Here is a 72,089-nt window from a genome sequence, read left to right as displayed (position 1 = left end):
CTGAGGATCTTTATCCTCAGACCGTACCCCAACTGGCTATTTTCCCCTTTCAGGTTTAAACAGCTTGCACTTGTTGATATGAAACCATTTTGTACGCCGGGGCAGCTTAACAGCGTATACCATGGGGCTGGCTTTATCTACAATGCTGTAGGGCCCCATGTATAATGGTTCCAAACTCCCTACTCGGGCATAGTTCCTCACCATAACCTGATCTCCTACCTCCCACTCATGGTGCTTTCTGGGTTCGAGCAGCAATCAGTTACTCTGATGCTGCCTTCCCATGTTTCCAGCCGTCTGCTCGTGGACCTGTTTCAGGTGCCCAAAGAGGTTTCGGGCGAACCTGTCCGGGTTTACCTCTCTGAGCTGACCCTCCGTGAGCACCGGGGCTAGTACATGGGTGGGGGTCCGCATAACCCTGCCAGTCATTAGCTCGTATGGGGAGTATCCCGTGCTTTTAGACTGGCTGGCCCGGATCCCCATCAAAACCAACGGTAGGACCTCGGCCCATTTACGGGGCGAGTCCACCGTCTCCTTCCTCAACCTTTCCTTTAGGGTCCTGTTCATACATTCCACAATCCCGGATGACTGCGGGTTGTGGGCCACATGCCATTTCCCCTCGATGCCTAACAGCATAAGGGTATTCTGCCTCACCTGTCCGGTGATGTGACTCCCTTGGTCGGACTACACATACTGTGGTAGTCCTCACCACGAGAACACTTCCCGGACCAGGATCCTGGCAGTACCCAGAGCTGTGGCTGTTCTGCAGGGAAAGGCCTCTACCCATTTGGTAAACACATCCACCAGGACTAGGCAGTACCTATAGCCTCCCTGGGCGGTGGGCAGGGACCCGATGTAGTCGACTTGTATCGACTGCCATGGTCCCTCTACCCTCCTGACATGTCCCAAGGGTACCTTCCTTTTGTGGGGGTCAGGGTTATTAGCAGCGCACACAAGACAGCGTGCACAGAACTCGCGGAAATCTTCCCTGAGTCCGGGCCACCATCCTGCCTGTTCCACCCGCTGCCGGGTGGTCTCAGGCCCGGGGTGTCCCGCTCCTGGACCCTCATGGGCCAGTTGAAGGAATTCCCTCCAGTGTTGCTGCGGCACAACCCACTGTTCCCCCCGGAACAGCATACCCTCTTTTACGGAGAGGGTTGCTGTGCCGTACGGACCCTCTACTCTTTTTCCCTCGGTTACTTCACCGAGGACTGCTTTGAGGACGGGGTCTTGGGCTTGGACCGTCTTAAGGTCCGGGGCTAATGCTACCCCTACACTCCCTTGGGTCCCATCCCTACCTCTGACCGCCGCCATGGGTCTGGACCCAAATGGGTCCCAGAAAGTGACTGTGCGGGCACCCTCCATGGCGAGCAAGTCAGCCTGCTGGTTGCGTTGGCCACGGGGTTCTGTGGAGGAATGGGCTTCCACCTTGTGGATGAAAACCTCCCCTTCCTCCCCCACTGCTACCAGGAGCTTTTCCAGCAGGGGTTTTACTGTGAGGGGTCTCCCGTCGGCGGAGGTGTATCCGCGGCGGGACCAGATGGCCAGGTGCTCCGTACACAAATTGCACGTGAACATGCTTTCCGAGCAAACCGTGTAGCGGGTGGGGAAGATTTCGGGTTGCGTAACAACGTACACCACCGCGGACAGTTCAGCCTGCTGGGTGCTCATGGTACTGGGGAGCTTAATCGCCAGGGCAATGTTTGCCGCTGGGTCATAAACTCCACACCCCGTGAGACGCTCGCCAGCACATTCCGTGCTGGAGCCGTCTACATAGATCTCGCAGCCTGTGGGATGTATCCCGGCCTGTAAACCTATGTTTACTTCCCAAACCCCTTCTATGGCTGTTCCAGGATATACCAGGTTGGCTGCGAGCTTTGGCTCGCAGAGACCCTTCACTCTAAGATCCATCTGTGAGAGGAGCAAGGTCCAGCGGGCAATGCGGGCACTGCTCACTGTTCCATCCTTGATCCTCCCGTCCAGAAGCATCTGGGTGGGTGTGTGATGGGAGAGGTGTCTGTGAAGATCAATGATCTTTTCACAGCCCAATGTGTGGCCAAGTGGTGCTGCTCACAGTTGGAGTAGCTCCTCTCCACATCCGTGAGTGTCCGGGAGGAGTAGACCACCGGCCTCAGCCGGCCGTGCCACTCTTGGAGAAGCACAGCACTCAGGCTGTCCCCGCTGGCTGCTACCTCCAGGAAAAACTCTTTCCCCCTATCTATGTCCCCTAAGCTGGTGCAGTCTGCAAGTCTTTCTTGAGCCTGACAAATGCTGCCTGGCAACCCTCATCCCAAAGCCACTCCACTCCCTTGTGTAGGAGTCGGAGCAGAGGGGCTGCGATGGCTGCATAGTCCTCAATAAAGTCTCTACAGTACTAGAAACGACCTCACACCCGTTACTGTGTTAGGGACTGGTAACTCTTGTACCGCTTCTCTCCTAGCCTTATCTATGGCCCTTTCTCCAGCACGTACGGTCAGGCCGAGGAATTTCACCTCCTGCTGGCCGATCTGCGCTTTCTTGGGATTTTCCTTGAAACTCTTCTGCCCTAGCAGCTCCAGCAGTTCAGCCAATAGTGGGCCATGCTCCTCTTTCGAATCGGTGAACAGGAGCAGGTCATCCACATATTGGACCAACTGTCTGGGCTGGCTGAAACCCTTTAAACTGTTTGCCATGCACTGATGGAAAATGCTGGGGCTGTTGTGGGAGCTCTGAGGCAAGCAGTTCCACATGTACTGTTGCCCTTTAAATGTAAAGGCAAACTTGTACTGATCCTCCCTCCTTAAAGGGATGGACCAAAACCCATTTGAAATATCCAGCACCGTGAACGTGGTCGCGGATGCTGGAATACTTCCTATCAGGTTGGCAACTGCTGCTACTGTGGGTGCACAGGCTGGGATGTTACTATTGAGCACTCGATAGTCCACCGTGGCCCTCCAGGAATTGTCCGGCTTTCTAACCGGCCACTGATGTGCCTCAATAAATCCGAGACTCGATGTTAGCGAAACAAAATAAGGCTTTTATTGACTTAGAAGGTAACACACGGGAGAGAGGTATCTTCCATCCAGAGCTCTGCCGTACTGGATGTGCTGCAGGCTGGGCCAGCTTACATAGGGGCCAGGTATGGGCGGAGCCCTACACATAGTACAATACAATGGTGAGGAAACTGAACAGAGGTAAGGGAAATGAAACTGAAACCAACCACAGTCACAGGCAGTGATGAATGGAATATTTCATCACATTCACCCCTTCTATAGATTTAGTCTGTTCGGGGGTTTGATAGTCCTCTGCGACCGACGTGGCAGTTGTGGTGCCGCGGGTGTCGGCTGGGTGTCCCCGGTGGCCTCCTGGGTCTCTGCCGGGGGTGCTGCCAGGGTTGTTGAAGGGGTAATTGGTGGGGGTGCCGTTGGTCGATGTTCTTCCGGGGGTGATGAAAGAGTAGTGGGTGGGTAAGAGTTGCTGTGATCGTTGTTGCTGCTATTGTCGTGGTTGTTGTCGTTACCGGCTGGGGCAACGTCTTTTATGGACACGGTGTCCTCCCTTCCGTCGGCGTGCTGGACATACGCATATTGGGGGTTGGCGTGGAGTAGGTGCACTGGCTCCACGAGAGGGTCCATCTTGTGGCCCCTCACATGCCTTCGCACGAATACCGGACCTGGGGTAGAGAGCCATGACGGAATGGATACGCCTGAGGTGGATTTCCGGGGAAAGACAAACATTCGTTCATGAGGCGTGGCATTAGTGGCAGTACACAATAGCGGCCGTATCGAATGGAGCACATCTGGGAGGACTTCCTGCCAGCGGGAGATAGGGAGGCCCTTGGTCCTTAGAGCTAGAGTGACTGCTTTCCATACTGTCCCGTTCTCTCGCTCCACTTGACCGTTACCCCGGGGGTTGTAGCTGGTGGTATGGCTTGTGGCGATCCCCCTGGACAGCATGTACTGGCGTAGCTCTTCACTCATGAAGGACGCCCCCCTATCCGTATGGATGTAGCTCGGCATACCGAACAGGCAGAACAGGCTGTTGAGGCATTAAATGACCGTGCCGCTGGTCATGTCTGGGCAGGGGAAGGCGAATGGGAACCGGGAGTATTCGTCCACAATGTTCAGGAAGTAAACATTGCGGTCGACGGACGGGAGGGGGCCCTTGAAATCTAAGCTGAGCCGCTCAAAGGGCCGTGTAGCTTTGATTAAGTGGGCTCTATCTGGGCGGTAGAACCGAGGCTTGCACTCAGCGCAAGTGCGGCAGTTCCTGGTCAGAGACCGAACTTCCTCAATCGAGTAGGGTAAGTTGCGGGACTTTATGAAGTGGAACAGCCACGTGACCCCTGGGTGGCAGAGGTCGTTGTGGAGGGTCTGTAGCCGATCCCCGGTGGCGCTGGCACACATCCCTCGTGAGAGGGCGTCAGGGGATTCGTTAAGGGCCCCTGGCCGGTAAATGATGTCATACTCGAAGGTGGAGAGCTCGATCCGCCACCGAAGAATCTTATCATTCTTGATCTTCCCCCTCTGTTTATTATTGAACATAAACGCTACCGACCGCTGGTCGGTAAGTAGGGTGAAGCGTTTGCCGGCTAGGTAGTGGCGCCAGTGGCGCACTGCCTCCACGATGGCTTGGGCCTCCTTTTCCACGGAGGAGTGTCTGATCTCGGGCCCTTGGAGGGTCCTCGAGAAGAAAGCTACGGGCCGCCCCGCCTGGTTGAGGGTGGCCGCCAAGGCAAAGTCAGACGCATCACTTTCCACTTGAAATGGAGTGTTCTCGTCCACTGCCTATAGCGTGGCCTGCTCAATATCCTGCTTAATGCTTTTGAAGGCGGCGTGGGCCTCAGCAGAGAGCGGAAAAGAGGATGCTTTCAAGAGGGGGCGGGCTTTGTCGGAGTAGTTGGGGACCCATTGGGAATAATAAGAAAATAACCCCAGGCACCTTTTCAGGGCTTTGGGAGTGTTGGGCAGGGGCAGCTCCCGTAGGGGGCGCAATCGGTCGGGGTCTGGTCCGATTTCCCCATTCTCCACCACGCTGCCTAGTATGCAGAGGCGCGTGGTGTTGAAAACGCACTTGCCCTCGTTGTAGGTGAGGTTGAGTTTTTGTGCGGTTTTCAGGAATCTCTCGAGGTTCGAGTCGTGATCCTGCTGGTTGTGACCGCAGATGGTGATGTTGTCGAGATAGGGGAAGGTTGCCTGCAAGTGGTGGTCATCGACCATGCGGTCCATCTCCCTCTGGAAGACCGAGACCCCATTCGTCACCCCAAAGGGGACTCTGAGGAATTGGTAGAGGCGTCCGTTTGCCTCGAAGGCGGTGTACGGGCGGTCCTCTGGTCTGATAGGGAGCTGGTGGTATGCTAACTTGAGGTCGATGGTGGAGAACACCCGGTATTGGGCGATTTGGTTCACCATTTCTGATATGCGGGGTAGTGGGTAGGCGTCTATTTGTGTGTACCTGTTGATCGTTTGGCTATAGTCGATCACCATCGTTTCTTCTCGCTACCCCTTACCACTACCACTTGGGTGCGCCACGGGCTGTTGCTGCGTTCAATAATGCGCTCTTTCAGGAGCCTGTCTACCTCGGTCGCGATAAACCGCCTGTCCTCCCAGCTGTACCTCCTGCTTTTGGTCGCTATTGGCCGGCAGTTAGGGGTAAGGTTCGCGAATAGCGAAGGCGGCTTTACCGTCAGGGTAGCCAGACCGCACACTGTGAGGGGCGGCTGGGACCCACCGTACTTGAGCGTGATGCTTTGGTGGTTGCACTGGAAATCTAGGCCCAAGATCACGCTCGCACATAGATTCTTCATGATTAATACTTTAAAATTATCGTATACAGTTCCGTTAACGGACAATTGTACCGTGCAGTAACCCATGATGGTCGATGTCTGGGTTTTATCAGCCATAGAGATGGTACCCCGAGTAGGGACCACCTTTAGGGAGAGTTGTTGTGCCAGTTCAGGGTGGATAAAACTCTCCGTGCTTCCACTGTTAATTAAACATTTAACCCCGCACCCGTTTACCTCGATGTCCACCATTGATTTGGATAGCGGGTGCGGCCTGGTCTGGTCCACTGTGACCGATGCCACTGTAGGGCCCTGATCGAGACAAGATGGCGTCCACGCTGTCTGCTCATAAGATGGCGGACCCCACGAGGTCGGGCAAGATGGCGTCCAAGATGGCCGCTCCCACGGCGCACACGCGGCGGTGGCGGGTTTTCCGGCGGGGTTCCCTCTGCACACCTTCCAGAAGTGCCCCTTCTTACCGCACTTAAAGCAGGTGGTGCCTTTCACCGGGCACAGGTTTCTGGTGTGCTTCGGCTGCCCGCAGAAGTAGCAGTTGGGTCCCCGACGCGTCGCGGCTGTCGTAGGGCTTCTGGGGGGAGAGCGGGGCCCCGCCGGTGTCGGGCTGCCGGGCGGGGAAAATGCCTTCCAAGATGGCGGCGCCCTTGGTGCGCACGTGGCGGCGTGGACGGCGCGGGCTGAAGAGTAGGCGTCCGAGTTTCTCTGGGCCACATCCAGGGATCGCGCTGTGTCCGCAGCCTGTTTCAGGTCCGATCCCGTTTTTTCCAGCAGTCTCTGCCGGATGTAAGTGGAGCTGAGGCCTGTGATAAAGGCATCGCGAACAAGCTCGTCAGTGTACACTGCGGCTTTTACATCTTGGCACTTGCAGCCTTTGCCAAACGTTTTCAGGGTGCCTAGGAACTCCTCCACCGATTCCCCAGGTCGCTGTGCGCGAGTAGCGAGCAGATGCCTAGCATACACCTCATTCATAGGCTGCTGGTAATGCACCTTTAAGATGTCGCAGGCGGCCGGGTACGTGTCGGCGTCTTGGATGAGTGGGTAAACCCGGTGGCTTACCCAATTCCGCAGAATTCCGAGTTTCATACTCGCAGCGTCCGTAGCGCCTTTGACGGCTGCGGAATTGTCCAGGAAGAATTCCATACACATAAACCAGTGTCTGAAGCGTGCCGATGCGTCCGAAGCATGCTGGTCCAAATCCAAACGTTCGGGTTTCAAGAGTTGATCCATTGTGTTGAAATTTAAGTCAATAAAATTGATGTGCCTCAATAAATCCGAGACTCGATGTTAGCGAAACAAAACAAGGCTTTTATTGACTTAGAAGGTAACACACGGGAGAGAGGTATCTTCCATCCAGAGCTCTGCCGTACTGGATGTGCTGCAGGCTGGGCCAGCTTACATAGGGGCCAGGTATGGGCGGAGCCCTACACATAGTACAATACAATGGTGAGGAAACTGAACAGAGGTAAGGGAAATGAAACTGAAACCAACCACAGTCACAGGCAGTGATGAATGGAATATTTCATCACAGCCACAATAGAGAATTCACGTGGGTAGCTATCGGTCTCAGAACTCCCTGCTGTACTAACGAGGACATGGCCGCTTCCATGTCTGGCTCTGCTTCCCTGGGGAAGTTATACTGTTTCTGTGGTCATAGAGTCATAGAGTCATAGGCCTAGAAATTCAGTTGGGCGCACCAGCCGTTAGCGCCTTAGGAGGAGTAGATCTCGAGCGCTAGGCGCTTATCGCCCGGGCGCAGCGCGAACTGCGCCTCTCCCCAACTTCAGGACACATTTAGCGCCGGCGCAAAGTCTTAGCGCGCGCCCTGATGCGCGCGCAGCTCATGACATCATTTAATAGTGCAACGCCCTTTGTGCGCCCCAAACCGGAACTTCACTCGCGCCGGCCCATTGTGCACCGGGCGGCCTGAACGACTGTGAAGTGGAACGGTACACAGGCCAGCCAGGCCGCGGGGAGCGCTAATTAAAGGGCACTTACCCAGCAGTATAAAGGCCAGCCATTTTGCAGCATTCAGTCTTGTGCAACGGTTTTTTGGACAGAGACCAAGGAGGAGAGTTTACTGGTTTGGACCAACACTTGGACAGGTATTTTTGGCTCAGGCCAGAGCTTACCAATTATCTTTGCCTTCATTCAGAGCTCAGTGTTTGCCAGCATATAATGGGGGCTGCATTGGGTGGCAACGCTGAATTTCAGCCTTATGCCAGAAGGGCTTACAGACGCCGTGAGAGAGTGGCAGCCCTGGCTAGACGCAGAGGGGGCAACAGGCATCGCCAACTGAGGCCTTACCCACGCAGGGTATACCGCCAGCAGACCTCCTATCTGACCATGTCTGCCGCGATGTGTGTTAGGAGGCTGCGATTCCGAAGGGAGGTGGTTGCAGACATCTGCCGGCTGCTTCAGAGAGATCTGCAGCCACAGCTGATGCGCAGGACGTCTCTGTCGGTGGCAGTGAAGGTGACGGTGGCTCTCAACTTCTATGCCTCCGGCTCCTTCCAATCCGCTACTGGGGACATCGCTAACATCTCCCAGTTCGCCGTGCATTGCTGCATCCACCAGGTGACCGAAGCCCTTTTCACAAGGAGACATCAATTCATCTCCTTCCCCATGACCCTGGACAAGCAGCAGCAGCGTGCAGTGGGGTTTGCAAGAATAGCGGGCTTCCCCATGGTGCAGGGCGCCATTGACTGCACGCATGTGGCTTTGCGGGCACCTCTTGAGCATGCCGAGGATTACCGCAACCGGAAGGGCTACCATTCCCTCAATGTACAGCTGGTGTGTGACCACAGGCAGCGCATCCTAGCTGTCAATGCCCGCTTTCCAGGCAGCAGCCACGATGCCTTTATCCTGCGACAGACAACTGTGGCTGACATGTTCCAGGCACAGCCTCCCCCAAGAGGATGGCTTATCGGGGACAAAGGCTATCCTTTGTGTACCTGGCTCATGACCCCGCTCCGCGCGCCCACGACCCCTGCTGAAGAGGCATACAACGAGAGCCATCAAGCAACGAGGAACCTCATAGAACAAACAATCGGCGTGCTCAAGCAACGGTTCCGCTGTCTCGATCGCTCCGGGGGAGCCCTCCAGTATTCGCAGGATCGAGTCTCCCAATTCGTCGTCGTTTGCTGCATGCTGCACAACCTGGCTATCCGCAGGACTCAGGCACTGCCACCTCACGTTGGACCACCACCTCAGGAGGAGGAGCAGGAGGAGCATGAGGACGACGAGGACGAGGAGCACCAGCCCAGGAGGGACGCACAAGGTCCAAGGGCCGCCCGTCGGCGGCTTATTGAACGTCACTTCTAGGCCCCCTGTCAGGGAATGGCTTGTGCCAATGATAGAACATGATTGCAGCCGCTCCGCAAGCCCTCAGCCGGTTAAGGCAACAAACACTTCAAAGATCAAACATGGACAATGTGAATAAATAAAATGCTTTATTTTACAAACTCTGGGCCCTTCCCACATGAAAACCAAAAACAGACGAAACCCCCAAAAAACACTCAAACACATTACTCGCTCCCACAACCTGGAGAGGATTAACAAAATAGGGCAACTAAAATGGCCGTCATTCTCGGCCTTCGTCAAAAACAAACATCGCATCATCGGCCTTCAAAAAACAAACATCCAATTCTCGGCCTCAAGAAACAAACACAAATGGCCACACATTCGACTATTTGGCCCGCTAGGGCGATGCCTTGGCCATCTTTGGGTGGCCCCTGCCCGCCCTGCTGCTCCACCTCAAAGTAAGGCCATTGGCTGCTGCAAGGCTGGGGGCAGGCTCCTGAGGGGCGCATGTCATGACGGCAGATGCCCTTGGGGGTCGGCCTAGTCGAGGTCTGGCCGTCGAGCGGCCGGCTGTTGATTGCTGCAGCTGTGGCTGGCCAGCATCAGTCGCTGCAGCAGCTCCTGGCAGCTCCACTGGGGGAGTGGCAGTGGCGGCTGGAGGAATGGCGGCAAGCTGGTGGATGGCAGGCGCTCGCTGGTCGCCTGAGACACTGGCACTCGCCCGGGCCAGCGCTGCAGCATGCGCACCAATCTGCCGAGGGACAGACCGCTGTGCTGCTGCAGCGCGCCGGGTGCCCTGGCGATGCCTGGCTGACACAGCGAGTGTGGCAGCAGTGAGTGCCCGTGTTGACCTGTTCACTGACCGCAGCAGAGCAGCCAGTGACTGGACGGCACCACTGATCACCTGGCCAGTCGCTGACAGATCTGCCCGGTATTCCGCCCGACTGGTGGCCTCTAAGGGCCCGAACTCAGCCACACTCCGAGAGAGGGAATCGATGGACTCAGGCAACCGTGCCACTGCCGCCATGAGCTCCGTGTGCCGGCGCTCCGAGTCCGCGGACAAGTCTTCGAGACGTTCCATCTCCTCGGCGAAGAGCATCTCCTGACTGGAGACCGGACTCTCCCTCTGGGGAGAAGGCCGCCGAGCTGGCCGACCCTTCCTGCGTTGCTGGAGGCCGCTGGGCCCAGCAATTGGACTCCCCTCCGACGCATCCCCCCTCTGGGGAGAAGGCCGCCGAGCTTCCACCCCCCTCCCGCCTTTCTGCAGCACGCAGGTCCCAGGAGCTCCCCTCCCCTTCGACACTTCCGCCACGCTGCCCTCCAGGGAAGACGTGTCCCCTACATTGGCCTGGGTGGCTGCGGCTGAGGGTTCCCCTGATGGGCCGCCTTCCTCTTGCTCCTCCTCCTGCTCCTCCTCGAAGGGTCTGTCACTGGCAAGTTGAGGGACCTCCTCTTGACCATCTGAAAGCAGGAAGGCACAAGAGTAGCTTTAGAGTGAGGAGAGGGCGTCAGTGCGGGATGCATGAGTGGTGGCATTCAGCGCATTGGTCGGACAGTGGCAAAGGATGTAGATCTGATGCGCAAGTGGGACGAGAGAGGTGCAAAAGGTGATGTCCTTACCATTGCTGCCCAGAACAGGGTCGGCATCTCCACATGCAACGGGCCCAATCACCCGGCCACCCATGAGGCGCTCCACGCGATGTTGCAGGTCGGTGAGTGGCTGGAGATGGGGTCGGCCTCCCCCGGTCGCAGTCCGGCTCTTGCAATTATTCGCCAGCTTGGCCTGCAAGAGAAAGGACGGCCTCTAAGTACAGTGTGTCGCCGTGATCTTGTGTGCACTGCCTCCCATGGTGGAATAGCCTGGCCAGTGTGTCGCCATGATCTGGTGTGCACTGCCTCCCTTGGTGGAATAGCCTGGCCAGTGTGTTGCCATGATCTGGTGTGCGCTGCCTCCCATGGTGGAATAGCCTGGCCAGTGTGTCGCCATGATCTGGTGTGCAATGCCTCCCATGGTGGAATAGCTTGGCCAGTGTGTTAAGTGCAGAATGTGCAATTGATGCTCATGCCTGTCCCATAGCTGCTGGATGAAGGCTGGCCATTAGAGCTTTCAGGTCCCTTTGCCCATAATGTGAGGTGCACATGCAAGGATGAGGAGGTCATTGGAAAGGGTACTCACCCTGACAATGCGTGTGAGGTCATTTAACTTTTTGCGGCATTGGGCACCGGTCCTGGGGACGTCGCTGTTGGCTGACAGCTTGCTGGCGACATGCCTCCAGGCTCTCCTGTAGACGTGGACCGTGGCCTTCTTGCCATTGTCCGGGTACAAAACATGGCGCCTCTTCTCCACAGCAGCAAGCAGCACACTCAGATCACGCTCTGAGAAGCGCTGCGCACGTTCACGGGCCTTCTCCATGTCTTCAGGCGCTATTTGGGTCCAGCAGCAGTGTTCAGGCCTAGCTGGAGGGCTCCACTATCCAGGGCGTGGCAGCAGACACAGTCGACCCTTCCCCCTTAAGAGCTGGCCGGCGCCAGGGTGTCTGCTGTCAATCACGAGATGGCCGCACCTGCGCTGCGCCCGGCCTCGGCGTTATCGATCACCACCTCCGGCTTAGCGCCCAAAGAGAGGCGTCCAGCAGCAGTTTTAGCGCTCGCCCGAACTAGTAGGGCGAAGCTAATGAATATCGGAGAAGTGGCCTAGATTTGGCGGCGGCCGCAAACTTTAGCGGACGCCCCACTTTTGCGCCCCAAAAGTGGCGTCAATGAATTTCTAGGCCACAGAGTTATACAGCACAGAAAGAGGCCCTTCGGCCCATCGCGTCCGCGCCGGCCATCAAGCCCTGTCTAATCTAATCCCATTTTCCAGCATTTGGTCCGTAGCCTTGTATGCTATGGCATTTCAAGTGCTCATCCAAATGCTTCTTGAATGTTGTGAGGGTTCCTGCCTCTACCACCCTTTCAGGCAGTGAGTTCCAGATTCCAACCGCCCTCTGGGTGAAAAAGTTTTTCCTCAAATCCCCTCTAAACCTCCTGCCCCTTACCTTGAATCTATGCCCCCTTGTTATTGACCCCTCTACTAAGGGGAAAAGTTCCTTTCTATCTACCCTATCTATGCCCCTCCTAATTTTGTACACCTCAATCAGGTCCCCCCTCAGCCTTCTCTGCTCCAAGGAAAACAACCCCAGCCTGTCCAGTCTTTCTTCAGAGCTGAAGCGCTCCAGCCCAGGTAACATCCTGGTAAATCTCCTCTGCACCCTCTCCAAAGCAATCACATCCTTCCTATAGTGTGGCGACCAGAACTGCACACAATACTCCAGCTGTGGCCTTACCAGCGTTTTGTACATCTCCATCATAACCTCCCTGCTCTTATATTCTATGCCTCGGCTAATGAAGGCAAGTATCCCATATGCCTTTTTAACCACCTTATCCACCTGTTCTGCTGCCTTCAGGGATCTATGTACATGCACACCAAGGTCCCTCTGATCCTCTGCCTTTCCTAGGGTCTTACCATTCATTGCGTATTCCCTTGCCTTGTTAGTCCGTCCAAAATGCATCACCTCACACTTTTCAGGGTTAAATTCCATTTGCCACTGTACCGCCCATCTGACCAACCCATCTATATCGTCCTGTAACCTGAGGCTTCCCTCCTCGCTATTTACCACCACACCAATTTTCGTGTCATCTGCAAACTTACTGATCATACCTTTTACATTCACATCCAAATCATTAATGTAGACCACAAACAGCAAGGGACCCAGCACTGATCCCTGCGGTACCCCACTGGACACAGGCTTCCAGTCACAAAAACAACCTTCCACCATCACCCTATGCCTTCTGCCACTAAGCCAGTTTTGGATCCAATGTGCCAAGGCACCCTGGATCCCATGGGCTCTTACCTTCCTGACCAGTCTCCTATGCGGGACTTTATCAAAAGCCTTACTGAAATCCATGTAAACCACATCCACTGCACTACCCTCATCCACACACCTAGTCACCCCCTCGAAAAATTCAATCAAATTGGTCAGACATGATCTTCCCTTGACAAAGCCATGCTGGCTATCCCTAATTAATTCTTGTCTCTCCAAGTGGAGACTAATTCTGTCCCTCAGAATTTTTTCCAATAATTTCCCTACCACTGATATTAGGCTCACTGGCCTGTAATTCCCTGGCTTATCCCTACTACCCTTCTTGAATAATGGTACTACATTAGCTGTTCTCCAGCCCTCTGGTACATCCCCTGTGGCCAGAGAGGTTCTGAAAATTTGTGTCAGAGCCCCTGCAATCTCCTCCTTTGCCTCACATAGTAGCCTGGGATACATCTCGTCCGGGCCTGGGGATTTATCCACTTTTAAGCCTGCTAAAACCGCTAGTACCTCCTCCCTCTTGATGCTAATATGTTCAAGTATATCACAGTCCCCCTGCCCGATTTCTAGGTCTACATCGTCCTTCTCCATAGTGAACACAGATGCAAAATATTCATTTAAAACCCCACCTACATCTTCTGGCTCTACACACAGCTTGCCACTTTGGTCCCTAATGGGCCCTACTCTTTCCCTAGTTATCCTCTTGCCCTTAATATACTTAAAAAACACCTTAGGATTTTTCTTTATTTTGCTCGCCAGTGTTATTTCATGGCCCCCTCCTCGCTCTCCTAATTTCTTTTTTAAGTATCCCCCTGCACTTTTTATACTCCTCTAGGGCTTCCTCTGTCTTTAGTCCTTTGTATCTGCCAAAAGCCCCCCTTTTTTTCCGAATCCATCGGGCCATGGGGTCCCCGTCTATGCTGCCCTCAAACCCTGTGACCCTCCCGCAGTCGTGTTTGTGTGTGGCAAATGCGGCCAGGTGGGCCTGCACAAATGCCTGGAACTCCTGTGGTGTGTTACTGACTATAAGCTCGAGGTTATAACCCTCTTTGGGCTACGTGGTGCACAGGGTCCCCTTCCCTTCCTTTCCTGGGATCACTACTACCTCACCATTCTTTACTTTACTTGCCCCCCATAGGCAATGATTCCTCAAATCTACTAGGATCCCGTGGCCTACAATAATGTCGGCTCCCAGGACACCTCTTCCACCCTCCACTTCCCATTTCATCAGGACACAGGTCCACTTGGAGCGGAGCGGTCCTAACCGAATGGCGAGTGTAGTGTATGTACCCGTCTACCCTTAAGGAAATTATTGTATGTAACCGTTCACCTTTAAGGGAACTACTTTAAGTGTGGCACTGCTTGTTTGGCTTCTGTATACTGTAATACCGACAGTGACCACACCAGTATATAAGTGTTGTGACAGGATAACTGGGGCAGATACGCCCGGACCTTCGAATAGTAAAGACCTGTTTGTTGTTATTTCTGAAGTCTGTGTATTTATTAACTGCACAACCCACAGACTTTACAGTGGCGACGAGTCCGATCGTACCCTGCGGCAAGATTACCAAAGCAAGAAGAGCGTCGAAGAGAGGCAACCGCCCTCGTCGTGCTGCTGGAAGAAAACACGAGGCTGCAGCAGGAGAAAGGTGGAAGACTTTAGCAACAAAAGCTTCCATCTGCAACAGGCACTGACTACCCTTCTACCACGGTACAGAGTGAGCCGATCAGCAGGGAACAAGGCGGCCGAAGAGACTGTGAGTAGGGGAAGGAGTAGGGGAAGGTGTAGAGAATATCCGGAGGATAAGGGCAGAGCACTCGACCTCGGTCGAGGGGGAGCTGAGCCGGTCAAAAGTCGGGTCCAACGGCGTCGGGTGACAGCCGGACCGCGATCGGCGGGAAAAATCCGGGCAGCAACCGCAGCCACGAAGCGCTAAGCCTGCGAGTAGGCGCGGGAGGAGAAACCCAGCCGCAGCCGGGGAGGGAAACACCGGTCTGCGAGAGGGCTGGGGAGGCGAACAGGAACCGTGCGGGTGAGAGCCGGGGGCGGAGAGAGAGACTGCGAGGAGCCAGTCCAGCGGCTGAGCTGTTCTCCACCAACGGGGTACTCAGAGCCGGCAAAACCGAACGTGCGGGAGTGGGAGAGAGACACAGCCGAAAACGGGGTGAGAGACTGCGCGAGAGCCAGTCCAGCGGCTGAACTGTCCTCCGTTAACGGGGTGTACCCAGCGCCAGTAGAGCCGTGCGGGCGGGAGGAGAAGTCAGAGCCGAGTAGGGGGAGCTGTGCGAGAGCCAGCCCAGCGGCTGAACCTGTCCGCTGCGGGGAAAGCGTACCCCTTCCACCAGGAAGAAACGCGGGAAGCCGCCATTAGGCGGAGGAGCCGACAGAAGCGGGAAACCGCCATTGAAGTGGGCGGGGAGAGAAAGGAAGAGCGGGAAACCGCCAAATTCGCGGGAAAAGCCGCCATCTTAGAAAAAAAAATACATAAGAATTTAAAGAAATATTTGTGTTGTACCCAAAGAAAGGAAGATGCCTAAGCGTGGGGACAGCAACGATTTTAACTCCGAAATAGAAGACTGGCCCACGTACGTGGAACGTATTGAGATACATTGTAAGGCTAACAAAATAGCTAAGGAGGAAAAAGCTGTAACCTTACTTAACATGATGGGTGCGAAAACATTCGGGTTGTTGAAACATCTTCTCTCTCCAGCTAAACCGGCGGATCAGACCTTCGAGGATATAGTAGCGGTGCTGAAGGATCACTTGAACCCCACACCGTTGAAGCTGGCTGAACGATTCAGATTCTATGCGAGAACGCAGAAGAAAGACGAAAGCAACGCGGAATACTTGGTCGAACTGCGGAGGCTAGCGAAACACTGCCAGTTCGGAGGGAATCTGACAGAGGCACTGCGAGACAAGTTCGTATGTGGATTGTCCAAAGAAGGGATGCAAAAGCGACTACTGGAAGAGAACAACCTCACACTTGACAGGGCTGTCCTTATAGCCGCATCATACGAAGCCGCAGCAAAAGGAACGGCGGTAATGCAGCGGAAGACGGTGGCACTAGGGGTGGACCACATCACCTCGAGGACTACGAAATGCTATCGTTGTGGGAAGACAACACACGACCAGAAGCGTTGCTGGGGTAAAAACCAAGAATGCCGGAAATGTGGCAAGATCGGGCACATAGCTAAAGTGTGCCGGTCAGGAACGACGTACAACAATGACGAGTCCTCACAAAAATGGTACAGAAAGGTACAAGAGGCGACTAGGAAGAGTCTGAAGGAACAGAAGTCGGACTCACACTCCAAACACAAAGGACTGGACAGTCTGAGAATCCACCACGTGAGCAATGAAGCCGACCGACAAACTATTTGGATAACGTTACAGATTGAGAAGGTCCAAGTAAAAATGGAAGTAGACACCGGATCGGCGTTGACTGTCATGAATAAGCATGACTATAAAAAGTTTTTCAAGCATATTCCACTATGGAATACGGATCTAGTGCTGCAGACATACACAGGGCACAAAGTATTCCCCATCGGAAAACTAGAGGTTAAGGTGAGATACCAGGATAAAGTTCACCACCGGTTAGATCTGTATGTGTTGCCTGAGGGAGGTCCACCATTTCTGGGACGAGAGTGGATCCGAAAAATAAAGATGGACTGGCATGCACTAAACACCATGATGGTGGAGTCCGAAAAAGAGGATGTCAAACCTGAACGGTTGTCCAGAATATTAGACGAAGCTAAAGAGGTATTCCAGCAAGGACTGGGAACGCTGCGAGGTATTAAAGCAAAGGTCAAGATTGCAGAACATGCAAGCCCAAAGTTTTTTAAGGCCAGATCGGTACCGTACGCAATACGACCAGCAGTAGAGGCAGAACTAGAAGAACTTGAACGATCAGGGGTTCTGTCAAAAGTAGACTGGAGTGAGTGGGCCACGCCCATTGTTCCCGTCATGAAATCCTCACCAAGTAATAAGCCAGGGGGACCGGGGAAGGTCCGTATCTGCGGAGATTTCAAGATCACAGTGAATCCGGTACTTCACACGGTACAATACCCGCTTCCGCGGATTGAAGATATTTTTGCTTCATTGGCTGGAGGGAAGCACTTCATGAAGATAGACTTGGCTCAGGCATATTTACAGATGGAGGTTGAGGAAGAGTCACGCCAATACCTCACCATCAACACTCACAGAGGCTTGTATCGCTATAATAGACTGGTCTTTGGAGTAGCTTTGGCGCCAGCAATTTGGCAGAGGGCCATGGAACAGGTGTTACAAGGAATTCCAAGCACGCAGTGCTACTTAGATGATATTCTAATCACGGGAAAGGATGAGGAAGAACACCTCACGAATTTGAAACTGGTACTCACCAGGTTGAAGGAGTATGGCCTTCGGGTTAATCGCAAGAAGTATGAGTTTTTCCAAAAACGGATCTCATACTGCGGTCATGTCATTGACCGAGAGGGACTACATAAGTCACCGGAAAAGATAGAAGCGGTCGTGAAGGCCCCCGCTCCAGGAAACGTGTCACAGCTAAGGTCATTCTTGGGGTTGATTAATTATTATCACAAGTTTCTGCCAAATTTATCTACGGTGCTGCATCCGCTAAATGAGCTGTTGCGGAAAGAAACACCGTGGAGGTGGAGTGAAGAATGCAAAAAGGCTTTTCGCAGGAGCAAGGAGTTGATTACCTCTGAAGAAGTGTTGGCTCATTTCAACCCAGCATTACCCCTTCGGCTAGCTTGTGATGCTTCCCCGTACGGAATTGGGGCAGTACTTTCGCACAGACTACCAAATGGCTCGGAAAGGCCGGTGGCATTCGCGTCCCGATCATTGACACCAGATAGATAGGGAGGCCCTCAGTCTTGTGTGGGGCGTGAAGAAATTCAACCATTACCTGCAGTGTAAGAGGTTCACATTGCTGACGGACCACCAGCCGTTGGTGTCCATATTCAACCCAAACAAGGCCGTTTCTACCATGACGGCACAAAGGTTACAAAGATGGTCAGTTTTACTTGGGGCACACCAGTATGATATTGAATACAAACGGTCCAAACAGCATGGAAACGCTGATGGGCTATCACGCTTGCCATTGCCGATGGTAGAAGAAGCGAGGACAGTGGACCCAGTAGAGTTGTTCCACTCATCAATAGTGGAGTGTCTGCCGATAACAAACTCAATGATTGAGAATGAGACGAGGAATGACCCGACTCTTTCACGAGTCTATGATTTAACGGTGGAGGGATGGCCAGCACAGTGCGAACCAACACTGCAAGCATTCTCACAGAGGAAAGAACAACTGTCAGTGTGTCGAGGAACCCTGATGTGTGGGTCTAGAGTGGTGATTCCACCCAAACTCCAAAAGAGGGTACTCAAGGAGCTGCACGAAGGACACCTGGGTGGCGTAAAGATGAAGAATCTAGCAAGGGCGTTTGTGTGGTGGCCAGGCATCGATGGGGACATAGAGGAGATCACGAAGAATTGCCTAGGATGTCAGAGGGTTCAGAATGCGCCACCACAGGCTCCTCTGCACCCATGGGAGTGGCCCTCATCTCCCTGGCAAAGAGTACACATCGACTTTGCTGGTCCATTTATGGACTCGATGTTCCTAATAGCGGTAGATGCCCACTCCAAGTGGCCAGAAGTAATTAAGATGACCACCACCACGACGGAAAAAACCATCACGGTGTTAAGGACTATGTTTGCTCGGAATGGCCTGCCAGAACAGATCTGTTCTGACAATGGACCGCAATTTGTATCTGAGGAATTTAAGAAATTCTTAAAGAGCAATGGAGTTAAACATTACACGTCAGCCCCATACCATCCCACCTCCAATGGATTGGCTGAAAGGTTTGTCCAGACCTTCAAGAAGGCCGTAAAGGCCATGAGTAATGAAGACATAAGTTTACAGCATAAGGTGGATAGTTTTTTGTTGGCATACCGAATTGCAACCCATGCGGTCACAAATCAAACTCCCGCGATGATGTTTTGTAATAGACGCCTACGATGTCGGATGGATTTACTCAAACCAAACGTCAGAAGGGACGTAGAGAACCGGCAATTCCAGGGCATAAACGAAAGGGCCACTAGATCCTTCAAGACCGGTCAACGAGTTTTGGCCCGGGACTATCGTACTGAGAAATGGCAGCCTGGAACGATTGGAAAAAGGCTAGGCCCGTTGATGTACACTGTGGACATTGGAGACAATATAATAAGGCGCCATGTTGACCAGATCATAGGGTCCGCCACAAATGGGCCCCCGACTTCACCACCTTACCCGGATAAGGTTGAGACTGAGTTACCCAGAACACCTACGTCCGATCTGGTAGTTCTGGAGTCAGAGGAACCTGACACTGTGCTTCGAGCCGATTCAACTTTACCAGAAACACCTACTAGCCCGCTTGGAATGACGACACCACTGCGGCGTTACCTGGACAGAATCCGGAAACCTCCCGAAAGACTGAATCTATGAACTGTCTTAAATAAATCTGTATATATATATGTGATAATGTATGCCCACTGTGGACTCAGTATGTTGAAAGCTAAAAAGGGAGGATTGTAGTGTATGTACCCGTCTACCCTTAAGGAAATTATTGTATGTAACCGTTCACCTTTAAGGGAACTACTTTAAGTGTGGCACTACTTGTTTGGCTTCTGTATACTGTAATACCGACAGTGACCACACCAGTATATAAGTGTTGTGACAGGATAACTGGGGCAGATTCGCCCGGACCTTCGAATAGTAAAGACCTGTTTGTTGTTATTTCTGAAGTCTGTGTATTTATTAACTGCACAACCCACAGACTTTACAGCGAGCGGGATGGAAAACGAGCCAGCCTGTTCTTTACCTGTGAACCCTGACAGACTGTATGGGACCCCGTTAGAGAGAGGCGAGGTGGTGGGGTTAGCTGAGTAGACCACGATGCATGATGCCCCCGTGTCTAACAGATAGGTCCGCATCACCTTTTCTATCTCCATCTCCAAGAGGGGCCTTTTCCATTCATCGTATCGGAGGGAACACAGGTAAACATAAGAACATAAGAACATAAGAAATAGGAGCAGGAGTAGACCAATCGGCCCCTCGAGCCTGCTCCGCCATTCAATAAGATCATGGCTGATCTGATCCTAACCGCCAATCCACTATCACAGAACCATCTCCTGACTCTAACAGAATTAGACACACGAAATAGGAGCAGGATCAGGCTACACGGCCCCTGGGCCCGCTCCGCTACCCACAGGGCCATGACCGATCCGAACCTAGACTCATGTCCAAATTCCTGCCCGCTCCCCATAACCCTTAATTCCCTTTACTTCTAGGAGACTGTCTATTTCTGTTTTAAATTTATATAATGATGTAGCTTCTACAGCTTTTTGGGGCAGCATATTCCATGGACCTACCACCCTCTGAGTGAAGTAGTTCCTCCTCACCTCAGTTTTGAAAGAGCAGCCCCTTATTCTAAGACTATGCCCCCTAGTTCTAGTTTCACCCATCATCGGGAACATCCTCCCCGCATCCACCTGATCGAACCCCTTCACAATTTTATATGTTTCAATAAGATGGCCTCTCATTCTTCTGAACTCCAATGAGTAGAGTCCCAATCTACTCAACCTCTCCTCATATGTCCATCCCCTCATCCCCGGGATTAACCGAGTGAACCTTCTTTGTACTGACTCGAGAGCAAGTATGTCCTTTCTTAAGTATGGACACCAAAACTGTACGCAGTATTCCAGGTGCGGTCTCACCAATACCTTGTACAACTGAAGCAATACCTCCCTATTTTTATATTCTATCCCCCTAGCAATGAAAGCCAACATTCCATTGGCCTTCTTAATCACTTGCTGCACCTGCATACTAACCTTTTGAGTTTCGTGCACCAGGACCCCCAGATCCCTTTGTACTTCAGTACTTTCCAGTTTCTTGCCATTAAGATAATAACTTGCTCTACGATTTTTCCTGCCAAAGTGCATAACCTCACACTTTCCAGTATTGTATTCCATCTGCCAAATCTCTGCCCACTTACTTAGCCTGTCTATGTCCCCTTGCAGGTTTTTTATGTACTCCTCACTCACTACTTTCCCTCCCATCTTAGTATCATCTGCAAACTTTGATATGTTACACTCGGTCCCCTCCTCCAAATCGTTAATATAGATTGTAAAGAGTTGGGGACCCAGCACTGACCCCTGCGGAACACCACTAGTTACTGATTGCCAGTCTGAGAATGAACCATTTATCCCAACTCTCTGCCTTCTGTTAGATAGCCAATCCTCTATCCATGCCAGAATATTACCCCAATCCTGTGATTTTTTATCTTAAGCAATAATATTTTGTGTGGCACCTTGTCAAATGCCTTTTGGAAGTATAAATACACTACGTCCACTGGTTCCCCTTTATCCACCCTATATGTTACTCCCTCAAAGAACTCCAGCAAATTTGTCAAACATGACTTCCCCTTCATAAAACCATGCTGACTTTGTCCTATTAAATTATGATTATCCAAATGTCCTGTTACTGTCTCCATAATAATGGACTCCAAAATTTTACCTACCACAGATGTTAGGCTAACCGGTCTATAGTTTCCAGCCTTCTGTCTACTGCCCTTTTTAAATAAGGGTGTTACATTTGCAGTTTTCCAGTCTGCCGGGACCTTTGCCGAGTCCAGGGAGTTTTGGAAAATTATTACCAATGCATCCACAATCCCTACCGCCACTTCCCTCAAGACCCTAGGATGTAAGCCATCAGGTCCAGGTGATTTATCCGCCTTGAGTCCCATTATTTTACCGAGTACCACTTCCTTAGTGATTTTGATCGTGTTTAGCTCCTCCCCCCTTTAGCCCCCTGTTTGTCCAGTGTTGGGATATTCTTAGTGTCTTCTACTGTAAAGATTGATATAAAATATTCATTCAGTGTTTTTGCCATCTCCATATTTCCCACCATTAATTTCCCGGTCTCATCCTCTAAGGGACCAACATTTACTTTAGCCACCCTTTTTCTTTTTATATAACTATAAGAACTCTTACTATCTGTTTTTATATTTTTTGCTAATTTACTTTCATAATCTATCTTCCCTTTCTTTATCAATCTTTTTGTTATTTTTTGCTGTCTTTTAAAGTTTTCCCAATCCTCTATCCTCCCACTAGATTTGGCTACCTTATATGCCCTTGTTTTTAGTTGAATACTATCCTTAATTTCTTTACTTAGCCACGGATGGCTGTCTTTTCTTTTACACCCTTTTCTTCTCAGTGGAATATATATTTTTTGGAAGTTGTAAAATAACTCCTTAAATGTACACCACTGATCATGTATCGTCTTACCCTTTAATCTATTTTCCCAATCCACTGTACTCAATTCTGCTCTCATACCTTCATAGTCTCCTTTATTCTAGCTTAGCACGCTTGTTTGAGATCCAACCTTCTCACCCTCTAATTGAATATGGAATTCAATCATGTTATGGTCACTCATTCCAAGGGGATCCTTTACTAGGACATTTTTAATTAATCCTGTCTCGGTACACAGGACCAGATCTAAGGTTGCTTGCCCCCTGGTCGGTTCAGTTACATGCTGCTCAAGAAACCCATCCCTAATACACTCAATGAACTCATCTTCAAGGCAGCCCTGCCCAATTTGATTTGTCCAATTAATATGATAGTTAAAATCCCCCATAATTATAGATGTTCCCTTATTACAAGCCTCAACTATTTCCTGATTGATACTCCGTCCAACAGAGTTGCCACTGTTCGGAGGCCTATGGACTACGCCCACTAGTGGTTTTTTCCCCTTATTATTCCTTACCTCCACCCAAACTGTTTCATTATCCTAATCTTTCGACCCAATATCATTTCTCTGTATTACAGTGATTCCTTCCTTTATTAACATAGCCACCCACCTCCCCTTCCTTCCTGCCTGTCCTTCCTGATCGTTAAATAACCTGGTATGTTTAATTCCCAGGCATTGTCACCCTGCAGCCATGTTTCTGTAATGGCCACAAGATCATACCCATATGTAGTTATTTGTGCCATTAATTCGTCTATTTTGTTCCGAATGCTACGTGCATTCAGATAGAGAACTTTCAAATATGTTTTGTGATACTTAGTTCCTGCTTTTGCCCTTTTTATTACTTTACCTTTTACTCCATACCTTCTGCCCCTTCCTGACACGCTCTGGTTTTTAATTTCCCCACTGCTACCTAAGTCTATGACCTTCTCTGTTGTCATTTTTATTATTTGCTCTCTAGGAACCTCTCCCCCACTAGTTAGTTTAAAGCCCTCTCTACAGCCCTAGTTATATGATCCGCCAGGACTCTAGTCCCAGCACTGGCCAAGTGAAGCCCGTCCCAACGGAACAGCTCCCTCCTGCCCCACTGGTGCCAGTGTCCCAGGAAGCAAAACCCATTTCTCCCACACCAGTCTTTGAGCCACGCATTTAACTCTCTAATTTTATTTGTCCTAGCCAAATTCACTCGTGGCTCAGGTAATATTACCCTTGTGGTTCTGCTTTTTAATTTGGCCCCTAGCTGCTCAAACTCCCTCAGCAGAACCTCCCTCCTTGTCCTATCTATGTCGTTGGTACCAACATGGACCACGACAACTGGATCCTCCCCCTCCCACTCCAAGTTTCTCTCCATTCCAGAGGAGATGTCCTTAACCCTGGCACCGGGCAGGCAACACAGCCTTCGGGACTCTCGCTCTCAGCTGCAAAGAACTCTATCTATCCCCCTAATGATACTATCCCCTACCACTACAACATTTCTTTTAACTCCCCCCACTTGAATGGCCCCCTGCTCCACGGTGCTGTGGCCAGGTTGCTCATCCTCCCCGCAGTCCCTGTTCCCATCCTCACAGGGAGTAAGAGCCTCGAACCTGTTGGACAAGTGCAAGGGCTGCGGCTCCTCCAACACTACCTCCTGGATCCCCGTACGTGCCTCACTTCTAGCCACACCATCCTGACCCTGGCCACGGACTACATCTGAATTAATTAATCTAATTGGTGTGAATCCCTCGTGATACACAGAGTCCAGGTAACTCTCCCCCTCCCTGATGTGTCTCAGTGTTTGAAGCTTGGACTCCAGCTCTTCAACACGGAGCCGGAATTCCTCGAGCAGCCAACACTTACTGCAAATGTGATCACCGTGAGCATCAATGGTGTCCACCAGCTCCCACGTATTGCAGCAGCAACACATCACCTGATCTCCCATTCTATGTAATTAATTACATTTATTAATATTATTCTTAAATACCCTCTGCCCCGATTCTAGATGGTGAATATCACACGTTAGAAATATAAACCAAAGAGATTTAAGCTTAACAAGGGAGAAATACTCACCAACCAATCACTTACCCGCTTTCTGGTGACGTCACACTTGGATTACTTTTTACCTCTCTCCTTCCCTCCGAGTTCCCTGACTGGACGCTGTGAGGCCTTACCTGGTCTCTGGGGCCTTTTATAGCCCCGCTTTGCCGCTCGAGATTCCCGCCGACGCTGTGAGGCCTTACCTGGTCTCTGGGGCCTTTTATAGCCCCGCTCTGCCGCTCGAGATTCCCGCCGACACTGTGAGGCCTTACCTGGTCTCTGGGGCCTTTTATAGCCCCGCTCTGCCGCTCGAGATTCCCGCCGACGCTGTGAGGCCTTACCTGGTCTCTAGGGCCTTTTATAGCCCCGTTCTGCCGCTCGAGATTCCCGCCGACGCTGTGACGCCTTACCTGGTCTCTGGGGCCTTTTATAGCCCCGCTCTGCCGCTCGAGTTTCCCGCCGACGCTGTGAGGCCTTACCTGGTCTCTGGGACTTTTATAGCCCCGCTCTGCCGCTCTAGTCAGGGCTGTGGGTTGGGTGGGGCTGAGAGGGTCAGAGCACCGGTAGCGGCTGCTACTCTCCCCTAGCCAGTCAATAAGGACCTCATGATGTCCAAAAGTGACTCGACCTCTGCGGGAGGTATTCCTGCCCCCGCCTTTTGGGCTGCGGCTGTGGAGTTCTTTCCCTTGTTATGTTTCCAAGGGTTTTTGCAATCCTTTCGCCAGTGACCATCCTTCCCGCACCTGTAACAATTCTCTTTGTGTTAGGGGGCTTACTACCTTCCTGGTGCCACTCTTTCCTACCCGATCCGGGTTTTACCTCATGTACCTTCCCCTTAGGTGGGTGTGCATCAGATCCCCTACCGTTTTTATAGGCCAGAGTTAGCTGCCTAATCACCGTAAGTTCGGTGGTCTGGGGGTTCTTGGGTTGAACCAGACTTCTGCCTTGGCCCAGACCTGTGGCAAGCTGTTCACCACCAGGCAACAGAGCCAATGGGCCAGGAGATCCCCATTCAGGAACCCCGGTTCAGCGTCCCCAGACAGGCCCTCCGGTATACCGGCCACAGCCGGTCCGCGAAAGCCTGCGGGGTTTCCCCTGGGAGCTGGACCGTCTTCTCCACACGGGAGAAAGGACTTCCCTCATTCATCCCCATGGCCTCCAGAACCGCATCTCTAAGCTCCTCGTACCCGCTCTGCCCCCTTTTACACTCGTTAGAGAGGGATTGGAGGAGACTACTCTCCAGGGAGAATGGCAGCATCTTGGCCTGCTCAGCGCCAACACAGTGGTTGATGCTGGTTGCCTGCTCTATGTCCCTGAAGTGGATCAAGACGTCTCCCTTTTCGGAGAGCTTCAAGATATGGTTGACCATAGCCCTAAGCTGTTGGGTGTTAAAGGGTAATACGAACTGGTTTTGGAGGTGTCCCTCATCGTCGCCATCGACGGGTGGGCTGAGCCTCCGATGCCGTGCCGGGCACATTGGTCCCGGCTCCGATTTCTCTGGCGGGGGTTGCTCTACCACTGCTTCCATCTCTGGCTCCACCCCTGGCTCCACCCCCGCTTGCTGCCAAACCTCGCTGAAACTTGGCGCTATGGGTGGTGGTCGTGAGATCTCCTCTCCCTCAACCGGGTCATCCCTGGGCACTACCGGTGACGTTGGAACTGTCCTCCCCTCGTTCCCCATAAAATCCGCCTGACCTGCCTTTGGGCTTATGAGGCACACCATGCCTTTTGCCTTCCGGAGGGCCCGGCTCAGATTTTCTACCCGCTCTTTACAGGGGCCGTGGTCTGCCTCCTCAAACCCCTGTTCACTCGCTAGCTTGTAAGCTGCCTGTACCTCCTGTACTTTCTCTTCTTGTTCCCTAATCTGCCTTGCCAAGCGGGCGTTCTTCTCCCGCAACCTTAACTCATTTCCCTTGGCCTCGGTGACTTGGCACCATATGTATTCCAACTGGGCCTTGTGTTCTCCCATTAAATGCAAGGCCTGCAAACTAATAAATAACTTCTCCCCTGCTAGTGCCTTATCCTGGATCTCCAGGGCTGACTCCCTTAACTCGACTGCCTGTGCTGCAACGAGCCTGTCCAAAAGCTGGACCTGATTTTTGAAACACATCAGCCAGACTGCCTTCTCTAAGGACTTCTTGTGTTCGTTTCCCTCTGTCCACTTAGCTGCTGCATCTACCGGATGCCCAGCCCTTAACAGAGTGGTGATCCACTTCTTAGTGATATTTGTTATGTATTGTTTGTTCTCCTCCCACCTGTGATGGTGCTGTCACAGGAGATAAATGGTTGGGTGTTCTCTTGGTTAAGTTTAGCTCTCTTTGTTCGCAACTCTCCAGAACTTTCCTTTCCCTTCGAATAAAGAACTTCATGTTTGAATCTCTGAGTTCTGAGTCCTAAATTGTGTCTAGGTAGAAAGGTACCGACACAACAAAGTGGCGACGAGGATCGGATGAATCTGCATTGTGGGAACTTTCTTGTTTTCGACTACAAAATACTTGGAACAGAGATTGCAGCATCACATTAACGTTACAGCAGTGAGTAAACAGAAATTTTAATTTGAAACATGAGATGGCTACTATATTAGGAAACATCGGTGATAATGATGAAAATGTGGAGCAATGGAGCGCATATACGGAACGTTATGACTATTTTGTATTGGCGAATGCGGTGGCAAATGAAAAGGTCATGCCTAACTTTTTGAATGTAATGGGGCCGAAGACATTCAATTTATGTCGCAGCCTCGTGCAGCCAGATAAGCCAGGAACTAAAACATATAAGCAACTAGTGGAAATTCTTGGAGCACATTTTTCACCAAAACCTCTGGTTATTGCTGAGAGATTTAGATTTCACAAACGGAATCAATAGGAGGGGGAATCAGTGACGATGTTTATTGCTGCTTTAAAAAGGTTGTCAGAACACTGCGAGTTCAAGGAGGTGCTGAAGGACACCATTAGAGACAGACTCGTGTGTGGTCTGCAAAATGCAGCCACACAGAAGTGCCTTCTTACTGAGGACAACCTTACTCTTGAAAAGGCCATTGAAGTTAGTGTCTCCATGGAGATGGCGGAAAAGGAGGCTCACCAGTTGAGTTCAACAGGGAGAGTTCACAAGGTGTCGTCTGAGCCTAAAGGTGCGCGGAACGGCACATGTTACCGCTGTGGGAAAACGGGCCATCATGCTAATGACTGCTGGTGTACGGAGCTGGAATGCTGAAATTGTGGCAAAAAGGGTCACATTGAACGCGCCTGTAGAGGTAAAAAAAGAACAGACAGAGCTGGGAAGCATGGAAGCAAAATGTCTGTATTTGGACAAGAGAGGAAAAGGAGTGTTCATTCAGTGCAGTATGATGGAACAAGCAAAACAGAGGGGAGCGACACCTCTGAGGAGGAAGAGGTGCACATACTGACGGTTGCAGGTGATTCAAATGGCTACTGGGTATCACCACTGGTGGAGGGAAAATCAGTGCAGATGGAGGTGGACACAGGCGCGGCTGTGTCCCTTGTTTCAGACACAGTCTACAACAAAATGCTAAAGCATCTTACCCTTCAGCCAACAAACATTGTGCTAAAGATGTATACCGGCGAACCTGTGGCCATGAGAGGCACCATTGAGGTGACAGTTAAATTGAACGGACAGACTGCGAAACTGCCACTATATGTGGTGAAGGGAAATTACCCATCGCTACTGGGACATGCGTGGCTAGAGAAAATCACGCTGGACTGGCCTGCAGTCCACATGATGTCAAAAGGGGAGTCAGGTCTGACTGCAGTGTTAAATAAACATGCAGAACTCTTCAATGGGGAACTTGGGAACATGAAAAAGATCAGCGTGAGACTGGACATTAAACCTGACAGCAAGCCGAAGTTTCACAAAGCCCGACCTGTACCCTATGCAATTAGGCCAAAAGTTGAGGCTAACTTGGAGGCCTTAGTCGAGAATGGAGTCCTGGAGCCTGTGAGCGTGAGCAAATGGGCCACACCCATTGTTCCTGTCCTGAAAAAGGATGGATCTGTTCGAATCTGCGGGATTTTAAAATGACTATTAACCCGGTGCTGTCTGCGGAGCAGTACCCTCTTCCCCTCATTGATGATCTTTTTACGGGCCTGGCCGGAGGGCAAAAGTTCAGCAAAATAGACTTATGCCAGGCTCATCGACAAATGCATGTTGATGACAAATCAAAGGAGCTGCTGACAATTGTGACACACAAGGGGCTATACAGGTACTGCCACCTTCCGTTTGGAATTACGTCGGCCCCTGCTCTATTCCAAAGGGCAATGGATCAGATTTTGAGTGGACTGCCAGGAGTCCAGTGCTACCTGGACGACATCCTTGTCACTGGGACAAATGAGGAGGATCATCTTCTGAACTTGGATGCGACACTACAACGACTGAAAGAGTACGGACTCAGAGTTCGTAAGGACAAATGTGAATTCTTTCAGTCTTCAGTTGAGTACCTGGGGCATGTGATTGACGCTACTGGCCTGCATAAGGCGCCGTCAAAGGTCAAGGCGATCGTGGAGGCTCCAGCACCCCAGAATGTGAGCCAGTTACGTTCATTTCTGGGGCTACTTAACGACTATGGGAAGTTTATTCCAGACTTAGCAACATTGCTGAAGCCGTTACATCTGTTGCTATGTCAAGGCAAAACATGGAAATGGACTGAACTGTGCAACGAAGCTTTCGCCCAAGCAAAGAAAGCATTGCTGAAATCGGAGGTCCTGACACACTTCGACCCAAAGCTACCCGTGCAGCTAGCATGTGATGCATCACCATATGGTGTGGGAGCAGTCATATCCCAGATCATGCCTTCGGGTGAAGAGAAACCTATCGCCTTCGCATCACGCACCTTGAACAAGGCCAAGAGTAACTATGTGCAGAATGAGCACGAGGCCTTGGGAATCGTTTTTGGAATTCGAAAATTTCAGCAGTACCTATTTGGGAGAAGGTTCACACTCCTGATGGACCACCGTCCATTGACTTCAATCTTCGGGCCCCACACCGGAATTCCGTCTCTCGCTGCAAGCAGGATGCAAAGGTGGGCTTTACTGTTGTCAGGACACACATACGGCATCAAATATCGCAAATCAGACTTGCACGGCAACGCAGACAGTCACTCGAGGCTACCCTTGCCTGTTACTCCCCCAGAGCCTCGTCAGATAGACATCTTCTACTTTAGACAAGTGGAGGGAGCACCTGTCACTGCAGTTCAGGTGCGAAGGTACACCCGCAATGATCCAGTCCTGTCTGAGGTAATGGACGATGTCATTCGAGGGAGAGCTATAGGAGATTCTCCTAGTTTGAAACCTTACGTTTCAAAAAGAAATGAGCTCTCCGTCCAGGCAGGTTGCCTTCTTTGCAGACGCCGTGTCATCATTCCGCCACCTCTGAGGAACCTATACTGCAACAACTTCATACAGGCCACAGTGGAATGGTTCGGATGAAGGATATGGCAAGAAGCTACTTCTGGTGGCCAGGTCTCGATGGGAATATTGAAGAGAAAGCCAAAACATGCTCCCCATGTCAAAGGGTCTGGAATGTTCCACAGCTGGCAACCCTACACCCCTGGGATTGGCCTGCAGAAGTGTGGCAGCGAGTACATGTGGACTTCGCCGGTCCTTTCGAAGGGAAGATGTTTATGGTGGTTGTGGACACTCGTAGCAAGTGGCCGGAGGTCGCTGTGATGAGGTCTACCACGGCAGAGAAAACAATTGAGAAACTTGGTGAGATGTTCAGCCATTATGGCTCACCGGAACAACTCGTAAGTGACAACGGTCCACAATTTGTATCACAGGAGTTTGCAATCTTCCTGCATGTGAATGGTGTCCAACACATCAGGTCTGCGCCCTATCATCCCTCTACTAACGACCAGGCAGAAAGGTTCGTGCAAACTTTGAAGCACGCCTTGAAGGCATCGCAAGGTCAGGGCTCAATCCACCAACGTCTGAACAGCTTCATGTTGTCCTACAGGAACGAGCCGCATGCCACAACCAAAACTTCCCTCGCTTCGCTCATGATGAAGAGGCAGTTGCGGACAAGTTTTGACTTACTCAAACCTCCAAGGGCAGAGCAGGTTGTCCATCGTCAACAACAAGCTCAAGTTGATAAGAGAGAGAAAAGAGCCAAGGAGAGACAGTTTCACCCTGGAGAGCACGTCCTAGCTCGAAACTACAACACTGGACCGAAATGGGTTCCTATAACGGTGATCGCGCAGACGGGCCCTGTGTCTTACACGGTTGAGACTGCTGACGACGTCGTCTGGAGAAGACACACAGATCAACTGTTGCTAGGAGCAGAGACAGCCACAGAGGCTCCAACGGCTGGTTGGCCTGAACTGTTTCCGGATGATACCGCAAACCAGCATCCTTTGCCACAGTGCTCTTCTCCAACACAGGAAGTCAAAGAGACTGTTCAACCTGTGCAAACTCCTGACTCTCGACTGACACAGGCACCTTCTCCATCTAGGCCTGTGTCAATGCCTACTGCTGTGGAAGCCAGCGATGACCGCCGGTATCCTGTCAGAGAGCAGCGGCCTCCAAGACGCTTGGATCTGTAGGCTTAGCGACTTACCCACAAGACTGGGGCAGAATAAACCCCAGGGTAAAGTCAGGGTTTGAGGCAGTCTACCTCTACCCTTGGTTAGTTGAGTGCATTGAAAGTAACTTACCTTTTGAGGAATAATGTGGACCTTTCATTTAAGAGGGGAGGAATATGTTATGTATTGTGCGTTCTCCTCCCACCTGTGGTGGCGCTGTCACAGGAGATAAATGGTTGGGTGTTCTCTTGGTTAAGTTTAGCTCTCTTTGTTCGCAACTCTCCAGAACTTTCCTTTCCCTTCGAATAAAGCACTTCATGTTTGAATCTCTAAGTTCTGAGTCCTAAATTGTGTCTCGGTAGAAAGGTACCAACACAACAATATTCACCTTGCTAAACACATAATCAGAAATCCTTTCCTCCATCATGGTTTGCTCATCCGAACCATTGTCTACTGTATCGCAACCCTGTTGCTGGTGTCCTGCTGTGTTCGCCATTTTTTGTAGGGGGTGGCGGGTGGCGCATGCGCCCAGTCAGTTATGCCCCTGACTGTCTGTGAGCGGTTCGAATTGCTCCCACACCCCTGGGTTCTAGACACCGGACTTAGGTACAGGCAGCGATACAGAAAACTCGAGGAGACAGGTGGTTTGGTGCAAGAAAACTAAGATTTTATTAAAACAGAAAATAAAACAGTCTTATGAGAAGTCACTAGTATAAAATACAGGCAAATACAAAATAACTATACTTATACAAACTACATTAACAATCCCCTTATCCTTGTCCCACCCCCTATACTTAACTAGATTAAGCTATGAGGGTCCAGAATTCATGCTCACCAATCCAAAGCAAAGCCAGCTGTTTTAACGGATGCGGGTTTTGAGGTTTGGTCTTCTGTCCTTTTAGGTACCCCGTCGCCACGTTTATTCGCAGTGTTCAACAAGATGTTTGCCTCCCCAAGCGCCAGCTTATAACTAGGTGCTTGGCCTTTATCGATACGTTTTTCGCTGCCCGGTTCTGCTCTTATCGAGTTGTTACCTTCTTCTTCGTCTCTTTTTGTCTTGTCTCGTTCGCCTCGTTTCCTCTGCCCTCTCTCGTGGCTCGGGTGTCCTGGGTGACTTTGGACTCGGGTCTCGTTCCCCTCCCCTGCAGTTGGTATGGATGTCCTTGACTGCTGAAAATTTACTGCGGGGATCGAGGAGAGAACCCGCCACGAGGCCAGGGCATGAGTACAGGCGACGGCAGCCCAAGGCAGAGCAAGAGTCAAGAGCCAAGAGGAAGAGAGCGATTGCTACTGGGGGCCTCCAGTTATACTCCTTTCGAATGGCCCTTATCTGCGTGCCAAATCAGGTTAGTTCATTGTTTCACTTTTGGCGGGCTGTTTTAATTGATTATAGCAATCTAAGTTACCTGGATTTAGATGGCTATTTATCGCACCTAATGGCCTGATGTCCGGGCTGTATTGTCTTTAATGCATTCTAATCGGCCTGTCCAGCCTTGGTGGCTCCAATAAGCTGTTTCTGATTATTTATGCGGACAAACTAATGGCCTCATGGATAGGCCTAACTGGTTTTGATCTGTCTACGATCTGATGTAATGCATATTCAATGTTTGCTGTCTGGCTTCCAAAACACAAAGTCCTTTTTCACAGAAACTGCATTTTAAGTTTCGATTTCCCAAAGCTGCTCGTGCTGCCACAGAGTCCAAGCTTTTTAAAATCTTGCAGGCTTTTGGTCACGAGGTGCAGACGCCATCTTTTGGGTACCCTTTTTAAAATGTCCATGCAGGGTCCCTTTTATTAATAACTTTGGGGGAATGTGGGAATTTTGCGAATCTTACAGGAGAGAGTGGGCACCAAAGTTTTCAGACACTGCACTGGAGGTCTTGGTGCAGGAGGTGGAAAGGAGGAGAGATGTCCTGTATCTGCAGGGGGACAGGAAGCCCTCCAGACATTTGGTCAAATGGCAGTGGGAACAGATCGCTGTGTAGATCAATGCCAGGAGTCAAGCCCCGAGGACCTGGATGCAGAGTCGCGAGAAGTTTAATGATCTCACACGAGTGGGCAAGGTCAGTGAATGCATCTCAAATGCTGTATCCCACCTACTGCACCACTAGCCTCAGCCACTGCTCAATCCACCACAACCCCATCACTCGCCTATCAACAATCTCTATCAGTCAGGACTCAAACCTAACATTCACATCCTTCACCTCACCCTCACACACTTAGCACTGCTGCAAGTCTCAAACCCACATCTCACAGCTTGCACACACTACCAGCTATTCAACCATGACAGCCACATTACCCAAAAAGATTGCACCACACTCACTGACACACTTCCCTCTTTCTTGCAGGACAAGGTGGTGCACAACCGGAGGCAGCAGGAGCTAACTAAAGGGGAACAGGCGCGCCTGCATGTTCTAACTCTCATGGAGGGGACGATGCTGGCCATTATCAGACGGGCCATTGCTGAGGCCATGACCAACAACGGGGCTGAATCCATTGAAGATGACGGTATCCTGATACCTAATCCTCCTTCTCATATCCCACTTCACACTCATCCCACAATCTCTTCTGACCTACAAGCTGCAGATGGTGTAAGCACGAACCTCTTCCTTTCTCCTCTCCCTTCACCACAACCCAATCCTTGTGCCTTTCTCCTTTCAGATACCCAAGAACTGCAACCTGGCCAGGCATTAGAGGAAGAGCAAGAAGACAGTGATGATGAAGACACACCATCACTTGACTTCACACTCGCAGCCACCAGCTCAGCTACTGACACTGCACATATCTTGGAGGATAGGTTAGACGTGGGATCTGCACGTGGTGAGACACCGGGCACAAGTGCGCTGCAGCCAGGGCAGGGGGCAAGGAGAGTGCAGGTACCGGCTCCCCGGAGGGCGAGATCGCACATGATTTCTGCTGCAGAGGACTCGGATGAGGACTTTGATGGGGCAGGCTACAGAAGAAGGCTGATTGGTATGCACAATGAAATGTTTGGTGCATTGGGAAGCCTGCCAGAAAGCCTGCGTTCAACATCAAAGAGCATGGAGGAATTCGGCACCAACTTGGCACAGGGCTTTGCGCAGAGTTTGGAGTCCATCCTTTCCACCATCAACACACTTGTGGATCCAGCCATAATGCAGCGTCTGATGGTCAATGTCTCAGCTTCCATTGCAGAACAAGCAGCTTCCACCAAAAGTCTGCTTGCCGCATGCAAGCGCAGACTGCTGTCATCATGGCTGCGGATACTAGTGTTCAAAGGAGCTTGCAGGGTGTCACAGCAGTCCAGCAATCTGTCCTCCAACAGATTACTAGGATTGCTGAGGCGCCGCCCCGGGAGAGTGGCAGAGGCTCCATGGAGCATGAACCTGCTGTCCTTTCTCAGGATGACAGCATTCATGATCTACCCCTGCCACTCTACCACTGCCCTTGCTGTTGCCTGTCAGCCAGCTAGCCCAGACTGCTGCCGCCCACGCCGAGGTGGTGCAGCTTGCAGCCGGGCCTTCTAGGACCGAGCTGCTTGAGGTCATCTTCCAAGGCCATCTGCTGTCTCCTCTACTGAAAGTCAGCAGCCTTCCATCAGCCATGCTGCAGCCACTGGGGTAGCACTGCATAGGAGCTCTAGGACAGGCAAAGGCACACGGAAAACAGTCACTAAGGGAATTCACAAGGGTGAATAGTTTCATTTTGTATGCAATATGGCATGCTTTCATTTATAAATTTGGTTTGGAATGTGTATTTTGTGTTGGCTTTTATTTTTGCATTGTGGCCAAAAGGATGATGTGATGATCAGTGACAGAGGGATGGTAAGGAGTGTGGGACAGTTGGTGAATGGGGAACTGAGGTTAAGGTTACTGGTATTGCACTTGAATTAGTTCATCACATACAGCCTGGGCAGAAAGCAACATCTAGGTTGCAGCCTCCCTTCCTCTTCCTCCTCTTCTGCCTCCTCCTTTTCCTACTTCTTTTCCTCCTCCTCGTGCTCCTGCTTCTCAGCTTCTCGCCTGATAGGTGGTGGCAAGGGCTGTCCCCTCATAATCGCAAGGTTGTGCAGCATACCACCACAAATCTTGACATCTGCTCAGGCGAGTGCTGCAGGGCTCAACCAGAGCGTTCCAGGCAGTGGAATCGTTGCTTCAGCATGTCAATGGTCTGCTCTATCATATTTCGTGTGGCAGCATGGCTCTCAATGTATGCATACTATGCACGTGTGTGTGGGTTGCGAACCGGAATCATGAGCCATGGGTAAAACAACAGAAGACAGGAGATGTTCAAAAAAGAATTTAAGGTGATACTGAGGAGCAAGAGCTCCATTTGCCGAAAAAAACAGCCATGGACAACTAAAGGAAAGAGCATATAAAAATGCAAAAAATAGCACAGATCCTGGTGAATGGGAAAGATACAAAGAACAGCAAAGAGTTACAAAACAGATAGTAAGAGCTACAAAAAGGGAGTATGAAAAGAAACTTGCAAGGAATATCAAAACCAAAATGAAGAATTTTTACAGTTGCATTAGGAAAAAGAGGGTGGTCAGGAGCAATGTTGGCCCCTTAAAAACTGAAAGTGGTAATATTGTTAATGACAATGGGGAAATGACGGGCATGTTGAATAATTACTTTGCGTCAGTATTTACAGTAGAGCATGCCGGAAATTCCAAAGAAACTAATATTGAATTGGGGACAGGGACTCACTAAAATCAACGTAAGTAAATTAACAGTAATAAAGAAAATAATGGCACTAAAGAGTGACAAATCCCCAGGACCAGATGGTTTCCACCCCAGGGTTTTAAAGGAAGTAGGTGAGCACATTGCAGATGCCCAAACTATAATCTTCCAAAGTTCTCTCGATTCAGGAACCGTCCCTTTAGATTGGAAAATTGCACATGTCACTCCGCTATTTAAGAATGGTGAGAGGAAAACCAGGGAATTATAGACCAGTTAGCCTAACATCGGTTGTCGGGAAATTACTAGAGTCTATAATTAAGGATAGGGTGACTGAACATCTCTAAAACTTTCAGTTGATCAGAGACAGCATGGATTTATGAAAGGTAGGTCATGCCTGACGAACCTGATTGAATTTTTTGAGGAGGTGACTAAAATAGTGGACAGGGGAATGTCTATGGATGTTATTTATATGGACTTCCAGAAGGCATTTGATAAAGTCCCATATAAGAAACTGTTATCAAAGGTAGAAGCCCATGGAATTGAGGGCAAATTATTGACCTGGTTAGGAAATTGGCTGAGTGGCGGGAGACAGAGAGTAGGGATAATGGGCACGTACTCAAATTGGCAGGAAATGACTCTTGTCCCGCAGGGATCTGTGTTGAGGTCTCCACTATTTACAGTATTTATTAACGACTTAGATAATGGCATAGAAAGTCATATATCCAAATTTGCTGATGATAAAAGATAGGTGGCATTGTAGGCAGTGTAGTTGAAAGCATAAAATTACAAAGGGATATCGACAGATTAAGTGAATGGGCAAAACTGAGGCAAATGGATTTCAATGTAGGCAAATGAGGTCATCCACTTTGGACATAAAAAGGATAGAACAGGGTACTTTACAAATGCTGAAAAGCTAAAAACAGTAGAGGTCCAAAGAGACTTGGGAGTTCAAGTACATAGAACATTAAACTGTCATGAGCAGGTACAGAAAATAATCAAAAAAGCTAATGGAATGCTGGCCTTTATATCTGGGGGACTAGAGTACAAGGGGGTAGAAGTTATGCTGCAGCTGTACAAAACCACGGTTAGACCACACCTGGAGTACTGTGAGCAGTTCTGGGCACCACACCTTAGGAAGGATATATTGGCCTTGGAGCGAGTGCAGCGTAGGTTTACCAGAATGATACCCGGACTTCAAGGGTTAGGTTACGAGGAGAGATTATACAAATTAGGGTTGTATTCCCTGGAATTTAGAAGGTTAAGGGGTGATCTGATCGAAGTTTTCAGGATATTAAGGGGAACAGATAGGGTAGATAGAGAGAAACTATTTCCACTGGTTGGGGATTCTAGGACTAGGGGGTATAGTCTAAAAATTAGAGCCAGACCTTTCAGGAGTGAAATTAGGAAACACTTCTACACATAGAGAGGTAGAAGCTTGGAACTCTCTTCCGCAAATGGCAATTGATGCTGGATCAAATGTTAATTTTAAATTGGAGATTGATAGATTTTTGTTAACCAAAGGTATTAACGGATATGGGCCAAAGGCAGGTATATGGAATTAGGTCGCAGATCAGCCACAATCTCATTGAATGGCAGAACAGGCTCAAGGGGCTGAATGGCCTCCTCCTGTTCCTATGTTCCTGTATGATGACCTGCATGATGTGCTGCCTATAGTCACATACCAGCTGTATGTTGAGGGAGTGAAATCAATTTCATTCCAGTACACGACATAGTTGACATGTGGTGCCCGCAAAGCAATGTCCAGGCAGTCAGTGACACCCTGCACCATGGGGACGCCTGCAAACCTTGCCACCCCTCGTGCTTGCTCCGCCTGCTTCTCTCTGGCAAGAGGGAATTAAATTAAATTATCTCTCTTTGAATAGAGAGACTCAGTGACCTCCCTTACACAACAGTGGATGGCAAACTGCGAGATGCTGCAAATATCTCCAGCTCCAGCCTGGAAGGAACCAGACGCACCAAAGTTCATAGCCACGGTCAGCTTCACCAACACTGGCAATACGGTCCTTGGCCTGCTCTGAGGTTGCCGTTGTGGCTGCAGCAGTTGGTAAGTTTCAGTGACGACCTTCATAGTGAAGCGCAGACGTCTCACATATTGCTCGTCACTGAGGTTCAGGTAGGAGAATTTCTCCCTGAAAACCCTGGGTGGATATAGCCTCCTGCTGAGAGCCCTTGACCCCCTCCTCCCTCTTCCAGCAGCTTGTCCTGCTCTGCGTGGCCTCTGCATATTCTCCCAGTCATGCACGATTCAAAGAGGAAGGCCTACTAGTGCAGCCATGTGTTGGAGCAACTGGTTTGTGCAGAAGCCTTGAAGTTAGGACAAAGTCCTTCAGCATCTGCCACACCATTCCCTGTAGACTTTTGAAACTTGAAACAACTATCAAAAGTAGCAAAAATGTGTAGAATTGTAGCAATAGCCAGAAAAATTCAATCGCAACTAACCTGTAAGTAGTTGATGATCTCTTTAAATAGGGCTGATGGCGGTCCTTCATGCTGCTGAACGTGTGTTCAGCGGTGCGAGGTTGAGAGGGCATAGGCTGTAGTAGACGGCTCCAAATGGCTGATTGCCGTCATGGTCTGCCTGCTCTGCATACTTCCGGCAGAAGTTAACTGCATGCGCGCTAACGTCTGTACCAAGATGGTGTCCAATGCACTTTGCGGATGCCAGTTTGGAACCCTAAGTGCACTCGTAATGCCCAAAAAACGGGCGCTACCAAGCCCAATTTCCCGCCCTATACCTTTTCTAATGTGATTTCTGTTGGATTTACAGAGAACAGTGTTCGAACAACAATGCCTCTGCTGAAGATAATAACACAACTGTTAGCAACTCTGTGGGACCTGTTTGCATCAGAACGAAAGTCCAGTTTGAAGAACATTCTGTGCCTGATCTCACTTTGTCTTCTGATGGGACTGGGGGCCAGTGGCATCCTCTATGTCAGCTTGCGAGCATTACAATGCAGCCTCTCAGTGGCTCTGGCGGTGTGTGGGATCTTTGCTGCCGTCACTCCTGCAGCTTTGTTTCTTTCAAAGTATCTCAGATGCTTCACTCTGATATTCCTCATTTCATGTGGAACACAACAAGGCCGCAACGCTCTGATAACAGCAGGCACCGGTGTGGTGCTCTTTAACTGTGCCCAAAACAGCTTTCACAATTTAAAAGGATTGGCACAGTGCATTGTCTGCTATCTGGAGGATAAGCTCTCCTCTATCAAAGATCTCTTGGAAAAATATGTTCAAGTAATTGAATGGTTACCCAATTATATAAGAGACAACACAAAAAACATATTTAAGATTCATTTTCCCGTTGCAACACAGAGAATAGAGGAAGATCTACAAAACCATCTCAATGCAACCAGACATCACTTGGAGAACCTTGGTCATCGTATAATATCAACCTTTGACACTGTGCTCTGGGTCGCCAAAAGTTCCGTGGCCATATTTGGTGTTTTGCTGGTCTTAATGTCCACTGGGCTCTACATCAGAAAGTATGTGCACAATGTTGAATTTGAAAATGTATTCATTACAAAACAGTTTGTGGAACTGGATGAAAAAAAAAGCAACCAAGGGAAACCTCCATTGCTTCCGCTAACTAAAAAGGAGAAGAAACGTTTCATAAAGGTCCCATTGCTGTATTTAACAGCAAAGGAATGGAAAGTCACGGTGAAATTCTTTACTCCTATTTCTGCTAACTTATTTCTTTGGGCAATAATAATAGTGACTGATTATGGACTGTACCTGCTCATTTCTTCAATAAGAATTCATTTTGTGTCTCTACCTGAAATTAACCTTCGTTTGTCCTCACAGGTAAGTTCTTCTAGAACATTGTCTTGTGCTGCAATTAGTTCAAATATGTATTATGAAAATAATAATGTATTTAACTTTAACCATTTGTAATATGAATAACACCCACCAAAGAAGCTGAACCTAATGATTCTGTGGGTGAATGTCTTGTGCTCTGTGAGAGGGAGCCAAACAAATCTGGAAGGTCCCCAGTTCAATCCCTAGTCTGTGCTAAATTATTTTATCTCAGCCAGGTAATGAGAAAGCTACAAGTGGCCTAAGCATCCATGAGGTGGAAAGAGGAATGTCAGCCAGTATTCCTGCTTCATTTCAATACCCAGTGACCCAACTGGAATGTATGTGTGCACTTGGATGTTGGGTGAGAACAGGATAGGACTCAACTGTGATGGTGCTCCCCACTGGTCAGAAAGCCTGCTAACATTCACATATAGAATGGTTACTTGGGTCTATGAAAAGGGACAGGCTTGTTGAGCCTAATGACCTTTTCCTGTTCCTAAACATTTCTTATGTTAAGCAGAAACTTTACTGGGATACACACATTCTAATCAATGGGGGGGTAAATGTAACTTTTGACAATATTTACAATGATTGATATCATATCAGCCGTTGGTTGCACACCCTTCCCAATTTTCATACTAAAGGGCGGTCGATCTGATATCAGTCATTTTACACTGTTGCCACAAGTTTAAATTGCCCCCAAGGTGTTTAAATGAGAACTAAAATCCTGAATAGTTGCTAAGCAATCCAAAATTTATCTTGGAGACTGGGGTCATTTGCAGTCAGGTGTGTAATGCTTTGCACATAACCATAGTCACTATTGCTCCTTCTTTGACTTCTGGTAACATTTTAATGGTCAAGAGATACAGTGGCCCCAATTTTAATGGGGGCGCTGGGTGACACGGGAGCAGTGTGTGCAAGCTCTGAAGTGGGCAGCACACCAGACGTCAAGGCCCGGCTGATTTTAATGGCCGGGCCACATTTCCATAAATTTTCTCCGATTCCTGCCTGAACCCAGCCAGATCCGCCACCTCGCTGATGGGCTTGAAAGGAAATCTGAAATAAAATGTCGTTACTTACCTTGCTGGGCCTCTTCTGACTCTACTCCCCAGAATTGCTTTTTCCCCTGAATTGGCCTGGGGTTCTTTTTTAATTTGTTTTTTTGCCTCTCCCAGGAGATTACAGGACTTCTGCTGGGTATTGGGTGTTGTGTTGCTTAGTTGCCAAATGGCTGAATGGGACAGACTCAATGGGCCAGCTGGTCTTTCTCCTTTCATCTTTTTTGTATATTCATATGTAACACCAGAGATGCCATATTTAGTAAGGAGATTCTTGATTTTTCAGCAATATCCAGCTGTCATTATTTTCTACCAATTTATCTGATAACATTTATTTATATTCACATTAATATCTAGAAAATGAGAAGTCAGGGAGTAAGAAATTAAAATTAGCCCCCGAACATATGACTTAAGCTATTCGGGGTAGATTTTGACTTTGTGCGATAGTGTAAAATGGGCGATTGTGAATCGGAAGCTCGTTTAACATAGAACCATATAGAATCTTAGAGCACAGAGGGAGACTATTCGTACCATTGTGCCTGTGCCAGCTCTTTGAAAGAGCTATTCATTTAATCCCACTCCCCTGCTCTTTCCCCACAACCCTGCAATTTTCTCCCCTTCAAGTATTTATCCAATTCCTTTTTGAAAGTTACTATTGAATCTGCTTCCACCACCTTTTCAGGCAGTGAATTCCAGATCACAACAACTCGCTGCATAAAAAAAATTCTCCTCATCTCATCTCTGGCTCTTTTGCCAATCACCTTAAATCTGTGTCCTCTGGGTACCGATTCTCCAGCCAGTGGAAACAGTTTCTCTTTATTTACTCTATGATTTTGAACGCCTCTATTAAATCTCCCCTTAACCTTCTCTGCTCTAAGGAGAACAACCCCAGCTTCTCCAGTCTCCCATGTAACTGAAGTCCCTCATCCCTAGAATCATTCTAGTAAATCTCCTCTGCACCCTCTAAGGCCTTGACATCCTTCCTAAAATGTGTTGGCCAGAATCTCTGATGATTTTTATTTCCAAGTGGGACAGATGTAAGCGGTTTGCCAATTTGCTATTGCTCATTTAACACTATTGCACAAAGTCAAAATCTACCCCTATAACTTTAATGGGTCTGGAACTACCTACTCATTCCACAAGATAGTCAGTTTGGTAGACAGTCTTCTGAGGAGGTGAAAGCTGCTCCTTATAAAAATATAGAAGGTATTAAAGCACCTGCCATGCTTATCAAATTCTAGACTGAAAAACAGACTGCCTGGCAAAAATTAAATAAAACCTTCAGTTGTTATTGCTTATGATGAACACAAGGTGATGTTTAGTCATTAGATACAGAATATATACCAGGTCACCTTTCAGTATGCTGTACAGATATAATCTACTGATGCACAAGATTCATGCTATATTATAACTGGTGTATGCAAAATCATAGAATCATAAAATAGTACAGCACAGCAGCAGGCCATTCGGCTCTTTGGAAGAGTAATCCAGTTAGTCCCACTCCCCCGCTCTTTCCTCATATCCCTGCAAATTTTTTCTCGTTCCAAATATTTATCCAATTCCCCTTTGAAGGCTACTATTGAATCTGTATCCACCGCCCTATCAGGCAGCGCATTCCAAATCCTAACCACTCATTGCGTAAAAAAGTTTATCCTCATGTCGCCTCTGGTTCTTTTGCCAATCACCTTAAATCTGTGCCCTCTGGTTATCAATCCTTCAATCGCTGGAAATATTTTCTCTTTATTTACTCTATCTAAACCCTTTATCATTTTATACACCTGTATCAAATCTCCTTGTAGCCTTCACTGCTCGAAGGAGAACAGCTCCAGCTTCTCCAGTCTATCCATGTAACTGTAATCCCTCATCCCTGGAACCATTCAAGTAAATCTCTTCTGTACCCTCTCCAAAGCCTTCATGTCCTTCCTAGAGGAGAGATTGAGTAGACTAGGCCTATATTCTCTAGAGTTTAGAAGAATGAGAGGTGATCTCATTGAAACATACACAATTCTTACAGGGTTTGACAGGGTAGATGCAGGGAGGTTGTTTCCCCTTGCTGGGGAGTCTAGAACCAGGGGTCACAGTCTCAGAATAAGGTGTCAGTCATTTAGGACTGAGATGAGGAGAAATTTCTTCACTCAGAGGGTGGTGAACCTTTGGAATTCTCTACCCCAGAGAGCTGTGGAGGCTCAGTCATTGAGTATATTCAAGACAGAGATCGATAGATTTTTGGGTATTAAGAGAATCAAGGGATATGGGGATAGTGCAGGAAAGTGGAGTTGAGGTAGAAGATCGGCCATGATCATATTGAATGGTGTAGCAGGCTCAAGGGGCCAAATGACTTACTCCTGCTCCTATTTATGTTCTTATGTTTTAAGGAGGCTACAATAGAATATCTGTACATTAATGCACATATTTGTTCCCTTTGTTTTCTACAGGCAAATGTTTCATATAGAGCACCTTTGTTTAAAAGTGATTGCTTTCCCCAACCGACCCTTACTATTAATGGTATATGGATCCCACTCGCTGGAATAACCTCTGTCCTTATGTTGCTCACTTTGCTTTCTGCCAAACTTACAACATTAAAAATATTGGTCTTGTCATCATTTTACCCAGAAGCTCAAAGGGACCGAGTATGCTTTTTGTATGATAAGATAATAAGGAAAAGATTTTCAGGAAAATCATCACGGAATTCCAAGAAGTCATTGAACGCTGCAGCTAACTCGGTAAGAAGATTATCAAGATATTTATTACTTTTCGATCACTGCTTTGTTTCTCACTCCCCCAACACTTTGCCATGTTATTTCTTTCCTTTTTAATTGTTCCTTGTTTTCCTTTTTTCTCCAGCATAGAGTCATAGTCATAACTGCACAGAAGGAGGCCATTCGGTCCATCAAGTCTGTGCCGGCTCTCTGTAGAGCAATCCAGTCAGTCCCATTCTCCCACTCTATCCCCGTAGCCCTGCAAGTTTATTTCCCTCAAGTGCCTATCCATTCTCCCCTTGAAAACATTGAGTGTGTCCACTTCCACCACTTCCGTCGGCAGTGAGTTCCAGGTCCTCACCACTCGCTGCGTAAAAAAGTTTTTCCTCACATCCCCCCCTGTATCTCTTGCCCAAAACCTTAAACCTGTGTCCCCTAGACCTTGTACCATCAACTAGTGGGAACAGCCTTTCCCCGTCTAGCCTATCCAAACCCATCATAATCTTGTACACCTCTATCAAATCACCCCTCAACCTCCTTTGCTCTAATGAAAACAAATACAGCTTCTCCAACCTGTCCTTGTAGCTAAGATCCCCATTCCTGGAACCATTCTGGTAAATCTCCTCTGCACCCTCTCAAACACCTTCACATCCTTCCTAAAGTGTGGTGACCAGAACTGGTTGCAACACTCCAGTTCTGGCCTAACCAGCGCTTTATAAAGGTTCAGCATAACTTCTCTACTTCTCTGGACATCCCTAAAAGCTGATGTAGAGTGGTCCTCGCTGGACAAGCAGGAGAAAGCTTACTAGTAGTTGATGCTGGTAAGGTGAGCAGTTTTAGCTGGTTAAACTCCAGCATAGAAACATTGAAACATAGAAGATAGGAGCAGGAGTAGGCCATTCGGTCCCTCGAGCCTACTCCGCCATTCAATGCGATCATGGCTGATCATCCAAATTCAGTACCCTGTCCCTGCTTTCTCCCCGTATCCCTTGATCCCTTTAGCCTTATGAAATATATCCAATATCCAACTCCTTCTTGAATATATTTAATGAATTGGCCTCTACTGTCTTCTGTGGTAGAGAATTCCACAGGTTCACCACTCTCTGGGTGAAGAAATTCCTCCTCATCTCTGTCCTAAATGACTTACCCCTTATCCTTAGACTGTGACCCTTGGTTGTGGACTCCCCGACCATCGGGAACATCCTTCCTGCATCTAGTCTGTCCAGTCCTGTCGGAATTTTATAAGTTTCAATGAGATCCCCTCTCATTCTTCTAAACTCTAGTGAGTATAAGCCCAATCGACCCAATCTCTCCTCATACGTCATTCCTGCTATCCCAGGTATCAGCCTGGTGAATCTTCGCTGAACTCCCTCCATGGCAAGAACATCCTTCCTCAGATAAGGTGACCAAAACTGCACACAATACTCAAGATGTGGTCTGCAGCAAGACATCCTTGTTCCTGTACTCAAACCCTCTCGATACGAAGGCCAACATCCCATTTGCCTTCTTAACCGCCTGCTGCACCTGCATGCTTACCTTCAGCGACTGGTGCACAAGGACACCCAGGTCTCGTTGCACTTCCCCTTCTCCCAATCTATTGCCATTTAAATAATAATCTGCCTTCCTGTTTTTGACACCGAAGTGGATAACCTCACATTTATCCATGTTATATTGCATCTGCCATGCTTCTGCCCAATCACCCAACCTGTCCAAATCATCCTGGAGTTTCTCTGCATCCTCCTCACAGCACACACACCCACCCAGCTTTGTGTCGTCTGCAAACTTGGAGATATTACATCTAGGTCCCTTGTCTAGATCATTAATATATATTGTGAATAGCTGGGGTCCAAGGACCGATCCCTGCGGTACCCCACTAGTCACTGCCTGCCACTCGGAAAAAGACTCGTTTATTCCAACTCTTTGCTTTCTGTCTGCCAACCAGTTCTCTATTCAAGTCAACACCTTGCCCCCAATCCCATGTGCCTTAACTTTACACGCTAATCTCTTATGCGGGACCTTATCGAAAGCCTTTTGAAAGTCCAAATACACCACATCCACTGGTTCTCCCTTATCTATTTTACCAGTTACATCCTCAAAAAATTCCAGTAGATTAGTCAAGCACAATTTACCTTTTGTAAATCCATGTTGACTTTGTCCGATCCTGTCACTGTTTTCCAAGTGCTCTGCTATTACATCTTTTTTGAATAGTGGGGTAGCATTAGCTACCCTCCAATCCATGGGTACTGTTCCAGATTCCATCGAATGTTGGAAGATGATCAGCAATGCATCTGCTATTTCTAGGGCCACTTCCTTAAGTACCCTAGGATGTAGATTATCAGGCCCTGGGGATTTATCGGCCTTCAATCCCATCAATTTCCCTAACACCATTTCCCTACAAATACTGATATCTTTCAGTTTCTCCCTTTCATCAGACCCTATGTTCCCCAACATCTCTGGGAGGTTATTTGTGTCCTCCTTTGTGAAGACAGAACCAAAATATGTATTTAATTGGTCTGCCATTTCTTTGTTCCCCATTATAAATTCCCCTGATTCTGACTGCAAGGGACCTACGCTTGACTTCACCAATCTTTTTCTCTTCACATATCTATAAAAGCTTTTACAGTCAGTTTTTATGTTCCCTGAAAGCTTACTCTCATATTCTATTTTCCCCTTCTTAATTAATCCCTTTGTCCTCCTTTGTTGAATCCTAAACTGCTCCCAATCCTCAGGTTTACTGCTTTTTCTGGACAATTTATATGTCCTCTCCTTGGATCTTATGCTATCCCTAATTTCCCTTGTTAGCCACGGTTGAGTCACCTTTTCTGTTTATTTTTATGCCAAACAGGGATGAACAAATTCTGTAGTTCATCCATGCGGTCTTTGAATGTTTGCCATTGCCTATCCACCGTCAACCCTTTGAGTGACATTCCCCAATCAATCCTACCCAACTCACGCTTCATACCATCGTAGTTTCCTTTATTTAAATTCAGGACCCTAGTCTCTGAGTCAACTACTTCACTCTCCATCTTAATGAAGAATTCTATCATATTATGATCGCTCCGACCCAAGGGGCCTCATACAACAAGATTGCTAATTAATCCTTTCTCATTACATAATACCCAGCACAATTCCTTGGCAGTCCCTAAGCCAACCTGTGCCTAAATTTGCTGGTCTTTGGTAAGTGGGATATCCCTCTTTGCAAAGAGATCATATACTCCATGGGTATTTGTGCATGTTATGCATCTGACTGAACAAAGTAATTCCAAGATCACAATTTATGTACAAGTGAGAAAGGCCATGTGACTCAACATAGGTTATTCATCCAGAAAGATCCTACAGTCCCACATATAAAGGCATCATATTGTTTTTTATAAAATTATTACATGTTTTTTGCCTCCATTACTGTACTCAAAAGGTCATTCTGTGGCAAAACCACTAAGTGACTTACATAATTGTCTGTAACCAATGTTATTACCTCTAGCATTAATTGTCTGTAACCAATGTTATTACCTTTCAAGTTGGCTCTTGTTAAACAGAGCTAGATCAACAACATCGCGATCTGACGCGATGACGTCATCACGTGGGTCACGTGACGTCCCTTTTGGCGGGAAACGTGATGACGTCATGACGTCAGAGGTAGAGGGCGGGACCAGCCAGTCCTCGTGTGGATTGAAAGAGAAAAGACCTGTTTTGAGCTTCTCCTGTAGTTTCTCATTTTGTAAAGTTCTTAGACAATAAATTCAGTTTGTTAACTTCCAGTAAGTTATAGATTCTTTGTTAGGAGTGCAGAGACTCCTACAATTCCATATTAATGCTTTGTGGGAAGAAAAATTTCCTAACATCACTCCTAAATTTGGCTTTTACTTGTTTCAGCCCAAGCCCCCCTGTTCTACTCTCATGGTTTAGTTTGAAGTAGTGTTCTGGATCTACCTTTTCTTTATTGTTTATTGTCTTATATACCTTGATAAGATCACCTCTCAGTCACCTCCATTCAAGGTTGAAATCCCACATTTCTTCAATCTTTCTTGACAAACTCAGTCCACTGATGTTAGGAATCAACCTCATGGCTCTTCTATGAACAGTTTTGAGGTCTTGAATATCTCCATTGTAATTCAATGCTCAGAACTGGGCACAGTCCCCAATGTGCAATCTGACCAAAGCACTACACAGATTGAGTATGACTGCCTCTGACTTATGCTTTGGTGTTCTGGCTTTTTACTTTGTTGATTAATTTGTTGATTACTACTCCGCAGTGAATGGAAATGTTTAGCATTGAGTCTTTTTAAAGCCCCAGATCATTTACAGCTTCAAATTTTCTGTTCCAACAATTCATGGAGTACTTATGTTACTCTTCTTCTTCCTAGTATAGTACATTAGCCTTGTCCATATGGGGGGAAATTCGGTGGAGCCGCAAACAGGGCGCCCAGCTCGCCTGGGCGCCGGAATTACTGCTGCGATCGGAGCAGTTGCGACCGCCGGAAATTCAGCTTGTGCGCCCCAAGAGGGACACGGGGCGCTGCTCGAGGCACTCCACATCCCTCTTAGGGTGCTGAAACTGAATATCGCAGCGCAACGTGCCGCAGTGCCACACGCTGCGGGACGGCGTGCTGCGGTACTGCAGGCCTTCCTCCCATTCTTAAGGGGGAGGGGCCTGCACCAGCGCGATGAGAGATCGCGAGTGCCGGCAAAAGAGCCCGGCACCGAGGAGAAGTGCCGGGCTCTCGGAAAACAGCTGGCACTGCCGCAGGGGGAGATCAAGAGGCCGGGGACGGAGGAGCTGGCAGGCGGCCGCCGAAAAAAACAGCCGCCACGCACCTCCACCTTAATTTGTGCCACTCCCACCACAGGTAGGCCCCGTGAACCGGGCGCGATTTGCGAACGGCGCTACAGAGGCGGGCGCTACCAAATATCGCGATCGGGGCAGTAGCGGGGCGCTGTGCACACCGATGGCGTCATTGGTTGCGGCGCAGTGCAACAGGCTAACGCCGCCATTAGTGCCCCAGCTAAATATCGCGGGAGGCGTGGCCAGTGGCGCTAAAGCCACTGAGTGCCCTCTTTAGGCACTAACTGGTGGCGCAGCCCACCGAATTTCTAGGCGTTGTTTCACTAACTTCCATATTTTGTTGGAAAATGCAGAATCTTTCCCTTCTGAATGCATGATGGTTGCTATTTATTACAGTGCCAGTAGACGGTTAGGTCTGAAAAATATGCCGGGGCATGATGCTGGCACCTACTCCTGGAATGCAATCACTGTAGAACTGCACCACTGACACAGCTGGGCTTTGTGGGCTGAGGGGGTGCCTACAGAAGCAGGCCTGCAGCAGTGTGAGGGTTCATTTGAGGCTGGCAATAGATGGCCAGCCCATCACGGGGTACTCTCCCAATCATTTCTGGGCTTCTCATTTTTGGAAGCCCCCACCCCAGCCTGGACCCCAGGTTGGCCCCACTTCTGCCGAGATCTGACAGGTACACGTGATGAAACAAGGTATACCTGCTGTGATGATCATACACTGGGTCCTGATCGTACACCTCATTTGTAGAGTTCCCCTTGGCATCATTAGCTTTGTAAGGGACAGGCAAAGATTCTTTTACAAGCCTCAGCTGGAATTCCCAGCATAGGCTTGGACCTGGTATATCGAGGGGTTGCAGCAGCACTGCACCAGAATTGTCAAGCAATTTTGGCCTCTTAATCCTTACGTTTATTCCTGATGATCAATTCCATTATTTTGCATGGGATTGATGCAAGGTTAATAGGTCTGCAGTTGCCCGGATGCATTTTGTCAGCCTTTTGGAAAGCAAGCATCATGTTAAACTGTTCCTAATCTACTAGAATTCCCAAGTCTTCATTGACTCTCCTTAATGTCTATAAATGCTGCTCAAATCTCATCCACTGTCTCTTAGTACTTAAGGACGAACAACATCCATCCATGGGAATTTATTTCTGTTGAGCCCTTCCAAGCCATCCATCTCATTTATGACTAAGTCATTAATTCCATTTGGATTATTATTTAGAGAGAATATGTTTCTCATGCCTTCCCTAGAGCTAGAGGAAATCATTTAATGTATTAGCCACCTTATATTCATCCCTAATATTGGTCCCATTAGCACATTTTATATTATTTCCAGGTCTCTCTTTGCCCCTTTGCTGACTCGTGGAACATGTTTCTGCATGTTCTTATGCTCATCCCAGTGAACCACTCAACTTTCTCCCTGTGCAATTTGCAGAGGTTCTTTTTCCTCCTTATTGCACTTCTGATTAGTTTATTAGTCAATTTGGAGTCCTGCTTGTTTAGCCTATGTTTGCTTATCCTGGGCATATATTTAATCTTCATGCTCAGTATTATGCCCCAAAATTGCACAAGGCCAGTGGCTCCAAAGAAACGCTACTAGGAAGAAAGAAAGAACAAAAGGACTTACATTTATATCACGCCTTATACGACCTCCGGACATCCCAAAGCACTTCACAGCCAATTAAGTACTTTTGAAGTGTAGTCACTTTTGTAATGTAGGATGTGCAGCAGCCAATCTGCGCACAGCAAGCTCCCACAAACAGCAATGAAATCAATGGCCATATCGTCTGTTTTTAGTGATGTTGGATGAGCGAAGAATATTGGCCAGGACTCCCCTGCTCTTTTTCTAACAGTGCCATGGAATCTTTTATGTCCACCTGAGAGGGCAGATGGAGCCTCGGTTTAACGTCTCTTCCGAAAGACGGCCCCTCCAACAGTGCAGCACTCCCTCTGCACTGCACTGAAGTGTCAGCCTAGATTATATGCTTAGGTCTCTGGAGTGGGACTTGAACCCGCAACCATCTGAATCAGAAGCGAGAGTTCTGCTACTGACCTAAGGTTGACACCAAACCCAGCTAAGTACTAACCCAGTACTTAAAATCCAATCCAATGCCGACTTCAATGAAATTCACATTGTCATATCATAGACATGCTCACTGGCATTGGTGTAGCACAATCACATGTAAAACGGAAGTGGTGCTCATAGAGGGTGGGCGACTGACTTTCAGGCTCTCGTGGATGAAATGCAGCAGAGGAGAAAAGGAGTGTTGGGTGCCCCATGAAGGAAACCTCAGAAAAGTGTGCCTTGCAGAGGGAGCTGGCACTGGCTCAGAGTGCCTCCTCTCTCATCCCTAGAACTGAAGTCTTGCACAGTAAAAAGTTTAATGGCCTGACAAGGACAGGCAAGGTAACAGACAAAGCATGGGCATCAGCACAGTTAACCCTCTAATATGACTTCCTGAAAAAGTCCTCCTTCTCTCTGCACTGTGGGTTCAGGGATTCACTACAGGGTGTTAACATATTTCAATGTTGAGAGTTTGCTGTGGTGCAGCAGGAAACTGATTTGCACTGGTGATGGCATATCCATGACATCCACACAATGGAAAAGTCCTGGGCCTAGAAATTGGGTATAGCCCCGCTTGGGGCGTTAGAATTGGCGGAGCACAAATTTTATAGCCAGACGCAACTTATCGACACCTCGTGTGATATTGGGTTGCAGCGCCCCAAAGGTGATTGAGGCGTGAGTTCAGGCGTTACACGGGGCACCTAAGGCGCTAACATGCCGGCGCAACCCAATATCGGGGCGTCCAGCTGCAGCGCAGGTGCTCTCAATTACCCATCACCACGAGACTTCCAGGCGCCAGCCAGCTCTTAAAGGGGTGGGTCAGGCAGCTCCAGCATCCACAGTCTGCGCCTTGTAGACCTGCAAATCGGCGCAGGCCCTTCTCTGGCGCAAAAAACTTGGAGCATATGGAGAGGGTGAGGCAGAGAGCAGAGCGCTTCACCAATGAGTCTCTGGAGGAATTGGTGTCCGCAGTGGAGTGCTGGCGAGATGTCCTCTACCCCGACAATGGCAGGAGGCCTAATCATAAGGAATACCGACGAGCTTGGAGGGATGTTTCTCAGAGGGTCAACTCCAGCAGCATGGCGACCAGGAGCCCTGTGCAGTGCAGGAAGAAATTCAACGACCTCACTCGGGTCATGAGGGTGAGTGGAGTTAATGTAAACTTATGCATCCCTCCATTAGCACCTGACTTTATGGCTACAGGGTGCGCTATGCCCCACTGGCCATCTGTCAGCAAGCACCCATGGCCCTTTCTGGTCACACACATGCACATTTGACTCAGGGCATCATGTAAGGGCTGTTCCACCATGGGGGGCATGAGATGATAACCCAGGGCATCATGTAAGGGCTGTACCACCATGGGGGGCATGAGATGATAACCCAGGGCATCATGTAAGGGCTGTTCCACCATGGGGGGCATGAGATCATAACCCAGGGCATCATGTAAGGGCTGTTCCACCATGGGGGGGCATGAGATGATAACTCAGGGCATCATGTAACATCACTTCCCGTCCTTTGCCCTGCAGGCCAAGCTGGTGAGAAACCGCAAGGAACAGCTTTGCACCGGAGGAGGCCGTCCTCAAGTGGAGCCTCTGACGGATCTCGAGGAGAGAGTCCACCAGATTGTGGGAGGATGTCTGAGTGGTCCTGTCACCACTGCAGCTGCCGACCCCATTGTCCACAGCGATGGTAAGGTTCTCAACTATTACAGCTGTCACCTTCCAGTTGTTTCCCCCGCCAGCATGTTTTCTCAATGTGGACCCATGTCATAGCATTGCCGCACTGTTGCATCCCTTGCTGCCAAACTGTCCTTTTGCTAAAGCCACTCTTCAACCTCCCTGCTTTCAGATGCTGCATCACCAGCTCGGGAGCCGGCCCCTCAAGCTGCCAGTGCCAGTGCCTCCGGAGGCAACGACCAGGAGGAAGCCAGACCATCCGTGCCAGCCTCAGGGGAGCCACCGCATCTGGAGACTGGGGATAGTAGTTCCCTTGAGGGGAGGGGGGGGGGGCGCTCTGATGAGGAGCCAGTTGCAGGAACCAGCGGCCTGCAGCAACGCGCGGGGGGTAGGGACGCTCAGGGGCCGTCTCCCCGGAAGGCGAGGCAGGCCACCATGACTGCTGCACAGAGTGCAGAGGAGGTGCGTAGCCTTGCCGAATTGAGCGCCCAGGCCCGGCTCAGGCACACTGAGCTTATGGCTGCAGTGGGGAGGATGCCTAAGTCGATCGACACACTGGCAAAGAGTGTGCTGGACTTTGGGGCAGCAATGGAAAGGATTGTCCAGGGCTTTGGGGCAGCAATGGAAAGGTCTATCCAGGGCTTCGGCCCAGCAATGGAAAGGTCTGTCCAGGGCTTGTCCGAGGCAGTGGAAAGGTCTGTCCAGGGCTTGTCCAAAGCAGTGGAAAGGACTGTTCCGGCCTTGTCCGAAGCAGTGGAAAGGACTGTTCCGGCCTTGTCCGAAGCAGTGGAAAGGACTGTTCATGGCTTCTCCGAAGCACTGGCACCTGCCATGCAGGTCCTCACTGCTGCCACGCAGTCACTTGCTGGCCTCGTCCACACGCAAATTGAGGCCACGCGAACACTCTCTGCTGCCACCCTAGCTGCATCAGGCAGGATCACCCCAGGCCCTTGCAGCACCACAGCAGGCCATGAATCTGTGGAGCAGTCGATTGTGGCGGATGATCTGGTGCGGCCCCGTCAGAGTGCCAGTGTGTCGGCCGACCACAGTGCAGGTGCCCTCTCTCTGCATGTGAGCAGTCCTGATGCCACCGCTGGCACGTCAGCAGTGCAGCTGCCACCACCTGCGCGGCAGACTGCTAGCAGACATGCCCAGTTGGAGCAGCCTGCTTGCGGGCCCTCCAAGCCCAGAGGTCGTCCAGGCTGTCCCTCAGGGGCTTCAGCGCTTCCAGACACTCAGCAGGCGTCCCCCAGCCTTGACGCAGCCACTGGAGTCCAAATACGGAGGAGCTGCAGGGAGGGAAGGGGCCGACCTCGTAAGAGGAGTCGGTCTCCATCAAGCGTCACCAGTAGAGGGAGGTGCTAAGACGTGTCTTTTTCCGGATTTAAGGCCGTTCACACCTGCTGTGTTTGTTTGTTATGTTTTGGTTAGTTTCGCCGGGTTGCCAGACAGTTATCTGTTAGATAGTTAGTTATGATTTCTGTTACCATTACGTTGTCATGCTGGAAGGAAGCACTTGTTTGAAAATAAAGAAAACTTTTTATTTACAATCGAGCTGTACACTATTTACAATCATCGAGGCCTTCATAGGCTTACTGCGAACCGGAGGGCGCTGTTCGAATCACAGCCACCATTCCGTCCGAGGGGCCTAGAACCGAGTCCTTATGAGCCTCTGACGAACGGCCCTTCCAGTTTCTGGAGCCCTCCCAATTCCTCCTCCTCCTCCTCCTCCTCCTCGTCCGCCTGCTCTGCTGGACCTTGAGGGTCGGCTGGCATTGGCTGGGTGCGTCGAATGGCCAGGTTGTGGAGCATGCAGCAGACAACAATGATGAGCGCCACATGCTCCAGCGAGTACTGTAGGGCCCCCCCCGAATGGTCTAGACAATGGAAACGCTGCTTCAGCACACCAATTGTGTGCTCCACAATGTTCCTGGTGGCCTGATGGCTGCTGTTGTAATGCTTTTCTGCCGGGGTGCTGGGCAAACGGAGCGAGGTCATGAGCCATGGGCAGAGAGGATAGCCCTTGTCACCCAGAAGCCAGCCTCGTGGGTGAGCCGGGGCCTCAAAAAGGTCAGCCACTGAGGTCTGCCGCAGGATGAACGCATCATGGCTGCTGCCAGGGAATTGTGTGTTCACCGCCATGATCTTCTGCCGGTGATCACAGACCAGCTGCACATTAAGGGAGAGGAACCCCTTGCGGTTACGGAACTCCTCCGGATTCTGTAATGGTGCCCGCAAAGCCATGTGTGTGCAATCAATGGCCCCCTGCACCATGAGGAAGTCCGCAATAGCCGCGAAGCCCTGCGCGCGCTCCCCCTGCTTCTCCAAGGTCACAGGGAAGGTGATTAATTCGCGCCTCCTTCTGTAGAGGGCAGCTGTCACTTGCCGGATGCAGCAATGCACCGCAAATTGAGAGATATTTGATATGTCCCCAGTTGCTGCCTGAAACGAGCCTCTGGCGTAAAAGTTGAGCGCAACAGTGACTTTCACGGCCACCGACAGAGAGGTCCTGCACCGTATCCGTGGCTGCAGATCCCCAGCAAGCAGGTGGCACAGCTCAGTCACAACATCCTTACCGAATCTGAGCCTTCGCAGACACTGCTCCTCCGACATGGTAAGGTACGAGACCTGCTGCCTGAAAACCCTGGCAGCGTATGGTCGGATTTGGCGACGTCCATTGGCCCTCCTCCTTCTGGCCAATCCCGGCCCTCTCTCCCTCCGTCTCTGTGCCCTTGCCAGTTGTTCAGCCAGGATGACGTTCCCCTCCAAAGCAGCTCCCATTATTCTTGCCGCCGAGTAAGACGCAGTCAGCTTTCTGGATCCAACTGTTCTGGACAGGGCTGAAGCTCCCAAGGCTCCTCTGGCTCAATAAGAACAACTCTCTGTAACTGAAGGTCTGCAACTCTCTCCAGCAGCGAGCAGGATGGCCAGGCCAAATGGCTGCCGCTTTTATACTAGTGCTGTCCCCTTTAAAGAGTGCCCCCCCGAGTCCGAGAAGGACCTGGTAACGTTCCATCCAACTGTCACTGATAGCGCCAGGCGGAACGGAGGGGGGCGCCACTGAATTTCCGGTACGGGGCGCCAAAAAGGCGTTGCACAATGAAATGATGTCATGATCTGGCTGCGCCCGCAAGCGGGCGCAAAGACTTAGCGCCGGCGCTAACAAGCTACTCAATATGGCAGGATGCGCTGGGATCACTGCGCACGTCCGAAAATTGGGTAACGCCCCAAATCTCGGGCTCTTTAGGTGCTAATCGCTGGCGCAACCAACCAAATTTCTAGGCCCTGCTCTCTTACTTAATCCCCAAATTGTATGTTTCAATTACTGACTGGTAATGCTGGACTGTAAAGGTTCATTCATGTCTGAGCACTGCAAACAGTAGGCCAATCACAAATATTGACTTTTTAAAAATCCTACAGGTATCATTTTGGTTTCCCATCTTCAAAATGAAGCAAAAAATTGAAGAGACTGAACAATATCAACAGGACTACCAAGATATGGGGATCAACCTTCCGATGACAGGGACCTCAGATACCAGGAAGTAAAGCACTAGTCAGCTCTCGAGTGGAAAATGTTCGGAGCCGTTAAAATATAACATCAAGCTCCATCTTTAACCTCTTGGTTCATGCTCTTGTGTAAAATCCCTATGTGTGCTACTTAAAAAGTCATTACCCAATTGGATTAATGAGTTTGTTTAAATAGCACACAAGTTGTTTAGCCAAGAGGCCAGATTTGAAGCCCAGAGCTGTGTTTAAGTAGTGCCACTGTTTGCGACTGCAAAATTTGTGAACTAAAAAAAAAATCCTCTTTTCCTCTGATGTGTGTTTCATGTACTGCATTTAGAAATGAAGTTAAATGGCTTATGCATGATTGCATGTGACAAATATTTGTGTTCTTGTGATTAAATAATGAAAATCATTTAAATGCAGCGAACAAATTGATTCTTAGAAACTGCAGGTGCAACGGCAATGCTTTCATTACCATAAAATCCTATGTTTAATGAGCACTTCAAGTTGCCTTGTTCACACAGGGTTACAAAATATCAAATTACTAATCTTTGGGAATGTGTGCTTCAAATTTTCCTCCCTGATTTAAAAGCTTTCCCTAAAAAATGTGATTCAAGACAGTTTAGAAATTTATAATGTAAGCCGAGAGATTCGCCAAGATTGCCTAGGGGCCTCATTCCCGCTCTGAAGATGACAATGTTCAAATCATTGGCTGATGGCTCAGACCAAAGAAGTCCTAGGATTGATATCTCGTCTACCATGAGCTAATCTCAAAAACAGGACCATCTGGGGAACACTACAACTGGTTTCAGCATCCACAATCTTCAGGGAGGGAAAGACTCAGGCAAGATTCCCATTCCTGATTGCGATCCAGTAATCCTGCTATAAGTGTATATACGTGGAAGTTGTGTTTGGACAAGATTGGTTTCTGCTGACACTCAATGTTCATGACTAACAACAACAACAACTTTTATTTATATAGCGCCTTTAATGTAGTAAAACATCCCAAGGCGCTTCACAGGAGCGTTATCAAACAAAATTTGACACCGAGCCTCATGAGATATTAGGGCAGAAGACCAAAAGCTTGGTCAAAATTTTAAAGAGTGTCTTAAAGGAAGAAAGAGAGGTAGAGAGGTTTAGGGAGGGAATTTAGAGACATTGGAGGGGTCGAGAGAGGTGGTGGTGAGATAGAGCTGGGTGTCGTCAGCGTACATGTGGAAACTCACACTGTGTTTTCGGATGATGTCGCCGAGGGGCAGCATGAGGATGAGCAATAGGAGGGGCTAAGGATAGATCCTTGGGGGACACCAGAGGTAATGGTGTGAGAACGGGAAGGGGAGCCATTGCAGGTGATTCTTTGGCTACGACAGATAAAAATGGAACCAGGCGAGAGCAGTCCCACCCAGCTGGATGATGGTGGAGAGGTTTTGGAGCAGGCTGGAGTGCTCAACCATGTCAAAGGCTGTAGACAGGATGAGGAGGAATAGTTTATCTTTGTTGCCGTCACAAAGGATGTCATTTGTGAGCACTTGACTACTTGGCCAAGGTACCAGAGGACTGCTGGTGTCGATGGAACTGTATCCAGGTATGAATCAGTGATTTCAGGATAAGAAGGAAGAAGTGGTAAAAGGTGAAAGAAACTCAAGGTGGGAAAGGCTGTTAAGAAATTTAATTGAGGTTAACAAATTGAAGCAAATGAATAAATGTGGCCAGGCTTCCAAATTCTGACCTGTCCACCTAGGTGGAGAATTGAACATAAAAACAGAAATTGCTGGAAATACTCAGCAGGTCAGGCAGCATCTGTGTAGAGAGAAACAAAGTTAATGTTTCAGGTCGATGACCTTTCATCAGAACTGACGAAGGGTAATCGACCTGAAACGTTAACTCTGTTTCTCTCTCCACAGATGCTGCCTGACCTGCTGAGCATTTCCAGCATTTTCTGTTTTTATTTCAGATTTCCAGTATCCGCAGTATTTTGCTTTAGTAGGAGAATTGAACAGGCAGTTTATGTTTTGCCCCTATTACTATCCCATGAAAGAAGCTTTCTGTCAGGCAATCTTCACTCCTTGCCCTGCCCCTCCTCACTTGAGTTTAAGTCTCAGGTCAGTCTCAGTTTTCATACAAAAGGTCATTTATATTTACGCATTTATATTTTTGCCTTGCACTGATACTATCTCATTCACTTTGTAATTGCTTTAATTCTTTTGTGTTCCAATTTATAAATGCTCCTGCTTTGTTGTTTCTCTGGTCACAAATTGCAACCAATGTTTATAAAGGCTAAATAAAAAAAAAATCCTTGCTACTAAAACCCCAGTTTTATGGTTCATTGTTTCTTTGTAGTTGTAACCTTGCCTGCCAGTCAAAGAATTTATTCATCATACAGCACAGCTAGATGCAGAGTAAAGCTCCCCGCACTCCACCCCAATTCTGTGCCTCATCCCTAACTTCAGATGTGCACCCCCTGCTGCGCCAGTGTGGTATTTTACCATTCCCCACACCAAACATCCTGAGACCTATCAAAATGGCATTGTTGATTAGTGGCAGTAGACCCATTCCTACTCAGAACTGCATCAAACTGTATCTAAGCTCATTTTGCATAGAACCCTTATTAGCCAGCAGACACAGGACACTTTCATCTCACCATTTTAGGCTGAATTTAAATCCAGGCAAAGGCTACTGTCTAAGGCTGAAGTCAACTTGTAGTTGTGCCATTATTGTTAACCCAACAGTTACTGAACTCCCCACCAGGAATATGCTATCTGTTTGCTATCTGTTTTCTAACCATTAATTTTATTATCATGATACTAAGCAGATGTTCAGGATGTGACCAAATATAAGGGCCTATTTTCTGAATGCAGGTTCCTGGTGGGGAGCCTTGCCCACTGGAAGCTCATATCATGGGCATGCACTGTATATTTTTTTATGCATTAATTTTAAAGTCTACCATGAAATATCCATTCATGAGTGTGCCAAGAACAATTCCTTGTATCGGGGCTTTTTCCCTCTAGGTAGTCAATCCTTCAGTTCTGTTTTAGAGTACTCACTAACATCTGTTCGAGGGCCGCAATCCCAAGCAGTGACTTGCTTGAGGTCTACTTTCACAAACCCGCAGGGAGGTTGAACTAGTGGGACAAGAACTCTCCGCCCACAGGCAATTCGCCTCGGCAAAACTATCACAAAGAAGGTTCAAGTGTAGGAAAGGCAATTCCAAGTAGGCAAAACTGAACAGCAAGATAACTCTACACTGCTCTGTACAGCTTCAAGCAGTGGTTTAATAGCAGCAGAGGTAGCTCACAATGCTCGTGGAGTTTATCCAGTGAATGTCTAACCCACAGAGCCAAGTAGGTCCCCAGTTTAATCCCTGGTCTGCGCTGAGTTATCTGATCTCAGTTGAGCAGTGGCCAAACACCTCCAAGTTAAGGAGAGGATCATCAGCCAGGATTCCATCTCCTGATTGTTATTTAGTGATCCCTGTAAAAGATCCTGTGTGGAAACTGGGTGGAGATGGGATCAAGTTCTGCTGCTGTAACCCACATAAATGAATAGTCTGCCAACATATAATGTCCAGGCCCATACATGATTAATGGACAATTGAAGTACCAAAGGTCCCCAATGTCAGTGCACCCTTACCCCAGCATAGAAGAGAGAAAACAATCACTACCACATCCCTCCTTTTTGGTCAGCAAACAATTTGACAAAATGTTGTCCATGGTGCATTTGTTCTGTCATTCATTACCAGGTTCTCTAAAAGAAATAACCAAGTCTGGGAGCTGCATACTTCATTATGCCAGTCTATCCAATCGTAGAGACAAACGGGCTGGCATGAGTCCAGTTGCTTTTTTTTAAGCTAATACAATTGTAAAGTCATTTGGGGCATATCACCAGAACCACAGCCCAAGCCTTGGTTCAATGGTAGAATTCTTGCCTCTGAGTCAGACAGTCATGGATTCAATCCCTACTCTAGAGGCTTCAGCACATAATGTAGGCTGACACTTCAATGCAGTTACTGAGGGAGTGCTGCACTGGGGGAACTTCAGATAAGGTGTTAACTGAGGCTCCATAAAAAATTCCATAGTTCTATTTGAAGGAAATAAATGTCCTGGTCAACATCACTAAAACAGATTACCTGCTTACACTATGTTGTGTTTAGGATAATCTTTATCCTTCACTTTATTACAGGATTATGGACTCAAATATTACATAAAGTTACATAGAATATACAACACAGAAAGAGGCCATACTTTTAAAGACCTCTAACAGTGTAAGGCTCACAAAATTATACAAATTCCCCCAGAGCAAGAAAAGAAGAGATATTGGACTGTTTGAAAACAATATTGGGCCAAAGAGTCTTAAAACCAAAACCCCAGGAAGATTTGGCTAGTTTAAAAGGCATGTTCAGGCCTGTGGAAAAACTGTGACAAAAGGAGGTGGGATGTGCCCCGAAACACAGACAGTTTGAGTATTGGATCATCTGGGAATGTTCTGGGCCACCCCAACCTTTCTACATAAAGACAATAAACCCACTGAAAAACTGTTCCTGCCGAAACTCACAGAGTCACCAAGTACATGAATAATACAATACATGCCAACAGTCAACAAAAGAGAACCGGGCCCCAGCAGGAAAAATACAATCAAACAGCAGTTTAAAACCAATCAGAAAGATTTCCAAAACACTTTACACATTTTAAACTGATTTCAAGGCAATCCCGAAACCAGTTAAAGGCCAATTAAAAATAGATGGGCCATCCCCGAAAACTCGATGAGGATTGAAACATATTAAAAATAACGAGCCCGCCAAAATTTAACAAAAGAACCAGAGATTTGGCAGTCAGATAAGCCAGGCCTCAAAACAGTATAATTGTGGCCTGCTTGTTCAGTGAAACAGTTCGGTGAGTCGTACGTTGAGATCAGAGGAGACGAGATCAGATCAGAAAGAAGGCTCAAGTTCAGTACAGGAGAGAAAGTATGGTTCAGAAAAATATCTCATCATCACCGTACTCAGTCGGAGAATCGGAGACTTGAAGGAAGAAGAGTGAAACGGAAGGAAAAGGAAATCGCGGCAACCAAAGTCCCCAAGAAACCAACAACTACCAATATTACCACCAACCAGATAATATTGGGCCACCACAACCAACAAGAAAGCAACCACCGAAAAGTCAAAAAGTAACGCACTTGTTTTCACTCTACAGGCTAGTCTGACCTCCCCCTGGGTAAGATTTGACATAAAAGACTCTAAAAACTATACCTAACCAAAGAAAATTGGGTACTTACCCGATAAATCCAACTACGCAGCTAACCGCATCAGCGGACAGGCGAAGACTGAAGACCCAACGCAGGTGCAGTCTTCCACCATGTCCGGGGTACGGCAGGCCCCAACCACCACAACTAAAGAGAACCCCGAAATCGCAAACCTCTACAATCTGTCAAGAAAGTTGTTTGGTGAGCATTTCCTGGTCCTCTGGAATTCAACCTAGTTAGGATAGTGGGGTTGGGAGGGTACGGTATTTTTGTCTTATTGTAATTCTCCCTCGCATATTCCGAAGTGTTCCCCCTTTTAGAGTATAAGATTTTATTGTATTGTATATTTTCCTGTCTCAAAATAAAAATCTCTATTTTTGTGACCAACTCAGGTGTCTGTTGCAATTTCATTACAACCCCCAAATAAGTCCAAAGTCTAGAACCAAGGGAGTGATGCGCTATCAATTACTCATAAAAGACTGAGAGTTAAGAGAGTAACTAAAGGCTTTTATTAACAAAAGAATGAAGGTCTGCCTCGAGTCGCTGCGGGTATCAGATGAGGCGGTGTTGGGGGCCTGCTGCGTTCCGGCTGTCATCCAAGATGGCGGCGTCCATGATCCCCATGTGGCTGGAGGCGTCCAAAATGGCTGCTGTACCGGTGGTTCGCACATGGCCGGGGAGGCCCAAGATGGCGGCCCACATGGCCCACACGCGGCGCTGCTGGGGTTCGGGGTGGCTTTGGCCCTGCAGACGCTAGCGTAGTGTCCCTTCTTCCCGCAGCCCGAGCAGATCGCGTTTTTCGCCGGGCAGCGCGCTCTGGGGTGTTTTGCCTGGCCACAGAAGTAGCATTTCTGGCCTTGGGGCACTGCTGTCTGGCCTTGGGACACTGCTGCGGTAGTTGGGCCGTTGCTGGGGTGTGGCTGGGGTGGCACGGCGCTATGAGGCTGTCCTACCGTGTCCCAGGCTGTCATTCCCCGCGGCGTCCACGGTGCAGAGGAGTAGGCATCCATGCCCCGGTAGGCTGCATCCAATGATAGTGCGAGTTCAGAGGCCTTGTTGAGGTCGAGGTCACTCTGCTCCAACAGTCGCTGTCGGGTGTAATTGGATCTTTGGCCCGCTACAAAAGCGTCCCGGATAAGTTCCTCTGTGTACACAGCGGCCTTTACATCCTTACAACCACAGGCCCGGCCAAGCACAGACAGTGCCTGAAGGTATTCCACGGTCGATTCCCCAGGTTGTTGTTTACGACTCCCCAGAAGGTGCCTGGCGTACACTTCGTTCACTGGGCGCGTGTACTGGTCCTTGAGGAGCTTGATAGCGTCCGCGTACGAGGTCGCGTCTTGGATGACCGAGTACACTCGGTGGTTCACTTTGGAGGTCAGGGCATCCAGTTTGTCCTCGTCCGATTTGATTGCTGCGGAGGCGGTCAGGAATTTTTCGAAACACTTAAGCCAGTGAGTAAACTTGGTGGATGAGTCCGCCTCCTGATGATCTAAGTCCAGGCATGCTGGTGTGAGGATCTTCTCCATTATAAAAATTTTGTTAATAAAATTGATGCGCTATCAATTACTCATAAAAGACTGAGAGTTAAGAGAGTAACTAAAGGCTTTTATTAACAAAAGAATGAAGGTTTCCCTCGAGTGGTCGACCGGTCCAGAAATACAAAGGGCTGGGGAGCAGTCACCTTTATACTAGGACTTGTGGGAGGAGTCAGCCGAGGCATGTCCAGGCATGTACACAGTGGAATACAAACAGTGGTTTACCACAGGGAGTGGGAGCGATTCGAACTGCTCAGGGAGTCAGAGGTAAAGCTGACCACACACACCACCCCTTACAACAGGTCACCTCTAAGCCTTCTATTTTCTAAAGAAAAAAGCCCCAACCTGTTCAATCTTTCTCGATAGCTGTAATCTTGCAGGCCTGGTACCATCCCTGTAAATCATTTTTGCACTTTCAGTGCTTACATATCCTTTTTATAGTATGAATACCAGAATTGTGCACAGCACTCTAAATGCGGCCTGACCAGGATCCTTTACAAGTTGAACATAACTTCACTACTTTTGAATTCAATGGCCTAGAAATTGGAATTGTTGGCGCCGGCCGTTAAAGCCCGTTTTGCTGAAAACAAATGGCGGTCACCTCACTTCCGCCCATTTCCGGTGGGTCCCGCAGTGGCTGCCATTTTCAATAGGTTGGCAGCCCTGCCGATGGCCATGCTAGCTGGAGATATTTAGATTAGGCAGATCGTGATGGCAGTGAGTGTGCAACGCTCACTTGATGCCCGATCTGCCATTTTCATGTTTTCTGCTTCACTTACCAGCCTGTGTTAATTATGACCTGCTGGCCAAGCGTTCAGTAGCAGAAAGGAGCCTCCAGCAGCGCTATTTAAAGGGATCATCATCAACGACTTGCAGCTAACATGTTTCTGCAGTCTGACTGGCTCTATGCAACTCCAGCAGCTTTATAAACTTCTGTCAAGGTTCTACGGTAACAGGGAGTGTTGTTGCAAGTGGAGAACACCTTCATTCTCATTTAAAGGCTTCTGCTCACAACACTTGCTCACTGTCATGGGGGCTCTACTGGCAGTTCACCTCGTGCTCAACTATCTTAGGGAGAGGGAGCGGAGGCAGCGAAGAAGAGGAGAAGATGCACACAGAGGGAGGAGGAGGGCCAGGAGGGCTCTCAACAGGAGGCCTTATCCACCTAGGGTCTTCCGAGGGCACCTCTCCTACCTCCACTTAATCGCGGAGCCGTGTATTAGGAGGCTCCACTTCACCAAGGAGGTGGTCACAAAACTCTGCCACCTCCTGCAACCAGACCTGCAGACTGAGAGCAGGGTGAACACAACTCTCCCAGTAGCCCTCAAGGTCATTGTGGCCCTCAATTTCTTCACCAGCGGATCCTTCCAGTCTGCAGCAGGAGACATAGCCAACATCTCACAGTTCACCATCCATCGCTGCCACGACCACGGCCTCGAGTGCAACATCTGAAAACCTTCTGACTCTCTCTCTGGGTTGTTGTTGCTGTGCCAAGTCTGCAATGCCAATGAGGTGCTGCTGCATCAAACCACCTCCCCTTTAAGCAGTGGACCGAGCCTCGGCCAAACATTACTGGCCATTAGACTGCACCCGATATTGGACCCCCTGTCAGCTCTAAGCCAATCAGCAGGCAGCATGAATTCTGCATGCTGCCTTGACAACTTTCAATGGGCACAGGCAAATAGCGCTGGCCCTTGACACTGCCCGTTTTCAGGCCTAATCCAATTTCTAGGTCTATCTCCCTAGAAGTAAATCCCTGTGCTTTGTTAGCATTTTTACTTGCATTACTGACCTACGATGCTGCTTTTAATGATTTGTTCACCTATATCTCTAGAACCTTTTGCTCTTCTACCCCATTCAGTTTCTTATTTTCTAAGGCACCAGTAATGTTTCTGTTTTTCCTACCAAAGTGAGTCACCTCACATTTATCTATGTTAAAGTTCATTTCCCACTTAACTGCCCAGTCTGCAAGTTTTCTAATGTCTTCTTGTATCATGTTGCCTTCTTCCTCAGTGTTAGCTATGCAAACCCTGCAGTTTGGCGTTGTTGGCAAATTTTGATATTGAATTATTTAAGTCCAAATCATTAATTTAAATGATGAATAACAGTGGTCCCAGCACTGATCCTTGTGGAACATCTCATTCTACCCTCCTCAATCTGTATAACTACATTTACCCCTTCTCTCTGCTTTCTATTTTTTAGCCAATTTACTATCCATTCAGCTGTTTGTTCCCCGACTCCACATGCCCTGACCTTTGTCATGAACCTACTGTGTGGTTCCTTATTAAAGGCCTTTTGAAAATCCAAGTATATGACATCTACTGCATTACCCTTGTCTACTCTTTCTGTTACCTCTTCGAAGAATTCTATCAGGTTAGTTAAGCATGACTTAGCCTTTGAGAATCCATGCTGGTTATTTTTTATTATATGTTCTGTCTCCAGATGCTCTTCTATCACTTCTTTTAGTCTAGATTCCAGTACCTTTCCAACTACTGACATTAAGCGGACTGGTCTATAGTTCCCAGGTTTTGTTCTAGCTCCCTTTTTCTATAAGGGAACAACATTAGCTGTCCGCCAGTCCTCAGGCACTACTCCCTCTTCTGTGGAACTTTTATATAATGTAAACCAGTGCCTTCACTATCTCCTCCCTAGTTCCCTTGAGTATGCATGGGTACACACCATCTGGACCTGGGGTTTTATCCTCTTTTAGTTATGCTAGTTTGTCAATTATTTTCTCCCTTTCTATCCTGACTGCATTAATATTCTTTTTAAGTTCCTAAGTTCCTCCTCTTGTGAAGTGTCTATTTCATTACCTTCTTTAGTATAAAATTTGGTGAAGTAGTTATTCAATATGTCTGCCATTTCTCTGTCATTACCTGTGAGTTTATCTTACTCATCCTTTAGTGGCCCTATCCCTACTTTAATTTTCCTTTTGTTATTTATGTGTCTATAGAACACTTTATTATTTCTTTTTATATTCCTTGATAATTTGATTTCACAATTTCTCTTTGTCTTTTTAATCTTTTTTAAACTTCTCTCCTGCGTTCTTCATATTCCATTTTGTCCTCCTCTCCATTAGTATCTAAGTACTCCTTATATCTCTTTTTCTTTAGAATCAATTTTTCCTTTAGTTCTTTATTCATCCGCAGTGTCCCATAAATAGTTTGCTTGATTTTGACTTTTAGTGGAATACATTTCTCTTGAACTCTAATGATTACCCTTTGAAAGATTTCCCACTGTTTTTCTGTTTCTTTGTTTTTCCAAGATTTTCTCCCAGTTTACCTTCTTTAGTTCCACCCTCATTTCCTCGTAATTTGCTCTTTTGCAATCTATTACCTTAGTCTTTGTTATACTTATGTCACACTGAAGAAATAGAGAGACATCTGATTAAAAACCTGTATTTATCAATACACTAATACAAACCCAGCACATGCAATACTTATAAGGTTCAATTACACTCACAAGCAACAAACTCATCGGGCCTCGTGAACTGAGTCATCTTTTTGCGCACAATAGACTTATTAAACCACTTTGCTGATAAATTTAATCTGTCAGTTTGGAATTTAAGTTTCTGGTATGTAAACAAAATCAGAAAATCTAGCAATTTATTATCTGCCACAAACAAAGCTTAATTGCTAATTTAGCACATTAATTTTATACATAATGTAAATACAAACAATCATTGCCTGTCAAAAAAATCCGAACAGTTATGTAACCAATGTGTTTTCAGAATTGTCATTGTCTGAGATATTGCCCAGTCTTCTGATGGGCTTGTAACAATTTCCCCCATTCCTGAGCAGATTGAGACTAGTCAATAAAACTACCATTATAAACTTCATGGAAACAGGGTTTGTTAGACATCCTGGAGAGATATATGTTGGACATCTTTGGGAGTTCAAAGTTTAACAGTCGAACTTCTTTGTTAAACAGGCTGACATTGAAGTGTCGTAAAAGGAATGCATTGTCAGGCTGTCCGATATAAACAGGATGACATTGAAGTGTGGTGAGGAGAAAGCCTGGCTTGTCTTCTGATATGTAAAGTGTTTGTGTAAGGAAATAAGTGTGGGGCAATAAAACAATGGCTGCGAGTCCCTTTGCTAAAGATAACAGTGTGTAAAGGAAGTTATATTTAAGGGAAATTGCTCTGAGGTAAACAATTGCACTGTTTACAGGATAGTCTGTTTCCAGAGGATTTGGGAAATAGATACGTCATTTTGACATTTTCCTTTGATGTAGTTAAAATATGGTGTATAAAGGAGCATGATTTTCAACAGTATCTCAGAGCGTACTCGAAAGATACAGAAACCAGTAAAGTCACTCTCTGTACAGAGTTAAAGACTGATCACCTTTCTGTGTAACAATAAAGTCTGTTCCGTATACTCCACTACGAAGTCTTGTGCTTACTCGAAATGTGTTGGAGAAAGAAGGTTGCTCAACAGGGTCACTTACAATTCGTAAACCTAAGCACTATAGCTCAGGCTATATTGACATTTTAAAAGAGTAACAGAGCAATGCATGTTTCCTGAAGATACACTGCTCTTTAAATAAAGCTGTGGTTTTATCTAATCACAGGTTATCATCCTCTTTACTTACTCTCAACCTGCATTTTTGCATAAGCCTGGGTTTGTTATATTTAATCTTTCAAAAACCATGAAAGCCTGTTCTAAAATCATCTATGCAAACATAAAATTTATTTCCTGCGCATTTCAGAGAATGTTAAACATAGCACAGGGAGTTTCAAAATTATAAAGCATTTTGCAATAAATAAAATTCTTAGAATAAACTACAAAATACTGGATAAAAATTCCTATTGGTGATGTTATTGTACGAACATTTAACACCCTCGCACCAACTTTCTCTTTCCATTATTTTAACAGAGGAGTTAACCCGTTTGTTTTAATTTTATGATGTTACTGCCTGTTAAAATGTCACACAGGAATTCTACACAAGGGTATTAAACCTTTGCACAATAATATCAGCAATTTCTACTTGATGCTACAATTCTGATTTTGGTGTTTAAGGAATATTCAAGTCTTCAAAGGCTTGAAGGGCTGGCATCATTAGCACTTTGAAATAGAAAAGCCCTCTTCACAGTTAGTAGTTGTACTATATCTGAGACCAAATGTTGTTGGGTTCCCTCTTTAGTCACAGACTGACGAGAATTTGTATTCAGTGAAACAAAATATAGATGTGTTATTCACTCATTGGGAATTTTCAGAAATAATGTTTAGTAAATCAACCTATTACGATGAATTAAACAGGTTTACACCCTGTTATTAGACTAGCTGATTAATTTGCTCAGCTCAGTGTCACTTGGTATTGCCATTCATGGTTTAATTGGTTCACACTGGCAAAGAGGGACATTCTGTTCAAAGCAATTTGTCTAAGAACTCTGTTTTTCAGAATCAATGAACTGTCACGTTGATGGTCTGAATTTCCTGGGGCTGGGAGGCCGTTACAGCAGGGTGGGGGTGGGTGGGGGGAGGAGCAGCCGGAATTTGGGGTGGGACCTGGTTCCACCAGGTCTGCACTGTGAAATTCCACCAAAATGGGGCCAGGCCCAAACCACGGAAAAACTGGCCCCACAAAAATACATCAACTAATGTCAATAAAGTATACCCAGTTAATTACTTCAAAATATGCCAAAAAGTAGGACCAGAGGACATAATAGAAATCAATAAGTTAATTTGGAACAGTTATCAAGTATAAACTTTACTCATAGTACTGTTTAGTATGTTTTGCCAAGTGAGCTTTTTATACTGGATCTTCCCCTTTGCTGCAATGGCAGTGGATCTTTTGATCCACTGTCTGCACCCTAGCCAGTGCGGAGCCGGTGAAACAGCTCTCTGCCCATTTTCCTTCATTCATCCGCCTGCCATAACTAGACAGGAAAACTCAATTGGGTTTATTCAAAGATACAAATTGATACTATGCTGTGGAGCACTGACAGCATAAATGTCAAAATAAATTTGGACACAGTCCCTTTAAGGAAACCAGCTGATGACACGTCATGAAATTTTGTCACCAGACCCGCTTCCTCTAATTGGCTGGGAAACGCACAGGGCGGGCTTAAGATGCCCAATCACAGTAAATTCATTTCAGAGGCCGAGATGGAGCCAGCAGTTGGGTTGGGACCCGCCACTGATGTTGCCGCCAAGGTTAGTAAAAGCCCAGCCTAAGTAATTGTATGGCCACCTCTGTCTGCTATATTATCACATCCCCATCTCACTAGCCACCCCTCACACTCACCATCATCCGAGTGGAATCATACCAACTAACAACACACAAGGGTAGGCACTTGGGTGTTTCATGCAATGTTCATGTAAAGTTTATGTTAATTTGGTGTCAAACATTGAAACCTTTCTTTTCAACAGTTTGCGTTCTTTGACAGATTTGTGTGCACCTTTGGAAGTGGCTTAGTGAGTTGCAGTAAATAGTGAGACTAACAGTACCCCCACAATGGTGATGAGTGTGAACAACAACAACTTGTACTTATATAGCACCTTTAACGTAGTAAAACTACCCAAGGTGTTGCACAGGAATATTTTAAGACACCGATCCACATAAGGATAAACTAGGGCAGGTGACCAAAAGCTTGGTCAAAGAGGTAGGTTTTAAGGCACATCTTACATAGAAACATAGAAGATAGGAGCAGGAGTAGGCCATTTGGCCCTTCGAGCCTGCTCCGCCATTCAACGAGATCATGGCTGATCATCCAAACCCTAGCACCCAGTCCCTATACTGACAGCCATCCCACCCAAGCCCTATCCTATCCCTGTAACCCCGTAACCCCACGTATTTAATCCCCCCTAACACTAAGGGCCAATTTTTATCATGGCCAATCAACCTAACCCGCACATCTTTGGACTGTGGGAGGAAACCGGAGCACCCAGAGGAAACCCACGCAAACACGGGGAGAATGTGCAAACTCCACACAGACAATCACCCGAGGCCGGATTTGAACCCGGGTCCCTGGCGCTGTGAGGCAATAGTGCTAACCACTATGCCACCATGCTCTTAAAGGAGGAAAGAGAGGTAGAGAGGTGGACAACTTTAGGCAGGGAATTCCAGAGCTTAGGGCCTAGGTAACAGAAGGCATGGCCACCAAGGGTTGAGCGCTTTTAATCAGGGATGCTCAACAGGGCAGAATTAGAGGAGCGCGGGTATGTCAGGGGGTTGTGGGGCTGAAGGAGATTACAGAGATAGAAAGGGGTGAGGCCATGGAGGAATTTGAAAACAAGGATGAGAATTTTGAAATCGAGGCGCTGCTTAACTGGGAGCCAATGTAGGTCAGCGAGCACAAGGGCGATGGGTGAACAGGATTTGGTGCGACGAGTTTGGATGTCCTCAAGTTTACATAGGGTGGAATGTGGGAGGCCAACCATGAGCCAGGAGTGAAAGGAATGGCTTGGGCATTGTAGGGATGCTTTATGCTGTTGTTGTGGGGTGTTGCCCACCTGGCGCATCATGTGGCAGCCAGGGTGTACAGCATCAAGTGAAGTAAATCTGGCCATGGTGAGGCCATCCCTGGCCTCCCGGGCAGCAGTGTGGTCAGGTGCTGATACCCTGTGTCCTGTGCAGCATCAGTTGATTGTGGAGAAGGTTGGTGTTGTTGTTGGTGCTGCTGCTGTGCCTGGTGCTGCTGGTGTTGGGGCTGAGCATGGTGGGATTCTGAGCACCAAACTGCGAGAGTATAAGGGCACCCATGCTGATGGATTAGATAGCAGAAGCAATCTGTCAATGGTGAGAGAGGTAATGAGGTCAGACTGGATAGAGAGATGTGTAAAGACTTGCAGCATGGTGAATCTGTTGTGGCAAAGCAGTGAGGAAGAGCTTGTGGCTGAGGGAAGATATCTCTGTAAGGTGGGAGCTTTTACTTGACATTTGAGCTGTCAAATTATCAGCTGATTCAATGGCCACTGACCTCCTGCCTCAGCTTCACAGACGTGGTCTAGGCACAGCGGGAAACTGGTGGGTGAGCTGTCAAATTCAAAAGGTGAGTTTAAAACCATTGTTAAGTGGCTGTAAACAAACCACTAATGATTTGAATTGGGTCCCCTGCCGCTGCCTTTCAGGTTTGCTCAGCGCTGGCAGACCCGACATCAGGAAAGGCAAGTGTGCACGATTTGACAGTTGTTTCCCGACCCGCTGTCAATCAATTCACATTTAACTGCCGACCCGCCACCGATCCAGCCTTCATCGTTTGACTGCTATTATCAACAATTGTAATATTTAGTCTTAAAAAAGTTTTGGGGGGGAGGGGGTTCCGCGATTTTTGTCCCCTCTCCACCAGCAGAAAGCGCAGTGGTGACCTTCACTCCCGACCCCGCCAGAGTCACTTGATTTAAATAGCAGCAGCAGGCACCTGCCACACTGTGGGTGTATCTTGGGCACCTGCCTATGGAGTGGATGGGAGGGAAAAGAGGTGTCAGCAAACTGCATGGTGATCTATAAAGAAGTTTATATATGCCTAATTAGTCCACTTTATAAAAGGGCCAATACTGCAAATGGAAGCAGTGTTTTGATTGGGGGCCAGGGCAGGATGCAGGCCTGGACCATAAGGTGGGTTCTACTTCTGTTACTGAGCGACCTGTACACCAGGGTCATCTTGGTGCTCAAATCACTCCACAATAGGTAGGCCAAAGCCAAGGAAGCTCCCATCATGGGCCAATTTGGGGAAGGCAGAGGCTCCATCCAAACAGTCCTGACAGAAGCTTGTGGCCTGGGCTGGGACCTGGCAAATCCTGTGAAGGAATAAGCCATATAACCTATTCAGAAAAATACACCATTCTATGAAAGAATTCTGGACTTATTAAAACATGACAAACTGGGTCTGGAAATCTAGAAACCTAACTATGAAAAAGCTGTGATAGCATTCTGGCTATTGAGATAGTTGTTGACACTGAATCAATAGCCTTATTGAAACAGAAGGTTAAAGGTTCCTGACAGTCTGAACCTTTGGGAACAAGACAATAGTTCACCCTGTGCAAGGTGTTCTAATTTACACCTCGTAAAGAAGCACATAAAAGTAACAAACATCTACCTTCGTAAAAAGGATGCCAAGTAAAGCGCACCTGCTGTTACACCGTTTTTTATGATAAACTTAGAACACCTAGAGGAGAGACATAATTCTGTAGTGCTACCAGCTGAGGTGACTGTAAGAATTGCAGGGGTCAGCAGAAAAATGACTAGAGATAATTAGCTTACATCAGCAGAAAACCTTAAAGAAAATACCACTGTAAAAGGGTATAAATATTGAACTCTCAAATGGGATAGTAGACTCGCTTAAAGGGCAAAGCGATTCTCGGTTCAGAGCCAGCTCTGTAAGTCTCCAACTTTTTGTACCTCGGGGATCAAAGGTACTGTGTTTGATTTTGGTGGATATCCTGAATAAAACTTCAAGAACTGTAAAACTGTAGTGAAGTTAAGATTAGAGAGTATGTTCTCTGATAATAAAATTGTAAGCTTTCTTTTTTTGGAACTGTTAATGTTGCGATTGACTCACCAATTGTAAATTATATGTCGGTTCTTTAATAAATCTATATATTTTTAGAATTGTCTCACATAATAGTTCTATATCAAACTCGCAAACTCAATCTCTGTACACTCTTTGGTGAGGAGTTGCAGAATTCTGGGGGAGTTTTCCGGACCCTCATAATATCCGGAATGTTACAGTCTAGCTAAACTTATTAAAAGTGCTACCTGGAGGACGGTAACATTTTCAGGTTGTTCCTTTTCTTCAGGGAGAGATAGTCCGGACCTTTAGACCCAATTAAGCGTCTTTAGGATTTGGCTACCTCAAACTTTAGTTGAAAGTGAACATCTGAGGAATACGCCTGATCCAGGGTAGCCCTAAAGGGGCTAGGACTAGTAATTATCCCTTCAATCCAAAGCCTGGCCAATTCCCCTGTGATCCCACTAAACCCTTAGCCAACTTCTGCTGGAAGTGCACTCCTGGCCACTTAGAAATGCAGGACCTTTTCCCTGACACCATGATAGATACACTTCAAAGATTAGCTAAATAAATGTCTGGTTGGAATTGGGGATGATCAAATACTGCATGGGACACAATTCTGCCCTGATACCAGACTGGGGGATGGAAAGAAAAAGGGTATTTGCAAAGGACAGCTGGCCAAGATCGAATGATAGTAATTGAAGTATGAAGGCAGTTAGATATTCTGCAGGTCTGGGTGATTAGAAAGAATTTATATGAGATTGAGTGCATCACATAGAACCCATGAGCCAAGTGGTCTTTTCATATTCCATATTTTATTATCTC

At 48.1% G+C, this 72,089-nt stretch overlaps 1 protein-coding gene across 1 annotated transcript; it reads left to right on the top strand.

Annotated features, from left to right (window-relative positions):
• Positions 1-38,231: 38,231 nt before the first annotated feature.
• On the top strand, positions 38,232-56,804 carry LOC147115108 (dendritic cell-specific transmembrane protein-like). Its single transcript, XM_085992128.1, has 3 exons — positions 38,232-39,245; positions 42,733-43,020; positions 54,948-56,804. The coding sequence occupies exons 1-3, from the start codon at positions 38,232-38,234 to the stop codon at positions 55,071-55,073; spliced, it is 1,428 nt and encodes a 475-aa protein (XP_085848254.1). The 3' UTR covers positions 55,074-56,804.
• Positions 56,805-72,089: the final 15,285 nt, after the last annotated feature.

Source organism: Somniosus microcephalus, chromosome 7 (assembly GCF_052327205.1).
Source record: "Somniosus microcephalus isolate GS21.2 chromosome 7, FLI_Smic_1.0, whole genome shotgun sequence".
Classification (NCBI taxonomy): Eukaryota; Metazoa; Chordata; class Chondrichthyes; order Squaliformes; family Somniosidae; genus Somniosus; species Somniosus microcephalus.
The sequence above is the reverse complement of the archived record's forward strand: the minus strand, read 5'-3'. Positions and strand labels throughout refer to the sequence as shown.

Excerpts from the sequence above, each read along its gene's own strand:
- LOC147115108 (XM_085992128.1), top strand. The coding sequence starts at position 38,232 with ATGCCTCTGCTGAAGATAATAACACAACTGTTAGCAACTCTGTGGGAC. Across the intron at positions 39,246-42,732 it reads ACCTTCGTTTGTCCTCACAG|GCAAATGTTTCATATAGAGC; the intron begins GTAAGTTCTTCT and ends TGTTTTCTACAG. Across the intron at positions 43,021-54,947 it reads TGAACGCTGCAGCTAACTCG|GTATCATTTTGGTTTCCCAT; the intron begins GTAAGAAGATTA and ends AAAATCCTACAG.